The sequence below is a fragment of the Furipterus horrens genome, unplaced genomic scaffold (genome assembly GCF_987537825.1).
Source record: "Furipterus horrens unplaced genomic scaffold, mFurHor1.1.pri manual_scaffold_3, whole genome shotgun sequence".
Taxonomy (NCBI): domain Eukaryota; kingdom Metazoa; phylum Chordata; class Mammalia; order Chiroptera; family Furipteridae; genus Furipterus; species Furipterus horrens.
The window spans coordinates 181,378,316-181,450,404 of record NW_028327173.1 but is presented as its reverse complement, the minus strand read 5'-3'; positions in this window follow the sequence as shown (position 1 = coordinate 181,450,404).

The window sequence follows — 72,089 nt, the reverse complement described above, 5'->3', positions numbered from 1 at the left end:
CAAACCATTCTCATTTTAGACCTTTTTTGGACAGACCTTGTACACAGAGAAGAAATCCCAAATCTTAATGTTTGTATATTGACCTCGTATCCTGAAAATTCGCTCAATTTAAGTATTACTTCTAAATAGAATTTTTGAAGACCCTTTTGGATTTTTTATATACATCATGTTGTCTGCAAATAAAGACTGTTTTATCTATTTTTTGCTATCTTTAGGTCTTTTCTTTTTCTTTTTTTTACTTCAATTTAGCAACTTTAGTTTTAAAAATATATTTTATTGATTATGCTATTACAGTTGTTCCAATTTTTCCTCCTCTGCCCCCTTCCACTCAGTACCATTCTCTCCAGCATTCTCTCCCTTAGTTCATGTCAATGGGTTATGCATATAAGTTCTTTGACTACTCCATTTCCTATACTGTTCTTAACATCCCCCTATCTTGTACCTACCAATTTGTACTTTTAATCTCTGCACCTCTCATGTACAATGTTAAAGTGATAAGAGCACATATGCTTGTCCATTCTCAAACTAAAGGAAGAGTGTTTTTCTTTCATTCTTAAGTACAAAGTTTGCACAAATGTCCTTTATCAGATACAGTATTCCCTCTATTTCTAGTTTTCTGAGATTATGGGTTTCATTTTGACAAATACTATTTTTGCATCTGTGGAACTGATAATATATTTCATTTACTTTGTTAATATGGTGATTTATATTGATTAATTTTTTTAAAAAGTTAAGTTAGTCTGGCATTCTTGTAATAAATCTAACTTAATCAGAATGAATTGTTTTTTATATAGCACTGGACTCAATTTGTTAAGGAATTTTGCATTTATATATATAAGCAATATTTGTCTATAACTTTTTCTCTTAATTCATTTGTCTGGTTTTGATATCATAGTAATGCTTACCTCAGTAAATTTGTTGAAATTGTTCCTTATACCTCCAAATGCTAAGTTTACATAGGAATGACATTATTCTTAAATGTTGATAGAGTTCAACAGTAAAACCATGTTGGCTTAGAGTTTTCTTGTGGAAATTACTGAGTTATATATTTATTTATTTAATAGCTATAGGGTTTTTAATATTTTCTGTTTTTAATGGTGTCATTTTAAATAAATTATACCATTTGAAGTTTTATCAATTTTTTCTAAATTGAAAAATCTATTGGCAAAATTTGAGTTCAATTGTCCTTATTATCCTTTTAATGTCTGTAGTATCTATAGTGATGTTCATCCTTTTATTCCTAATATTGCTGATATTTGTCATTTTTATGTCCTCTCTTTTCCTCTTCCTCCCGTTCTTCCACCTCCCCCCCAATTTCTCCTCCTCTATCTCCTTCTTTCTTTCTCGCTCTTCTTTTTTGCTCAGTCTGTTGATATTTTCAAAGACTGTTTTTGTTTCATTTTCTTATTTGTTTACCTCCTTTGAATATATTTCTTTCCTTCTCCTTACTTTTTACTTAATTTTCTTTTTCTTTTCAAAGATTTTAGGGTATAATTTTAAACTGTGGACTTAAGCCTTTCTTCTTTTCTAATATAACTATTTTAAGTTACACATTTTAATCTAATTTCTACCTTAGCTGCATTCCACAAATTTTGATATGATGTATTTTATCATTATTCTTCCCAAAATATTTTTGGAATTATTTTATTACTTACTACTAGGTCCATAGGCTATTTAAAACTTTGTCATATATTATCCAAGTAGTAGTAGATTTTGAGAAGTATTTTACTATTTATTTATTTGTTTTGTATTGTTATTCAATTACAGTTGTCCCAATATTTTCCCTTTTGCTCTCCCCTGCCCTTCCCAATGTTCCACTCCCATAGTCGATCCCCAATCCCTACACTGTTGTCCATGTCTATGGGTCCTTTATACTTGTTACTTGACCAGACCCTCCCCCTTTTTCCCTGTTATCCTCCTCCTCCCGGCTCTGGTCATTGTCAGTTTTTTCCTTATGTCCATGTCTCTAGTTCTATTTTGCTCATTTGTTTGTTTTGTTCATTAGGTTCTACTTATAGGTGAAAATATATGGTACTTATTTTTCACCACCTGGCTTATTGCATCTTCCATCCATGCTGTTGCAAAGCGTGGTAGTTTCTTTTTTTCTGCTGCATAGTATTCCATTGTGTAAATGTGCCACAGTTTTTTGATCTACTCGTTTACTGATAGGCATTTAGACTGTTTCCAATACTTGGCTATTGTAAATAATACTGTTATGAACATTGAGGTGCATAGTTTATTTTGAATTGGTGTTTCAGGATATTTTGGGTATAATCCAGCAGTAGAATCACTGGATCAAAAAACAGTTCTATTTTTAGTTTTTTGAGGAAATTCCATATTGTATTCCACAGTGGCTGCACCAGTTGCATTCCCCCCAACAGTGCACTAGGGTTCCCTTTTCTTCACATCCTTGCAAGCACTTGTTTGCTAATTTGTTAACAATGGCCATTGTGAAGTGGTCTCTCACTGTGGTTTTAATTTGCATTTCTCTGATGGCTCCTGATGTTGAGCATTCTTCCATATGCTTATGGGCCCTTTGTATGTCCTCCTTGGAAAGTGTCTGTTCATGTCCTTTGCCCATTTCTTAATTGCATTGTTTGCCTTCTTGGTGCTGAGTCTTATGAGTTCTTTACATATTTTGGAGATTAAAACCTTGTTTGAGGTATCATTGGCAAATATTTTTTCCTATATGGTTGGTTCCCTTTTCATTTTGATGATTTCTTTAGCCATGCAGCTTTTTAATTTGATATAGTCCCATTTGTTTGTTCTTTCCTTTATATCCCTTGCCTTAGGAGATAAACTGGCAAAACTATTGCTGCATGAGACATCTGAAATTTTACTGCCTGTGTTTTCCATTTAAATCTTTTATGATCAGAGAATATACTTCATTATTATTTCAATTATTTTAAATTAACAAGTCTTCCAAACACATCAAATTGTATACATTAAATATCTACAACTTTTGCATACCAGTCATACTTCATTGAAACAGTTACAGCACAGCAAATGGTCTATATTGGTGAATTGTTTTTGTTTTCATTTTAAAAGGTTGTGTATTCTGTAGGTGTTGGGTGGATAAATTCAACTTGTTAACATGATAACATGGTTTTTCTTTTTATCACTAGTTCAGTAATTTGATAATAATGCCTTTTGTTTTGCTTTTTAAAATGTCTTTTGCTTGGAATTCACCAAGCTTCTTGAATACTAGGACTAATCAATCTTGAAAAATTTCTACCATATAATTTTTAAATACTTTTCTTTTTGTGTTTGACACTTTTCTCTTTAGAACTCCAGTTAACCTTATATATTTATATATTCCCATATTTTTACTTCCTGGGCTTCTATACTATACCAGTTATTCTAAAATGTCTGGAAGCCTAATGTTCCCCCATTACTCTATTTATATATATTTAAATTTTAAATTATTACTTCCCCAAAATGTGTTTTATTTTTAAATTCATAGTAGGAAGTAAAAATATGAAAGGAGGAGAACACTCTACAATTTGAAACAGTCATACTTATTTCTTCAAAAATATTTTTGTATTATATATGCATGTCAGTTAGCTCTTATTGATCATTATAAATAGGAAACCAAATATCACCAAATATTTGAGGGATATAAACAGAACACAGGAAATCCAATGTAAAGCAACAGCACAAATACCCCTGAAAAATTAGAGATGAGTATTAGAAAGAAAAATAATTCAAATTAGTACATTCCAAGAGATTTGAAAGGATACTGCAGTCTTAAGACAAAGTTGACTGATTTGAAAATAATGTTCTCAGAAAACAAACAAAAAAGAGGTTTTAAGTTAAAATATTTGAAAAACAAAAAAATACAACAAATGAACTGCTCTGGGGTTTATTTCGGTATCCTAGTTCATGCTAACCACCTTGCAAAAAATGCCTAAATGGTCACAACAGGACTGATATTTAGTGGTTGGCTCTGCTCAATGTAAATTTATTATCATGTTTATTACTGTAACAGTAACCACAACATTTCTTTGGTTGTTGAAAGCACAATTTTGGTAAAGAAAGGACAACACACTGCGAAGCATTTTGAGTAACTACATTTTCTCCCTAAATTCATGCTTGTTCTATATTTTCTATCTGTGCATTCTTTGAGCTATTTCCAATTTTACTGTCCCAGTGAGAAAGGAGAAGTATTTTAAAATTTAACTTACACCAGGAAAGTATTATTTAAGACAAACCTTACCTTGACCAGTCTTACTACATCATGAGACAGAGTTTAAATTAATTTTTATTTAATTGCCTGTGCCTTTAAAGTAAAATTGAGTAGCAGAACTGAAAATTTTGCTTGCATATAACACAATTACAAAATTAGAGTCAGTTCATTCATAAATAATGTTTTAAGATTGATAATAGAAGTAATAAATGAATTTGATTGCCTGGACTAGATTAATGAGCATGGAAAGTTGACTTTCATAAAATTAAATTATATAAACAAAACACTGATGAATGGTTAAGACCAGACCAATGTTTACACTAAATCAAATCAGTTGTGCTATCATAGACACAAGCTAATATACTAGACCACATTTTGTTCTTTAGGGTGGTTGGAATAAGAATGTCTATCATGTTAAGTATGACTGATAATTACTTTTTATGAATCATAGTAATGAGCTTAAGTCATCAAAATGTCTCAGATAATCATCATTAGCATCTAGCATTTTATATATGCAAGATGCTTTGCAGTCAACATGTTTTTCTTCAAATTACTGCTCCAGGCATTCTTGTGTCTTAATTCAATCTTAGTTATTGCTGGTTCCCAAATACAAAGAAGGTTTTTTTCCCCTACAAGTTTGTTTATTAGTCAAGGATTTGAAAATGACAATGTTGAAAATGGTGCCTTTGTACAAGAGTTTCTCATCATTATTATGAAAATAATATGGATGAATACTAAAAATACTTTCTGCCTCTTTGGGATATTGTAGACTCTGGTGAAGAATGGCAGTTGTGTATGTAATACCTTATTTTTTTTCATCCCAGTTATGGAATTGCTTTTAGAATGACAAATACCATATGATCTCATTCATATGTGGGATCTAATGAACAAAATAAAACCAGAGGCATGGATAATGGATACATAGAACAGACTGACAAGTCTCAGAGGGGAAGAGAATGGGGACAACTGGAAGACATAAGCCAAAGAAATATATATGCATAGCTCATGGAAACAGATAACTATGTGGTGTAGGCTGGGGATAAGGAGGAGGGGTCAGAGGCTGGGTGGAGGGTGAAAATGTGGGACTTCTATAATAATGTCAACAATAAAAAAAGACATTGTTCTTAATTTATTTTGAATTTGGAATTAAGTTCATAATAAAGGCAAAATAGTTCATAAAAAATTTAAAATGTAAAAAATAAATAAGTAAAAAAATAAAGTATGTCCTAATTTAGCTTTCTGTCTCAACAATGGAATAACTGACATCAGTGGTGAGACTGAATATATGCTGGGGAAGCAACAGTCCTTACAATTATCCTTGAAACATGCACATATATATTTGGAGTGTCAGGAATTAGAAGAACCTTGCTTTTTTACTTTAATGTTATGGAGAACGGAAGTTCAAAGACATAATCCATGTAGAGAGAAGTTGTAAACGACATAGCTGCAGGGAGTAATTTCATCAAGCCACAGCCTAGGATTCTGGTTTTCTCTGTAAGAAACCTGACTGCTGGCCAAGATCCTTTCTTTCAGTTCTTCCTGTAAAACTTCATCCTTGTACCCTGAATTTCCTCATATTTTCTTTGTCCTCAATCCCTTCTCAATTCTTTTCTTTGCCAAATATGTTAAATGAGATTAAATAAGTAGAAACTATCATAAAGTCAGCAAGTTAAGTTTATAAATTAATTTATGTTAGTCTGAAGAAAAAATCTGAAAGCATAAATTCCCTCCTCCAGTCTTTTCATTCTCTATCTTGTTTTGTTCTCCAAGTCTTTTTTTTAAAGTATATTTTATTGATTGTGTTGTTACAGTAGTCCCAATTTTTTCCCCTTTGCTTCCTTCCACCCAGTACCCCCTTCCCTCCAGCATTCCCACCACCCATAGTTCATGTCCATGGGTCGTGCATATAGGTTCTTTGGCTTCCCCCTTCCCTAAACTATTCTTAACTCCCCTCTGTCTCGTCGTCGTCGGCAGCCGTCCGTCTCGAGAGACGATGGTGTAGCTTCTTAAGAGTCTATCTGCACCGCCGAGAATGGCTGTGCAGTCCGACTCGGGAGTGACATGGTATCTGTCTCCTCCCGTGTTGAATCGACATCTTGTGATGACGCTGAAGCTACAGAGCCTGGGCAGGGTAATATGGAGGGTCTGCTGTTGCCCATGCAGCAGACCCCCCCTCTCTTCGCAGCTGAAGGGTCCAAGGGAAAGACGGAGTCAATACAGCTTGGCTTCAGGTGCGCCGCAGGAGTTGCCGGTGTTGACTACAACGTCAAACCGCCTTAGGGACTCCGGCTCCGGATTTTCTGTCGGGGTTTACTCCCTTAGCCTTTCCCCTGAAGAGGTATGCCGCAAGGCAGCGGAGGTTTTTTGGAGTCAGAGTTTTCCTTCTCTGATGTACCCTGACTGGAAGATCGAACCAGCGACACTTAGCTCGCAGGCCGACGCTCAATCCACTGAGCTAAACCAGCCAGGGCAGTCCCCTCTGTCTATTTTCTACCAATCAATTATGCTTCTTGATCCCTGCACCATGTCCCCATTTCTTCCCCTCCCTCCTCCCAACTGATAACCCTCCAAATGATCCTCGTACCTATGATTCTGTTCCTATTCTTGTTTGCTTAGTTGGATTTTGTTTTTATTTTTTAGGTTCAGTTGTTGATAGTTGTGAGCTTGTTGTAATTTTAATGTTCATGGTTTTGATCTTTTTCTTAAATAAGTCCCTTTAACATTTCATATAATAATGACTTGGTGATGATGAACTCCTTTAGCTTTACCTTGTCTGGGAAGCACTTCATCTGCCCTTCCATTCTAAATGAGAGCTTTGCTGGATAGAGTAATCTTGGTTGTAAGTCCTTTTTCTTTCAACACATTGAATACTTCTTGCCAGTCCCTTCTTGCCTGCAAAGTTTCTTTTGAGAAATGAGCTGATAGTCTTATAGGCACCCCTTTGTGGGCAACTCTCTGCTTTTCTCTTGCTGCTTTTAAGATTTTATCTTTAACATTTGCCATTTTAATCATGATGTATCTTGGTGTGGTCCTCTTCGGGTCTAGCTTGTTTGGGACTCTGTGCATCCTTGACTTGTATGTCTATTTCATTTGCCAGATGAGGGAAGTTTTCCCTCATTATTTTTTCACATAAACTTTCAATTTCTTGCTCTTCCTCTTCTCTTTCTAACACCCCTATGATTCAAATGTTGGCACGTTTAAAGTTGTCTCAGAGGTTCCAAAGCCTTTCTTCATTTTTTTCAATTCTTGTTTCCTCATTCTGTACTGGTTGACTGTTTTTTTCTTCCTTGTGTTCCAAATTATTGATTTGAACCCCGGTCTCCTTCCCTTCACCATTGGTTTTGTGTGGATTTTCCTTGGTTTCATTTAGAACAGCCTTCACTTCTACTCTTATGAGTTTGCCATACTTAAGCATATCTGTCAAGCCTGTGAGGATCTTTATCATCAGTGTTTTGAACTTTGCATCTTTAGGTTGGCTATCTCCTCGTTGCTTATTTCTTCCACTGGAACCTTGATCCATTCCCCCTTTTGGGCCATACTTCTCTGTCTCCCCATCTTGGCAGGCTCCTGTGTTTGTTTGCCTCTGTGTCCTAGGTAAAGCTGTAGCACCTGTTACATTATAAGGGGCAGAGCTTTACATGTCTGTCAGTATAGGGTGACCCATTTCATCACATTTTGGCACTGTATGTGGGGAAGGGATCTGAGAGGGAACAATGCCACTTGCTCAGCACTCACCCCTTCTCCAGGCACTTCTCCCACTTCCTATATGGGACTGGCACCTCTCTAGGTGTTGCCCTGGCCATCATTCCCAGAGTGAGTGGGTCTGCAGATGTTCTAGGATGGTGAGGTCCCTTTAAAACAAGCAGACTCTGCTGATAGACTGGCAGTTTCTTCCTCTGCCCCAACCCCACTAGTTTGCACAGTCAGAAGCAATGAGGCTTTTTGTCCCCCAGCACTGGGACCATGAGCTGCATGTTCTGGTCTGGGTGGTCTGATCTGGTTCTGGAAGCGCTTCTCAGGTGTCCTTCCCTACTTTTTAAAACACATGACTACACTTTCCTTTGGCCTGCACTGCTGCCAGTGCTACTGTCACCACACTGTATTCTTTTCGCCCTGGATCCACCCCTTCTACTTGTCTGGATGAGTATTTCTCCTTTATATTTTTGTTTTTTGGACTTCCATGCAGCTTGATTTTCTGGAACTTCTAGTTGTCTCTAGTTTTGAGGTAGTTGTATTCCTTCTTAGTTGTGGAGGGAGATGCAGCCTGTCTGTCTATGCCTCCATCTTGGCCAGAAGTCCTCTAAGTCTTCTAAATGCAATGAACACTGAGCCGACTCTCACTTTGTCTCTCTTCTTCCTTTTCCCTAGACTTCTCTTATCAGGTACACTTGTCTATTTTGAGTCTCTCTCTAATTACATAGTATAATGCTCATATCACCACTGAATTGAGTTATAATTGGACTACCAACCCATACATACTAACCACATACTTATACTACCTCAAGTGTTTCACAGTTAACACATATTATGCTGGTCAATCACAACAGAGGGGTCTGAGCAATTAAGGGCCTTTACCTGGCAATAGTTAGCAGGCAGATTAAGAAACATAAGGAGCTTAAGTTCAAATTTATACTTGGAAAAAGTATAGTGTGGAAGATCCAATCGTGGCTTCTAGCCCTTAGAGAGATAGGTCCAGATTTCCACCTTTTAAATATGTAAGCTGTCATATCTGTGTCATTTCAGATAACTAGGGTACTTCATGCCAAATATCACACTAGGAACCATGGAGAATAAGAAAAGCTGTATGAGATCTTTTCAATAAATAACCTGTCATCTAGTTGAAATATAGAGAAATTTAGCCAACTAGTAAAATACAAAATAATAAAATGTTAAGTAAAATACTACCAATTTCCTATGGTTTTAATGAGAACTAAATTTTATCTGGATATAACTATTTTATAAAATAAATCTTCACTGAACACAGAATGAGAAAAAGTAGATATAAATTTAAGTCAATGGGCTTGATTATATAATAAGCATGTTGTAAAACAGAAGAGGGTGACTTTTTTTTCTTAAACAAAACAGCAGTGGATTTGTTTTCATTATAAACATTGAAAAATACTATTTCATGGTCTTCTTGAGTCCTGTATTTTAGATAATAATAACTATTGGTTGTTTTTATTATCATTTTTATTTGTAAAAATAATCTATTAGTGTATTACAAAAGTGACAAATGTCCTGGACTATTGAAATGCATTAGTTAAATATGTTATCTTTCTTTAATGTTACAAAGCAATAAACTATGGAGGGTAAGAATTATAAATAAATATTCATATACAATTATATGAATCATAATGAGTATTGTAATAAAATAAATGATCAGACAATATAATGCACATTTAATGATGTACAATTATCATACTAAAGATGAAGAAAATAGATCCTCCATAGTCTATGTAAATGGAAAATTTATTTCTTTTATGTGAACAAATTGTTGGTTAAGTAATCATGATTCCCCATCTCTCATCTCTCTTCTCTTCTTTTCTTTCTCTCTCAATCTTTATTTTTAATTTAATTTTTTTATTGTAAGAAAAAACATCAAGAGCTAATGACTATAAGCAATTTACTGCCATTTCACCTTTTTTAGATAGACATGTCTAGTTCTCTTATAATCTGTGCATTTTTTAATATATATATATGTTTTAATATCATCATATTTATATTACTGTGCTTTCTGGCAGGTAGATTTTGAAATCTAATGAACAAATACCTCTGTCTTTACAATGTAGTGGCCAATTAGATCAAAATTTATGCTTTGTTATGCTTTTACTTGCACACTGAGTTATGAATTTGAACATAAATAGCTAAGACCCTGGCCAGTGTGGCTCAGTGGACTGAGCACTGACCTGCAAACCAAAGGGTTGCCAGTTTGATTCCCAGTTAGGGCACCTGCCTGTGTTGCTTGTCAAGACCCCATTTGGGGTGCATGAGAGGCAACCACACACTGATGTTTCTCTCCTTCTCTTTCTCCCTCCCTTCCCCTCTCTCTAAAAAATTTTAAATGAGAAAATAAATAGCTAAGAATAAAAATGATCTAGTGTTAACATAATGTTCTAATGGATTAAATTTAGCTCAAAATGAAGAAAACAGAATTTGGTCTGGTTATCTATGTTTCTTGATAAATCCAAGTAACCCCAAGCAATATTTATCTAAATTCTGACCCTCTCCTAAATTGCAAACCTCCAATTTACTCTAAGAGTCAAAATATAAAAATAGAGAGCCAAACAGAGAGCCATAATGAGGCACAGCACACTGTGCTATTGTGGTTTTAAGGATGATTGGAAAAGAGTTTGTATTTATTAAAGACCCAGTACTAATCATCAGATAAATATAAATTAAAACAACAATGAGATATCACCTCCCACCAGTCAAAATGGCTATTATCAATAAATTGACAAACAACAGGTGTTGGCAAGGATGTGGAGAAAAGGGAACTCTTTGCAGACTGGTGCAGCCACTACGTAAAACAGTATGGAATTTCCTGAAAATATTAAAAATGGAACTACCTTACGGCCTCGTGATCTCACTTCTGGGAATATATCCAAAGAAACTCGAAACACTAATTTGAAAGAATATTTGCACTCTTATGTTTCTTGCAGTGTTATTTACAATAGCCAAGATTTGGAGGCAGCCTAAGTGCCCATCAGTAGATGAGTAGATAAAAAAGCTGTGATACAGTTACACAATGGAATGCTACTCAGCCATTAGAAAAGAAGGAGATCTTACCTTTTGCGACGGCATGGATGGGTCTGGAGAGTATTATGCTAAGTGAAATAAGCCAGTTAGAGAGGACAAATAAATATCATATGATTTCACTTATATGAGCTATCCAAGGAACGAAATAAACTAGCAAACAAAATAGAAATAGACACATAGAGAACAGACTAACAAAGAGGGTAAAGGGGGGGACAAATGGTGATGGATGGAGACTTGACTTGGGATGGTGAACACAAAATACAATACACAGATGAAGTATTATAGATTGTACATATACCTGAAACCTATATAATTTTATTAACTAATGTTACCCCAATTAATTCAATTAAAAATAAAATACAAATTTAAAAAAGAGAGACCTAGTACCCTAGTACTTAGAGGAAAATTTTTAGTTCAAAACTCTGCATCAGAGTCAGAGAAAGAAGCTGAATGAATAAAAGTAAAAAGAGTGATAGGTTAAGACTGGCATTATGTCAGATGTAATGCAGAGAAGAGCTACCAGAGGAATGCACATGCCTGAGAAAAAGTGAGTCATGATGACAGCACTGAGCAATTATCTGAGAACTTTACAAATTATAAGAAAACAAACAAAGCTAGCCACAAACGTGATGCAAGTAACAATATCAAGATAAGATATCCAAACAAGGCAGTTGTTTTTGCTTGGGTTAAGTGATTTTTATCCCTTTTACTTAGAAAATGCATTGTCCAATATGGTAGCTACAAGCCTCGTGTAACTGTTTAAATTTAAATTAAATAATATTTTAAAATCAAGTCCTTCAGTTGCACTAGCCACATTTTAAGTGTTCGGTAACTGCATAGGGCTAATAACTCTTCTCTTGGGTAGCACAAGTGTAAAACATTTGTATCACTGAAGAAAGTTCTACCAGATAGCACTGACTTAGAAATATGAATTAATCAGATTACCAAAACTAAATAGCTATAAAGAAAAAACTACTAGACTAGTCCCCTAGTAATTACTAGATTACTAGTCTTTATAAGTAACCATATAACTAGGCAAAATATATGAAGCAACAGTATCCTGGCATTTCACAATAGTCAATACAAGACAGCAATCCTTAAGAGCAGCGAAATTGAAGGGGGAGATCCGTAATCAAACCAGTGACCTGCCTGGGCTTAATAGGCTGACCACAGCACTGTGAGCCAGAGTCCAAATAGAGTGTGGTGGTTATGCTGAACTGAGGAGTCAGATGTCAAGACCTCCTGGCAGCTTAAGTTATTGGAATATATGGGGAGAGATGCTGCATAGAGGGTTTTCTGGTTGGTTCTTGGCAACAGGGTACACTGCGTGGGCAAGGCAAGGCAAGGCCACATGAAGCTTGCCCTATTGCAGCTGCTGGGGGATTGAGCCCAGCCAGAATGTAGAGAACTTGTAAACATGGTGGGCATTCACCTGAGACATCAGAAAACCTCAATCTTAAAAACAAAAAACTCCCCATGAAACTTACTTTAGATCTGCCCTAACAATGCCTAAAACCATGACCTGCCCAGATTCACAAGGAAGGCAAAGTTTAAATATTGAATTCTATCAAGTTAGAAGCACTTGGGAAATGTAATGAACTTCCAAGAGATCATCACTAACAAAATGTAAGACCAAGCATACACAAACTCAGGGTGTTCAGCCAGAAACTGAACAGTGAACTACAAGCAACACTATCCGAGGGAAGATCACAGAAGTCAGAGCTTCTAAAATCATTTACACTGTCCAGTACAAAGCAAAATATTAGTAGACATTCATGAAATAGAAAACCGTGACTTATACTCAAGCAAATAGAAAGTAGTCAATAGAAACTGACCCATAGTGACCTAGATGTTGGATTTATAAGACGAAGACTTTAAAGCAGCTATTATAAATAAATATGTTCAAAAAATTAAAGGCAAATATGTTCAAAGAATTAAGGGCAAATATATTCTTAATGCACACATTTATGTTAATTTAGAAATTAGAATAAACTAAAATAACCAAAAAATTTTGAAAAATAACAAAGTTCACCTCAAGACTAAACATAAAACTATAGTAATCAATATAGTTTGCTATCGATGTTTATATGTATAGGTATATAAATCAGTGAAATATAATAAGAATTCAGAAATAGATCTATATATACAGTGGTTTAGACCAGTGATTTTCAATCTGTTATATCTCATAGCACACATAAACTATAAATAAAAGTAAAAATATAAAAGATAGAATACTGAATTAAAAAGTCATCAGGAGATTTTTAATAAGTTATATATAAATATTTATAATAAAAAACTTTCAATGAAAAAATACAGTTGATATAAATTTAATTTTATATTTTATGTGTGTTATGATATTTTTGAAATGTAATTCTATGTCTATGAATCTAATAAATTAGTATTTTATATCCTATATCTTTTATTACTAATATATTTTTATTGCATATTACAGATGTATTGGTCTATAATGAATATGAACCACAAACAAAACTTTAAATATATTCTCAGATGGTTTAAGAATTTCTTCTCTAGGCAGTCTGTATGTTATCTTAGTGTTTCTCAGACTTTATTGTGAATAAGTACCACCTTGCAATCTTGTTAAAATGCATACTCTGATTCAATAAGTTTGTAAGACCTGGTATTCTACAATTCAAAATATTTCCCAGATGATTCTAATGGTGCTGGGCTATGTATTACACTTTGAGTATCAAGGCATTATATTTCTCTTATATACCAACTGACTACGAACACTAAGAAGTTTGGGTATGCCCCCAAAAAGAGTAGAATAGGAAGCCATTAGGTATAATGGAAATGTTATTGTCTTAATTTGACTTGATATAGGAATATTATCAGGAGATACCTGGAATTTTCCTATAGTAATCATGATTGCATGCATAAACCCAAAAGGAAATGTTTTTATACTCTTTCTTTCAGCAATATAGATATGCTCTGTCCAGATATATTAATGTACTTTCATCTAGGAACCTCTGACTCAAGTGCTGATCTTCCTTAATCTGGAGAAAAAGGAGTCTTAGCATCCCTAGAGACTGCCGGTTTCTTTTGCCTATAAATACTTCTCTCAAGGGTGAAATGTTATTGGGGTATATTAACTTAATGGTTCAAATGCTGCAACTAAAAAACAATTTTCAAAATGGGGACAGATTTTATTTCTTGTTAGCAAACTAAGCACAATATAACAAGAAGCAGATCCATAGCCTGGATGACACTTTTCCTGACCTTCACTATCATAACATATGATATACACACACACACATACACACAAAAGTCAAAGGGGCTTACAGATTGCAGTAATAGCAATGTGGCATGTACAAAGGTATACCAGAAACAGTGGTACCAGATACAAAAACCTAGGACACATGTAAAACCACCAAACTATATGAAGATACTCGGTAGTCATCAAAAGCAGGCAGAAACTAGAGGGAAAACTTTCTTAGAGAGAGAAATGACGAGGCGTGGTTATAGTTATAAATTTAAAACTTTTTTGGTCTGATATACTCCTCAATCTTCCCATGATCCAGGACATCAAAAATCTATTCTGGGCAACAGAAAACTACAGACTTACTGGCTTTATATATGGGAAGACAACATTTGAAACTGGTACAACAGAGAAAAATTAGGAGCTGGAGAATCTTGGAGAGAAGAAACTACATAGACGGAAGCTCCAAAATCTGCATGTAAAATGTAAAAATCAAAATCCTCGAATAATTGCTAAACAATGCAATTACAGAGGACACACAAGGATCTGCTGAAAAGCAGTTAATTTAAGTTAAAAGAATGGAGCACAACTGGGGATATATAAGCAGGGAAGTCTGAGTTTTAAGTATCAACCTAGCTAAGCTGGTTTCCTGGTAGAATAACAATGAATCTTCAAAGTAAACTAACCAAATTCAGACTTTCTACAATGTATCTGTCATAATGTTCAGTATCCACATAAAGCTAGAGCTGAATATGTGAAAGAACAAGAATATTTGATTTCAGGATATGCAGTAGCAAAATTTTGAACAAACATTTCAGAAACTATACAGATGAAAAATGCTCAACATCATTAACTCACATCAGGAAAGTGACAATTAAAATTATGATGAGACTCTACTATCTATTCACTAGAATGGCTAACAGTAAAAATCTTGTATGGAAATAATATTGGCATTTTATCATATAAACAAAAACTGGAAAGAGTCCAAGTGTTCATCAATAGAAAATGGATGAAAACAGTTATATAATCATTAACTAGGATACTGCTCATCAATAAAAGGAACAAACTATGGCTTATGAAACAATATGGATGAATCTCAAAAACATGTTGAGTAAAGAGGCATTACACAAAACATATATACTGCATGATTTTTTTATGTGGTGTCCTAGAACAAGCAAAACAAATCACTGTTGAAATACACCAGAATAGAGCTTGTCTCTGGGACCTGAACTGACTGAGAATGGGCATAAAGAATGTTTCTAGGGTGTTCTGTATCTAAAGAGGGATAGAAGTTAGATAGGTAAGTATTGATTACAAAACTTCAAATATTCTAGAATAATACATTTAAGTTTTCATTTCATTGTATGTGAATTTTATCTCAAAAGAATAAGAAATGTGAACACAGAACTTTAGTTAAGGTAAGCACATTGAAGTACTATGAGATAAATACATCTATGTTTGTACTTTTGGGGAAACACATAAAAAATCAGATAAAATTATATGTGGATAAAGGGATAAATAGGTGGACATATATGAATTAACAAATGAGAATCCAGAATTTTCAGCCAAGATGGAGGCCTAGATAAACACACTGCATCTCCCTTTACAACTAAGAAGGAATACAACTATCTCAAAACTAGAGACAACCAGAAATTCTGGAATACTGAGCTGCATGGAAGTTCAAGAAACAAAGATATAAAGAAGAAATACTCATCCAGACAGGTAAAAGGGGAGGAGCAGGGGCAGAGATGACGTGGTGTGGTGGCAGCAACAGTGGTGGCAGCAGAAGGCCAGCAGAAAGCACAATCCCACATTATAAAAGTAGAAAGGGACACCTGGGGAGTGCTCCCAGAACCAGACCAGACTGTGCAGCTCACAGTTCCAGCACTGGGGAAAATAAAGGCTCATTGCTTCTGACTGTGGAAAGCAGTGAAAACCAGTGGGGTTTGGGACAGAGGAAGAAACTACCAGTCTCTCAGCAGAGTCTGCTTGTTTAAAGGGCCCCCACAGTCCTAGAGCATTTGCAGACCCACCCAGTCTGGGAATGATGACCAGGACAATGACTAGAGAGGTGCCAGTCCCATCTGGGAAGTGGGAGAAGTGTCTGGAAAAGGGGCAGTGCTGAAAAAGTGGCATTGTTCCCTCTATGACCCCTCCCCCACATACAGCGCCAAAGCATGGTGAAACGGGTAATCTATATTGACAAATACTTAAGGTTCTGCCCCTTACAACGTAACAGGTGCAACAGCTCTACCTAAGACACATAGGCAAACAAACACAGGAGCCTGTCAATATGAGAAGACAGAGAAGTATGGCCCAAAAGGAGGAACAGATCAAGGTTCCAGTGGGAGAACTAAGTGACAAGGAGATAGCCAACCTAATAGATGTAGAGTTCAAACACTGGTGATAAAGATGCTCACAGACTTGACAGATATGCTTAAGTATGGCAAATGCATAAGGGAAGAAGTGAAGGCTATGCTAAATGAAACCAAGGAACATCCACAGAAAACCAATGGTGAAGGGGAGGATACCAGGGTTCAAATCAATCATTTGGAACACAAGGAAGAAAAAAACAGTCAACCAGTACAGAATGAGGAAATGAGAATTGAAAAAAATGAGGAGAGGCTTAGGAACCTCTGGGACAACTTTAAATGTGCCAACATCTGAATCATAGGAGTGTTGGAAAGAGAAGAGGAAAAGCAAGAAATTGGAAGCTTATGTGAAAAAATAATGGAGGAAAACTTCCCAAATTTTGTGAAGGAAATAGACATACAAGTCCAGGAAGCATGGAGAGTCCTGGGCGAGCTGGACCCAAAGGGGACCACACCAAGACACATCATGATTAAAATGCCAAAGGTGAAAAAGAGAATATCCTAAAAGCAGCAAGAGAGAAGCAGAGAATTACCTACAGAGGGGTGCCTATAACACTATCAGCTGATTTCTCAAAAGAAACTTTGCAGGCAAGAAGGGACTGGCAAGAAGTATTCAATGTGTTGAAAAACGATGACCTACAACCAAGATTACTCTATCCAGCAAAGCTCTCATTTAGAATGGAGGGCAAATAAAGTGCATCCCAGACAAGGTCAAGCTGAGGGAGTTCATCATCACCAAACCGTTAGTATATGAAATGTTAAACAGTCTTACTTAAGAAAAAGAAGAGCAAAACTATGAACATTGAAATGACAAAAGACTGACAACTATCAACAACAGAATCTAAAAAATAAAAACAAAATACAGCTAAGCAAACAAGAATAGGAACAGAATTATAGGTATGAGGATCATTTGGAGGGTAATCAGCTGGGAGGGGGAAGAGGTAGAAATGGAGAAATAATGTAAAGATTAAGAAGCATAATTTGTTGGTACAAAATAGACGGGGGGGGGGGGAGTTAAGAATAATACAGGAAAGGGTGAAGCCAAAGAACTTATATGCACAACCTATGTACATGAACTATGAGGGGTGGGATTGCTGGAGGGAAGTGGGTACTGGGCAGAAGGGAACAAAGGGAAAAGAAATCGGGACTACTTTAACAACCTTATCAATAAAAATACTTTAAAAAAATAAACAAGAATCAAAGTATAGGGATATGGTTTTCACTGTAATATTCTTTCAACTTTTCTTCATATTTGAACATTTAATAATTAACTGTTGGAAGACATCTACTGGTGAGGTTTTATTAGACAACATAACTACATTACAAAACAAGAGGTAAATTCAGAGGGAATTGTTAGAACACCTGTCAGGGAAGACATTTCTTTAATAAGGTGAGAATATTATAGTGGTTGATGATATTGTTGCATGGCATCACGCAGCTTAGGGTGATACTTGTGTAACATGGAAGCCAAGTTAGGGGAGCTAGAGTAAGGAAGGTACTATAAAGCATTCATAGTCACCTTCCTACTTTTATACCACTAGGTAAGAATTTTTATTTCTCTAAGCATAATACCACTGATTTAGAACAATACTTTTCTATAAATTTGACCAAAAAATCAACTTCTATTTGCCCAATTTTTAAAATTCAGAGTTTGGAGAAGTTTACAAAAAAGGCACAGATTCAGTTACCAGCTAAAAGATTTTATTTATGTATAGAATTCTTCTCTATAATTTTGTAATTCAATGCATATAATTCACTTATTCAATAATAAGTGAATAAGAACATTTTTTATTTTCTACGGTATTTTGTAATCATTCTGAATACTTGAATTTGGTGTTAAATAAAAATACTTCATATCTGATGCATGACTGTATCATCAATTTTAGAAATATATATTTGGAATCATCCATAAAAATTGTATTCTAAAATTTATAATGGCACATCTCCATGTACTTTTTTTTTAAATTTAATCTTTATTGTATTTTTTTCCCATTGCCATTTAGTCCCTTTATACCCTCCTCCTTTCAGCAATTACTACACTGTTGACAAGACTTCTATTACTTCTTTATCTTTTAAATGTAAAGACATGTACCTTAAAACTCAAAAGGATACATCAAACAATGCTTTGGAGGGATCTTTTCATAAATAATATGTGAAAATCTTTCAGAAGTTTATTGTCATCTCTTCCACTTAAAAATGAAAAGAGGAGAGGGATGAACTAATTTGTAGGAGACAGAATTTCTGGGCTCTCTATTGAATCACTTTATGAATTCATTCCTCTGAGTCTTTCTTTGGTTATAGAATGTAATGGCATATACTGCCTACATTACTATTGAGCACAAAGTTTTAAAACAATGAAGTTGGTTTAGGGGATGTTTTTGTCTTCAGAAAAATGTGTCGCACAAAACGATAAAGTTTTAAAAATAATTCTATCAATATTTATGTGTATTTGTTGTAATGTAGAGTGTATGTTGTATTAGAAACTTGCTATATTTTACAAACAATTTACATAACAGAGTAACATAGCACATTTACAGAGTTATGCATGGAGCAGTTTATACATAAATATAAATCTGTATGGAAATATTTGTTGACATTGATTTTTCTTGTCTTCACCCAACCCCAGTTTGATACTAAGTAGGCCATAGAGAAGGCCAGTTGCAGGAAATAACTTCAAAAGGAAAAGCCTCACCAAGCCTGGCCTCTCTGCAATTAGTTGTACCAGAAGGGAGCTGACTCATGGGAGAGAGGGCTTGAAGCACAGTAGCAAGGAAAGCACAGAATATGAGGCAAAGTGAATGAAGATTAGGAGCAGGCAGTGGAGGTTCTTCTCAGCAGAGTTCATAAACTCAAGTTCCAGAAAACCCAGAATGAAGAGTCTAAATTTTGCAAAGAAGGCTACCAAAGACACAATGAGGAACTTGCATCGGAAAATGACCATTGTCATTGTTCTAAAACTTATCCTCCTGAAGGTCTTAGAGGCTTAGATTCCCAGTATAGTACAGAGGAGTAAGATGCCACTAATCTCAGCGCAAACTCAACCCAGCAAACTTTCACAGAGATTATTGGCTTGGTATTACTTTATCTTCTCTAGTCTCCTCCCTATTCCTTGTCCCTTTTTATCACCATGTACCCAATATTAAGGTGAGGAAAAGGAGATAACAATGATCTTATTAAGAATTTTTTTGAAGATTTTATTTATTTTTAGAGAGAGAGGAATGGAAGGAGAAAGAGAGGGAGAGAAACATCAATGTGTGGTTATGTTTTAAATAGGTAAGGTATGCAACATGATTTTGATTCTTGTTTTGAAAAGATCACACCTTCTTAATTTAGATAAATAATTATTGTGGAGATGGTTGTCAGAATAAAAAGTGAAATACCAGTTAGGAGACTCTTACAATAGTCCCAGAAAGAGATGATGATGTCCAGGACTAAAGGAAAGTGGAAGAAACTAAATGGAATGAATTGGGAGTTAGCTGGAAGATTAAACTTGACAAGTATGAGTAATAAATTGATTATAGCCAGTGAGGGAGAAAGCAATATTACAAATGTACTCCAGATTTATAATTTTCACTTGGATGAATGGTAGTTTTTTAAATATATAAAAAATATCAGAAAGAAGAAAAATAACACCACTAAAGTTCTTACTAGATTTGGGGTTGAGGAGAATAATGAGAATCCTGGATATTTTGAATGTAAAGTACTTATGTGACATCCAATGAAAATAGCAATTAACTATTAGATATGTGGACCTGGACTGAAGATATATTTTGGGAACCAATAGTATAACAGGAATATTTGGAACTATGGGTTCGAAGACATTGCCTAAGGAGACTAGATAGAGTGAGATGAGAAGGCAGCCAAATATCCATTTTTGAGGAACTCCAACATCTGATGCCTGGGTAAAGGAGGACAAGCCTGCAAGAGAAACGACAGAGGGGGTGTGAAAGAAAGGAAGAAATCTCAGACAATGTGGGGTCATCAAAGCCAAGGGAAGAGTTTCAGAAAGGAGAGAGCATTCACCAGTGTCTATTCTTGGACAAATAAGGTGCAATAAGGAATTTTTTAAACTGACCTTGCAAGGAATATGGAAGTCATCAGCAATGTTTGAAAGAACTGCTTTGGTAGATTGACAGGGATATGGATTGAGCAATGAGTATAAAATAAGAAAATGGGACAGTTAATATGTATAGCTATTTCTTTTAAAGAGTCTCTGAAGGAGTAAAGATTAGTTAAGGCAACAAGAGAAGGACCTGTGCTTGAAGGGAGGTTTATCTGTGAGACCTGAACATGTTTTATGTGACCAGCAGAAGGATCAATACAAAAAAAGAGAAAGGAGAATGGGATGCAGTTACCGAGAAGGGCAAACGGGGTCATAAACAAATCACTAGTGGAGGAAGAGGAGTTAGATAGGAGGAAAGACACTCAGATGATGAAATAGAAAAAAAGGGAAGAGATGAGTGTAGGTGCAGGAGGAGTTCAGTGTTGGTTTGGAGGCAGTGTGAGCTAATGGAGTTCCCCTCTGATAGCTCCAATCTTCCATGTGATGTATAAGCTGATATTATCTGCCAAGAATTAGGGAAACTGGGGAGATGGTACATAATTCTGAAAAGAATAAAAAGGATATCAATAAAAATGAAAGTAGGACAATGAATTGATCAGGAGGGCTTACTAGGATCGCATGGTATTACTAAGTATTTATTTGAGGTTGGCGATTGTGACTTAAAAACAAAAAAGCGAGAGTTGCCCTGTTTTGAGACTTTCTCAACATAGAACTGGTCCTTTTCTTTGACCATTGTACATCCTCTACACACAAAGCCAAAACCATTCTCTTCTAATTCTCTTCCTATGTTATAAAACCACCATCATCATCCTAAATCACATGTATTTTGTGACTAAGAGAAGAAAATGCCTCATTCTTTTCCTTCTATTACACTTACTCACTGCGATCCATCCGCACTCCAGCCTCCCTAGCCCAGAAGCCTTCAGACATCAGCAAAGGCATTCCTGCAGTGCTGACTGCATAGACACTCTATACACTTGGAGCCTTCCCTCTTATCCCTTCTCACACATCTTTATTCCTTCCTTTTTCAGTTTTAATTGTTTTCCACTGTTCTCTTGCTTCCTGGCTTCTAAAAGAAAGAGTAAATTCATTGTGTAAATTATCTGTTTCTGATCGTTATTTTGATTTAAGGAGATGATGTCATCGCTAACAATAGGGGCAGGGAGAAAGTCCTAAACGATTTCCCACCTGATTTCAATCAAATTCAGTTTAAATGTTAGCGCTTTCTATGCTTCATATCCAGCTTCTGCAGCACCACAGCTCTGCAGCATTTCAAAAGTTAAGGTCTTAAAAATCTTTCAACAAAACAAGAAAAATAAAGGGGGAGGGGACAAACACATGTAGAATTATGTAAAATGATTTTTTTGAGTTCTAAGATATTAAATATAATTAGTTGGCCACAACCCAGCTCTCCAGTCCACAATCTTTAGTCTTTTATAAAAAAGCTGAATTTTAGAAGACTGTTTAATTTTGCTGCTTTCCCCACAAGTGCCAAAATCAGAGAAAAGCAAAGGGAATGGAGTAAGGGAGGAATCTTACTTCTGAGAACATATCAGTTAAAAAAACAAAACACTCAAAAAAACTTACTTATAAAGTTTTGAAATAAACCATTTTATACATATAAAAGATTAAATATAGCAGATATGGTACAAAGATTTTTAAAACTGAATATTCATGAACCTATCACTAGCTGAAAAAACAGTATTCTAACTTTTTCACTGACATCTCTGAAGATATCTTCAGCGAAAAGGAAAAAGATTTTTTAAAAATGGAATTACCTCAGACCAACTCCTGCCCACATGAAGGTGACCTCAATTACCCCAGGAAGCCTTCTTAAATTACATGCCTGAAACAGAACCACAGGAAAAGAACCAGCCCCAGAAAACGGGTCCCTTAAAGCTGCAGAAAGCCCTGAGGCTCTCAGCCCCACCATTTTCTCAGATTCTGAACAAACTTGGTAGAAAGTAAATCTCAGGTGAGACTTAACAGAACTTGTCTCTTGATACTGGTCCTGTTGAAAAAAGCCAGGATGGAACCCTGGGTTAACGACTTTAACATCCACTCTGGAAGAATACTGTTTTTATTGCTGCCCAACCGATGACATATCCTTTTTTCTATAAAACGAGAAAGAAAACATGTCAGAATTTAATACGAGTTTTTCTTTCTCTACTTATATACAATTCTAAATCAAATTAAACAACAAGCCTACTCTGGCAGACAATACTTAGGCCCTTCAGAGACATTAAGCCCAAACTCTCACAAACCAGCTTACAAAGGAGAAGTTTCTGTTTTAGTTACTTACCCGTGGAGGATTTTATCACTGAGCCCCAAATTAAAACATGCTGCAACAGCAAGAACATTTCTGTGTTACTACTTTCCAGCGACTAATGTGGGCTATGTCAAAAGCTGCTTAAATATCCAGACTGCAAGTTTCAACTAAACTAAATAATTAATACTTTCAAAGTGTGGTTTTCTTCTCTCCGGTAATTACCTCAAGTCTGATTTTTGTTGCTGTTGTTGCTGCCAGTCTGAAGGACTCCTCACAGTGCCTAGCTTTGAGAAGGCTGGAAGGTAAGATGATGGTAATGTTCACGCAATGAAAGATTGTCTTGGAATTAAAGGGAGTAACTAGTGGACATTGCGATGTTACCAAAACTTCTCACGAACAGTAAGTTACTGTGTAAATATTAGATATTGAACTTAACTCTTTATAAAAACTTGAGCATTGAAAAGATATCATCCATATCTTACCCCCTTTGCTTCTTTTTATATATTCTATTGAATTTATTAAGGTTACATCGGTTAATAAAATGATGTAGGTTTCAAATATGCGATTATATAATGCATCATCTGTGTATTGTATTGTGTGTCTACCACCCAAAGTCTACCTTACTCCATATAAAAATAATTTTAAATCTTTATCTGAACAGAAAGAAAATGTGGTGTGAGAACCGAAGTAAAAAGTGCTCTGGGTCAGAATTTAGAAAATAAGGATCTGTGGTCAGAGTAGGATTCTTCATTGCCAGAATGGGAAAAATACTTCCTGCTTGAGTGATTCCAGGGTTATGCTGTGCAGCTCCAAGAAGGTCACATGGTATGTGGAAGTGCTCTGACCATTGCAAAACCACTACATACACATGGACTATAAGAGAGACTTGGCCTTTCTATTTTTATGCCTTAACTTTCACCCTCATCAGTTAAACTAACTTGACTTTGGTGCCTTGAAGACATTTTTTTCCAATGTAAAAAATGAAAAAATAAGCAAGAACAGGAATTCATATTAAATTTTCATAAGTATAAATGTCTATGTTTTCATGTGTATGTAAACATACACAAACCTACTACACGTAACCTGCTAGAAGTAGTATATTAGAGGGTTCTCCAAAGAAAGAGGACAATAGGAGATAGATAGACAGCCAGACAGATATATAAGGCTGAGAAGTCCGCAAGTTGGAGATCTAGGAAAGTGATGGTATAATTCCAGTCTGAGTATAAATTCTAGTCCAAAGACGAGAGAAGACTGATGTCCCACATCAAGCAAGCAAGCAAGCTGAAGGGCAAAACATTTCTTTGTTCTGCTTTTTGTTCTGTTCAGCTCCGCAGTAGGCTGGATGATGTGCACTCACATTGAGGAGTGAAATCTACTTTACTGGGTCCACCAGTTCAAATGCTGATATCATCTGGAAATATTCTCACAGACACACCCAGAAATAATGTTTAATCTGAGCACTCCATAACCATCACAGATGAAAACACCAATTAGTTATCAGGTATTTCTCTTCTCCCCATCTGCTCCTTCCCCAATATTTGTTGACTTTGACAACCAGGTCTCTTCACCTAGAGTTTATTCAGCTTTATTTCCAATTCTTCCTGCCTGTTTCCAAACAGATTCGGCTCAGATTTAGCCATCACCTGAAACTACTGCACTTCCCAGTCACTGAACTTTATAAGTTTTCTTCTCACTTACCTTAAAATATGTATTTTCAACTCTCTATCTTGCCAAGGCCAACTATATAGTCCACTTATGTACTTACACTTACTCTTCTTAGATCATCTCTCACAGCTTCCCTTGACTTTCATGGACATTCTTTTATGTCCTCACTTGTAAAAAAGAAATCTTCTTTGACTCTGCTTCCCATTTAATATAGTCTCTCATCCTAAATCTCAAGCATCACAAAATGTCATCTGTTTACTGTTTCTCCTTCCTCAGTTTTTTACTCGCCAGTCCACAGAAGTTTGGATTTGTCCAACACATTGTCTTTGAAACTGCTCTGCCAATGGTCACTGATGCCTATGAATCACCAGGACCAGTTGCTCCTGTTTGTAATCCATCTGATTAGGCTCCCTCACAGCATGGACCTGCCTTTCGGGGCTCACTGTGCATGCTCTATTGATGGCTTCCCTTCTTAAAATGGCTATTAAATACTGGTGGTATCTCACAGATTCTCTCCCTAGTGCTTGCTAACATTTTTTTCTTTGGGCACCTTCATCTGCTCCTATAAACCCATCACTTAAATTCTAGGCAAAGAATCACCAGATCCACATCTACAACCTTGGCTTCTCTTTATGTGAGATCAGAATATCTAATCGTTTACAGGACATCTTCACATCTGGCTGAAAACTCAAACTACTAACAACCAATACTAATTCTATTCCTTCAGTGTTACTGACATCTGTTTCTTTGCTCACCTCTGCTGTCACTGCACTCATTTGAGGTCCCATTATTTCTTGCCTTGACTATTGCAAGTCTCTAAACAGATCTGTCTCTGTCCCTAACACAGATACAAGTATTTTCCTAAATCTCCATTGTGACAAACACTGCTACTGTTTCCCTCCTGCTCAAACTCTGCTAATGTTTCTTGATTTTTCTACAAAAATAAATTCACATTAGTTAGCATGTTATTTGAGCCCATTCACTTCATTTTTATCTCTCAGTAAAATATCTCCTTCCTCTACCCCCATGCTCACACCAGAATACTGTTTATCATTTCTGAAATTTTCTAGTCTTAGGGCTTTTGTTGCTTCTACTGACACTTCTGCTGGAATATGCCACTTTAATTTATTATATAGATCCACATCCAGGTCCAACTATGATCCTTTTAAATGATTCCCTAATTATCTCAGTTGAGTTTTCTTTCTCTCTATTTAGTGCACATAGGACAGTTTCACTAAGCAAGGATAATTGTGATTTAAATTTTACTGTTTTATTGCATTCATTTCAGTTTCTATACCAGATTCTCAGGTCCCCAAAAGCAAGCATCTTAAAGAGATGAATATTATTCATCGTTGCATTCTTACACAGTATGTGTATTTTGTACAACACAAAGCTTTGATTAATATATTTGGGTTTAAAATGTCATTCATGGAAAGATTTTTTGATATCCCTGAGCAACACCACCAAATGACTTGCTTAACAGTTAATAATCTGTTGCATGTGTGTAGATGTGCTAAATGCCGAATTCGAACTCTTTTTAGTTATGGCAGATCAAAATTACCTTATTTTATAAAGTTCTTTCATATTTCAGGTACATATTAGCATTGCTATTAATATTACTTTAGTAATTGCTGAATAAATATTTGTTGAATAAATGTGAAATGAATATATTGGCACAAAGGTTCACTATTGTTTTATGTAATATATAGTTTTATTTCTTTTTTTTATTGTTGTTCTATTTCTGTTGTTCCCAATTCCCCCTTTTTCTCTCCCCTTCCCCGCCCACCTCCCACCCTACTCACACAGTCAATCCCCAATCTGTTGTCCATAACCATGGATCATTAATAACTGTGCTTTGACTAGGGCCTCACCCTTCTTTTCTCCTTATCCTCCTACCTCGTACCTTCTGGTCGCTGTCAGTCTGTTTCTTGTTTCCATCCCTCTGGTTCTATTTTGCTCACTTGTTTGTTTTATTCATTAGGTTCCTTTTACAGGTGAGATCATATAGTATTTCCTTTTGCCACCTGGCTTATTTCACTTAGCATAATACTCTCCATTTTCATCAATGCTGTCGTGAAAGGTACCAATTCTTTCTTCCTTTCTGCTGCATAGCACTCCATTGTGTAAATGTACCAGGTTTTTGATCCACTCATCCATTGATGGGCACTTAGGTGTTTCCAGCATTTGGCTATTGTAAATAGTGCTGCTATGAACATAGGGATGCATAGGTTCTTTTGAATTGGTGTTTCAGGATTCTTTGGATGCGATCCCAGAAGTGGAATTGCTGGATCAAAAGACAGTTCCATTTTTAGTTTTTTAGGAAATTCCATACTGTTTTCCACAGTGGCTGCACCAGCCAGCATTCCTGCCAACAGTGCACTATGATTCTCTTCTCTCTACATCCTCATCAACACTTGTTGTTTATTTATTAACAATGGCCATTCTGATCAGTGTGAGGTGGTATCTCATTGGGGTTTTAATTTGCATCTTCTGATCACTAGTGATATTAAGTATCCTTCCATATGCCTATGGGCCCTCTGCATGTTGTCCTTGGAGAAGTGTCTGCTCAGGTCCTTTGCCCACTTTTTAATTGGATTGTTTGTCTTCCTGGTGTTAAGTCATATGAGTTCTTGACATATTTTGGAGATTAAACCGTTGTTGAAGGTATCATTGGTAAATATGTTTTCCCATATGGTTGGTTCTCTTTTCATTCTGCTGATGTTTTCTTTAGCTGTGTAGCAGCTTTTTAATTTTATGTAGTCCCATTTGTTTATTCTTTTTTTATTTCCCTTGCCCTTAAGAATTGTTGCATGGGGTATCTGAAATTTTACTGCCTATGTTTTCCTCTAGGACTTTTATGGTGTCAAGGCTTATGTTTAAATCTTTTATCCATTTTCATTTACTCTGGTGTATGGTATAAGTTGGTGTTCTAGTTTCATTTTTTTTCATGTACCATTGTAGTTCTCTCAAGACCATTTGTTGAAGAGACTATTTTTACTCCACTTTATGCTCCTGCCCACTTTGTCAAATAAAATTGACCATGGAGACATGGGCTTATTTCTGGGCTCTCTATTCTATTCCATCGATCTATGTGTCTGTTCTTATGCCAGTACCAGGCTGACCTGATTACTGTGGCCTTGTAATAGTTTGATATCAGGTATTGCGATCTATCCTACTTTGTTCTTCTTTCTCAAGATTGCTGAGGCTCATCAGGGTCATTTTTATTCCATATAAATTTTTGAAATATCTGTTCTAAATGTCTGAAATATGTCATTGGTATTTTAATGGGGATTGCATTGCATCTAAGATTACTTTGGGTGCTATGGATATTTTAATGATGTTAATTCTTCCAATCCATGACCACAATATATGCTCCATTTATTTGTATCTTTCTCAATTTTTCTTTAGTGTTATGTAGTTTCTGAGTATAGGTCTTTTACTTCATTGGTTAAGTTTATTCCTAAGTACTTTATGTTTCTTGTTTCTATAGGCTATGGGATATTTTCCTACTTTCTCTTTCTGATATTTCATTGTTGGTGTACAAAAATGCCTTTGATTTCTGAATATTGACTTTGTATCCTGCCATTTTGCAAAATTCACTTTTTAGGTTGAGTAGTTTTTTGGTGGAGCCTATAGGGTTTTCTATATACATTATCATGTCACCTGCAAATAATGACAGTTTTACATCCTCCTATTTAATTTGGATGCCTTTTTTTTCCCCCTTTTTCTTTTCTGATCACTGGGGCTAGGACTTCCAATACTATGTTGAATAAAAGTGGACGCCCTTGTTTTTTCCCTAACCTTAGGGGGAATGCTCTCAGTTTTTGCCCATTGAGTATGATGTTGGCTTCAGGTTTCTTGAAATGGCATTTATTATGTTGAGGTATGCTCCCTCTATTCCCACTTTGCTGAGAGTTTTTATCATAAATGGATGCTGTAATATATCAAATGCTTTCTCAACATCTATTGACATAGTGTGATTTTTGTCTTTTGTTTTGTTTATGTGGTGTATTGATTTGCAAATATTATACCATCCTTGCATCCCTGGGATGAATCCCTCTTGATCATGGTGTATGATCTTTTAAATGTGTTGCTGGATCCAGTTTGTCAATGTTTTGTTGAGGATTTAGCATTATGTTCATCGGTGATATTGGCCTGTAGTTTTCTTTCTTTGTTATGTCTTGACCTGGTTTTAGAATTAGGGTAATACTGGCCTCATAGAAAGAGTTTGGAAGTCTTCCTTCTTTTTGAAATTTTTGGAATAGTTTGGGAAAGATAGGAGTTAGCTTTTCCCTAAATGGATGGTAAAATCCCCCCATAGACATCAGGTCCTGAGCTTTTGTGTGTCAGGAGTTTTTTTATTACTATAGTACCTCCATTTCACTAGTTGTTATTGGGCTGTTCAGGCTTTCTGCTTCTTTTTGATTCAGTTTTCGAACATTATCTGTTTTAGAAATGTGTCCATTTCACACAAGTTGTCAAATTTCTTGGCATATAGTAGTTCATTGTAATTTCTTAATCCTTGGTATTTTTGTAGTATCAGTTGTAATTTCTCCTCTTTCATTTGATTTTATTTATTGGGTCCTCTCTCTTTTTTTCTTGACAAGTCTTGTTAAAGTCTTGTCAATTTTGTTTATCTTTTCAAATAATCAGCTCCTGGATTTATGGGTACTTTGAATTTTTCTTTTAGTCTCTATGTCATTTGTTTCTTCTCTGATCTTGATTATTTCCTTCCTTTGACTTGCTCTGGGCTTGTTGTTGTTCCTCTAGCTCTTGTAGATGTTGGGTTAGGTTATTTATTTGGGATTTATCTATCTTTTTTTGGTACGCCGGTATTGCTATGAACTTCCCTCTCAGGACTGCATTTGCTGTATCCCATAGGTTTGGGGCTGTTGTATGTTCATTTTCCTTTGTTTCCAGAAATTTTTTGATTTCTTCTTTAATGTCATTATTAACCCACTTATTATTTAATAGCATGTTATTCAGTCTCCATGAATTTGAATGTTTTTGAGTTTTTTTCCTTGAGGTTGGTTTCTAGTTTCAAGCCATTGTGCTCTGAGAAGATGCTTGATATGACTTAATTTCTTGAATTTGTTGAGGCTGTTTTGTGTCTTATGATGTAATCTATCTTTGAAAATGTTCCATGTGCATTTGAAAAGAATGTATATGTTACTTCTTTGGGGTGAAAGACTCTATATATATCAATTAAGTTCATTTGATCTAGACTGTTGTTCAATGCCACAATATCTTTGTTGATTGTTTGCTTAGAAGGTAGATCTATCCATTGTTGACAATGGGTGTTAAAATCTCCTACTATAAATATGTTGCTGTTGGTATCTTTCTTGATGCTCTTTAAGATTTTTCTTATATATTTGGGTGCTTCTATGTTGGGTCGTCGTCGTCGGCAGCCGTCCGTCTCGAGAGACGATGGCGTAGCTTCCTGAGAGTCTATCTGCACCGCTGAGAATGGCTGTGCAATCCGACTCGGGAGTGACAATCCCTGCCACACTTGTTACAGGTGAAGGCAGATGGCCGTTGTTGCTGCTGTTGACGCTGCTTCCGCCTCGATCTTTTCTGGACCGCCTCCTCATTGCGCGCAGACTCTGCACGTGACGTACCTTGCCTGACCGCGAGCCTCCAGGCTAGGCGGTCGTCTGCTTGAACTTCCCATGTGTTGAGATTGGGTGCATACATGTTTACAAGGGTTATATCTTCTTGGTGAATTGTTCCCTTAAGTATTATGTAGTGTCCTTTTTTGTCTTTTTTTTAATGGCCTTTGTTTTGATATCTACTTTGTCTGATAAAAGTATTGTTATCCCTGCTATTTTTTCATGTCCTTTTGCTTGGAATATTTTTTCCAACACTTTACTTTCAGTCTGTGTAGATCTTTTGTTTTGAGGTGGGTCATGTTTTCTTATCTGCTCAGCTACCCTGTATCTTTTGATTAGAGCATTTAATCCATTTATATTTAAGGTTATTATTGGTAGGTACTTATTCATTGCCATTTGTTCCCTTTGTACCTGTGTTCAGTTCTCTCTCTCTCTCTCTCTCTCTCTCTCTCTCTCTCTCTCTCTCCTTATCTTCTTAAAGTATTTCCTTTAGTATCTTTTGAAAATGCTGTTTTGGTGGATATGTACTCTTTTAGTCTTTGTTTTTGTCTGGGAAAATCCTTATTTTGCCTTCCATTTTAAATGAGAGCCTTGCTGGATAGTGTAGTCTTGGTTGCAGCTCTTTGCTTTTCATTACTTGGAATATTTCTTGCCATCCCCTTCTGGCTTGTAGTGTTTCTGTTGAGTAATCAGCTGATAGCCTTATTGGAGCTCCCTTGTATGCTACTGGTTGTTTCTCCCTTTAAGATTCTCTTTGTCTTTAAATTTTGCCATTTTAATTATGCTGTGTCTTAGGGTATGCCTTTTCGGGTTCATTTAATTGTGACCCTCTGTGCTCCCTTGACTTGCATGACATTTTCTCTCATCAAGTTCCGGAAGTTTTCTGTCATTACTTTTTTAAACAAATTTTCTATTCCTTGCTCCCTTTCTTCTCCTTCTGGTGTCCCTATTATATGGATATTATTTCATTTCATGTTGTTCTCCATCTCCCTAAACCCTCTTTGGTTTTATTTTTTTATTTATTTTTATTTTTTAGTCTTTCTTCATTTTGTTGCTCCGTCTGAGAATTTTTTCATAAATTGCCCTCCAGTTCGTTGATTTGATCCTCTGCTTCATCTAGCCTGCTTTTAATTCCTTCTACTGTGTTCTTCACTTCAGATTTGTAGTCTTCATTTCTTTCTGACTCTTGTTGATAGTTTCTATGTCCTTTTTTGTGCTGGTGTAATTCTCAGTAAGTTCCCTGTAGCTTCCCTGGTGTTCTTTGTAGTTCTCACTGGCTCATTGAGCATCCTTAAAACCATTATTTTGAACTTAATGTCTGAGAGTTTGCTTGCCTTTTTTTCATTTAGCACTATTTCTGAGGATATTTCCTTTAGTTGTGGGTTGTTTCTTTGTCTTCCCATTTTAGGTGACTCTTTTTGTTTGTTTCTGCTTCTTAGATAGATATGCATTGACTCCCTCTCTTCATGATGTGACCTCATGTGGTAGGAGAATGTGTGATTGTAGTCTCCATGATCTCCTGAACTTGATGCTCTTGGAATGCTCTTTATGCTGTTTATATGGGCTCTCTGGTTGTAATTCAGTTTTGATTGTTGTTGGGTCATTCTTCGGTGAGTCCTTCCCTCTGGCTGGCTGACCAAGAGTCACTCCACCTACCACATCTTGTATGCTGTTGTACAGGTGCACTCTCTTCTCTTTATGGATCCTCCCCTGATGATGTGAGATGGTGTCCCAGTCTGGCCCTAGGCATCCTGTTTGAGACTACCAGAGATTCACAGTCTGTGGCTGTCTTCTTCAGTTGTTAATCTAGTCAGTTTGTAATCAGCAGTCAGTTTAGCACCACAGGGTTGGGCAGAGTTATTCCAGGGCAGGCTATGCTTCCCTTCAGACTGGGGCCACTTGGAGGGGAGTGGTCTGCCTGAGCAAGATGGATCCTGCACTTTGAGGACTGACTCAGCACTGGGATCATGGTAGCTGTTCCCTTAGTTTTCTCCCCAAAGCCACCATCCCCAGACTTCCCTCAAGCATCTCTAGTACACTCTGCCCCTTCTTTCCTGGAGCCCAGGGTAAGTAGCTGCAAATAAAATTTTATGCATTCACCCTTTAAGAGGCTCTCTGTGACTCTAGCCATCTCTCCCTGACAAACAGAAACCCCACTGCTTTTGACAGCTGGATTCCTTTCCAGCTCTGGTGCTATAGTCTGGGGCGCCCAGCTTGGGATTTTGACCCCACACTTCTCAGGGGAAACCCTTAGCCACTGAAATTTCCCTCCCACACTTCAGCTGCCATCCATGGGACCCCAGCCAACACTCTCATATCTTCTCTACACTCCATACCAGTTATGTTGTGGTGAAGTGGTTTCTTCTGTCTGTCTATGGTTATAAGGTTTGTCTCCTGCTGTTGTTTAATTAGATATTCCAAATGATTTCTCTACAATTTAGTTGTAATTTCAGATTGGTCCTGTGAGGAGGTTAGTGTAGCTTCCACTTTTTCCTCCACCATCTTGGATCTCTGACATCACTTAATTTTTTTAGAAAGTAAAATATATAGCCTAAGAGAGTATTAGATGGAAACTTTTTAGCCCAAGTTCTAGAGGAGGTAGTTCTCCTTTTATACCTGACTAATAAAGTATTCTCTGGATGACTTCCAAGAATTGTTTTTCTTTTCCCACAATGCAGCTACTCTCTAGAGAATAGCTTCTTTTTCTCACAGGTATCATCTCTTAACCTGACTTAAAAAATAATATCTATGGAAAAAAACACCTGCTTTTCTGTAGGTGCACAGGGCAGGCTTTAGTTAGAACCACCAGGAGTGGCTTCCCTTGTGCCATCATTTCACATAGGTTAGGCAAGACTGCAGAATGGTGCCCTCACCACTCAGCTACCATTTAATCCAGAGTGTGCATTTCAAAGCCAGTCCATTGTAATGGTCACTGTTTGTGACATCTCATATCAGCCTAATTACCAGGTTGGAAATGTACACTCTAAATTTTGAGTTTATGAATAGATCCATGTTTTTCTTCCAGCCACCTATGGCTCAACAGCAAGGAAACAGATCATTAACAATAAGAATGACTCCTCCACCCCCTTTATTTTCAGCTTCTTGAGAATTCTTCTTCAAGTAAAAATGCTAGCAAAACTTGATTTTCATTTCAACTCATTGTCACTTTAATTTATCTCTCTAAGCAGCTGGTGAGTGAGAACATACAACAAGTAATAAAAATGACATTCCAATTTTCTTTTCTTTTCTTTTTTAACACTCACACTTTGGTTTCAAGAAAGCTTCTTTTCCAATAAGCTAAACTATTGGCCTACTTGGGTAGATCTAAAATCACCAAAGTCACCAATTACCAATTTTATTACTAAGAGACTTTTTTCTATCAAGAGCCAAGATGTACATAGACAAGAGTCTACCAAGAGTCATATAATATGTGGGTATATCATTATGTATATGTGTATATTCACACACACACATAGTGTGTGTATATTCACACACTAAAATGTAGTCACAATTTCATACTAAAACAAATTTTAAATAAACTAAAATAAGGCAAAAATATTTATCTGATCCACTCAATTGTTAACTACTCTCATAGCTCTAAGGTCTTGGACATTTTACTGCCCTCTCAGAATCAGGATAATTTTACTTATTGTATGGTATTTTTATGAGCATAAGGTGGTAACATATAAAGCATTAACATCAAGTTTAGATCATGGGGATAGCCAGAAAATGATGATAATTGTAATTAATCAATGTGTTGTCATGTGAAGTTGGAAAATTCATGTGTAATATGTATCTAGTATGGATGGAGTCTCCATCCTAGTTCCAAGCTGGATGACTAAAAATGCTCAGCACGACTTAGACCATCTAATCAGCCTTTTTGTCTGTGTGAGATCCGCAGTTTCTGGTATTGCATGACCAACAGCAAAGCAGCATGACCAACAGCAGAGCGGCAACTCTGCTCTGTGCATTAGGATGATCAGTACACAAGGTTGTAAAAGAGTTTAAGATCATCTAGTCTAAAGACCCACCAATCCTCTTCTATATAAGCATCAGGTAAACTCTTCTCAATTGAATAACTGTCATCCAGTCAATATTGTTTGGTTTTACTTTGTAAGAAATTATTAGGAAACCTAAGAATCAGTTCTGCTTTTAAAATTTTCCAACGCCTCTTTCCAACAGCTATTCCTATTTAGCTAGACCTCTAAAATACTTCTATAACTGGTACCTTTATCATCTCTTCTACTGCTACCACCCTAGATAAAGCCACAACCATCTCTCATATGGGCTCCTGCAATATTTCCTGAATTTTTCTTTCTGTTTCTTTCTAGTTTTGTCTCTTTACAGTCCACTTGCCAGATAGCAGCCAAAGTGATATTTAAAAAAATAATAATTTAGAACATGGCAGAATCTTAATCACAACCTCCTAATGATTTTTCAGAGTCCCCATAGCTTACCAGGTCCTACAGAATCAAATACACATCCCCTCATTCTCATTTGTCCCATCCATTGCTTCATTCATCTGATCTAAACACATGTCTTCTCCTGCTCTTCTGATAGACCTAGTTTCTCTTTGATCATTCTTGACCAATCAGCTTAATTACCCTCACAATTCCAGTCTCCATCATATTACTCTTTTATATTCTTCATACTGTTTATACCTTTTTATTTATCTTTCTCCCTTTTAGTGTGTAAGCACTTGTTCCCCACTGTGACCTCAGAATTTGTAGCAGTACCTGGAAGATGCAGTATTTAAATATGTGTTCATTAATGAATATATAAATGCTTGACATTTTTTTTTTATTCTTTTACATTTTGGTTTTTCAATTACAGTTGCCCAATTTTTCCCCCATTGCTCCCCCCACCCAGCCCATTCCTTCTACCACAATCATAGCCCTCCCCATTGTCCATGTCCATGAGTCATTCATACACGTTCCTTGACTAGACCCTTCCCTTACTTATCCCCCTTCTCTCCCACCCCCTCCCCCCTACTGATTACTATTCTAGTCTTTGCCTATTTAGTTCGTTTGTTTGTGTTGCTCTTTAGTTTCCTGTATTAGGTGATATCATATGGTATTTTGCTTTCTTTGCCTGGCTTATTTCACTAAGCATAATTCTCTCTAGTTCCATCCATGTTGTCGCAAATGGCAGGAGTTCCTTCTTTCTTTCTGCTACGTAGTATTCCATTGTGTAAATGTACCACAGTTTTTTGATCCACTCATCTACAGATGGGCGCTTAGGCTGTTTCCAGCACTTAGCTATTGTAAACAGGGCTGTTATAAACATAGGGGTACATAGGTTTTTTTGAATCAGGGTTTTAGGATTTTATGGGTATAATCCTAGCAGTGAAATCGCTGGTTCAAAAGGCAGTTCCATTTTTAGTTTTTTGAGGTAATTCCATACTGTTTTCCATAGTGGCTGCACTAGTCTGCATTCCCACCAACAGTGCAGTAGGGTTCCCGTTTCTCCACATCCTCGCCAGCATTTGTTGTTTGTTGATTTGTTGATGATGGCCATTCTGACAGGTGTAAAGTGGTATCTCATTGTGGTTTTTACTTGCATCTCTCTGATGGCCAATGATGTTGAGCATTTTTTCATGTGCCTATGGACCTTCTGTATGTCCTCTTCAGAGAAGTGTTTGTTCAGGTCCTTTGCCCAGTTTTTAATTGGGTTGTTTGTTTTCTTGATGTTGAGTTGTGTAAGCTCTTTATATATTTTGGAGATCAGTCCCCTGTCTGTGATATCATTGGCAAATATGTTTTCCCATATGATTGGTTTCCTTTTCATCTTGCTGATGTTTTCTTTTGCTGAGCAGAAACTCTTTAGTTTGATGTAGTCCCATTTGTTTATTTTTTCCTTTATTTCTCTTGCCTTAGGAGATGTATCCATGAAGATATTGTTACGTGGGATATCTGAAATTTTCCTGCCTATGTTTTCCTCTAGGACTTTTATGGTGTCACGGCTTACATTTAAGTCTTTAATCCATCTTGAGTTTATTCTCGTGTGTGGTGTAAGTTGGTGGTCTAGTTTCATTTTTTTGCATGTCCCTGTCCAGTTCTCCCAGCACCATTTGTTAAAGAGGCTCTTCTCACTCCATTTTATGTTCCTTCCTCCTTTATCAAAGATTAGTTGACCATAGAGGCCTTGGTTTATTTCTGGGCTCTCTATTCTGTTTCACTGATCTATATGTCTGTTCTTATGCCAGTACCAGACTGTTTTGATTACAGTGGCTTTGTAGTATTGTTTGATATCTGGTGTTGTGATTCCTCCTGCTGTGTTCTTCCATCTCAAGATTGCTTTTGCTATTCAGGGTCTTTTTTGGTTCCATATGAATTTATGGAGTATTTGTTCCAGGTCAGTGAAATATGCCATTGGTATTTTAATAGGGATTTCATTGAATCTGTAAATTGCTTTGGGTAGTATGGTCATTTTGATGATGTTGATTCTTCCCATCCAACAACATGGTATTTGCTTCCATTTATTTGTACCTTCCTTAATTTCTTTCTTCAATGTCGCATAATTTTCAGTGTACAGGTCTTTTATCTCTTTGGTTAAGTTTATTCCTAGGTACTTTATTTTTCTTGTTGCTATAGTAAATGTATTTTCTTTTTTGCCTCTGTCTCTGATATTTTATTGTTGGTGTACAGAAATGCCTTAGATTGCTGTATATTTATTTTGTACCCTGCTATTTTGCCAAATTCACTTATTATATCGAGTAGTCTTTTAGTGGAGTTTATAGGGTTTTCTAGGTAAACTATCATGTTATCTGCAAATAGTGATAGTTTTACTTCTTCTTTCCCAATTTGGATGCCTTTTATTTCTTTGTCTTGTCTGATTGCTGTGGCTAGGACTTCCAACACTATGTTGAATAGAAGTGGGGAGAGTGGACAGCCTTGTCTAGTACCTGATTTCAGGGGGAATGCTTTCAGTTTTTGTCCATTGAGTATGATGTTGGCTTCAGGATTCTCATATATAGCCTTAATTATGTTAAGGTATGCTCCCTTTATTCCCATTTTGCTGAGTGTTTTCATCATAAATGGGTGTTGTACTTTATCAAATGCTTTTTCTGCATCTATAGATATGATCATGTGATTTTTGTTTTTCATTTTGTTTAGGTGATGTATTATATTTATTGATTTGTGAATACTAAACCATCCTTGCATCCCTGGGATGAATCCCACTTGATCGTGGTGTATGATCTATTTGATGTATTGCTGGATCCTGTTTGCCAATATTTTATTGAGGATTTTAGCATCTATGTTCATCAGTGATATTGGCCTGTAGTTTTCTTTCTTTGCTGTGTCTTGACCTGGTTTTGGGATTAGGGTAATACTGGCTCCATAGAAAGAGTTTGGGATTTTTCCCTCTTCTTCAATTTTTTGGAATAGTTTGAGGAGGGTAGGAGTTAGTTCTTCCCTAAATGTTTTGTAGAATTCTCCTGTGAAGCCATCCGGTCCAGGGCTTTTGTGTGCAGGGAGATTTTTGATTACTGTTTCAATTTCCTTCTTTGTTATTGGTCTGTTGAGACTTTCTAGAAATCTTTACATTTCTTTTAGGTTGTCAAATTTCTTGCCATATAGTTGTTTGTAGTAATTTCTTATAATTGTTTGTATTTCTGAGGTATCAGTCATGATTTCTCCTCTTTCATTACTGATTTTGTTTATTTGGGTCTTCTCTCTTTTTTTCTTGATGAGCCTGGCTAGAGGCTTGTCGATTTTGTTTATTTTTTCAAAGAACCAGCTCCTAGTTTTGTTGATTTTTTGGATTGTTTGTTTAGTTTCTATGTCGTTTAATTCTGCTTTGATCTTGATGATTTCCTTTCTTCTTCTTGCCCTAGGCTTTGTTTGTTGTTGTTGTTCTAGTTCTTGTAGCTTTAGGATTAGATTTTTTATTTGAGATTCTTCTAGTCTTTTCAGATATGCCTGTATTGCTATGAACTTCCCTCTTAGGACTGCTTTTGCTGTGTCCCATAGGTTTTGGGCTTGACATTTTAATTATGAACATCTCCTTATTAAGTCCTCCAAAGATGAATAGTATATCTCATCCATGTAAGAATCTCCAGCACCTAGAACTGTATTGTTCCTCTCATCAATTATATTTTGTGGATGACATAGAATGTAAATGAGTAAACAAATAAGTCAACTTTCGGAAGTATTATGGAGAACTTAGTTGTATTAGTTTCCTGGAGCTGTGTAACAAAATACTAAAATCTGGGTGTCTAAGAACAACAAAACTTTATTATGTGACATTTGAAACAAAGTTTTAAAATTTGGTTATAAAATATATTTATTACCATGGAGAGTAATTTTTATATTAAATTGTACTTATTATATGGAGATCTGGTCAAGATGGCAGTGTAAGCAGATATGGCTCATATCTTTGCACAACAACATGAAAATGACAACAAAAATATAGAACAACCATCAGCCAAAACCATCAGAAATCGAGTTGACTAGAAGTCTGACAACTACAGAATTAAAGATGTCACATCCATCAAGACAGATAGGAGGGGCACAGATGCAGAATGAGCTGGTCTCTCACCCATGTGTGGTGGATAAAAATTTAGGAAGGATATCTCAGGAATAAGAAGTCCCAGTCCCACACTAGTCCCCCCAGCCCAGGGTTCCAGTGCTAGGAAGATAAGTCCCTACCATTCTGCCAGAAAAAAAACAGGGGAGATTGGGTCAGTGGAAGAAACTTCTGGAACCACATGCAGTTCCTATTAAAGAATCTACACACAGACTGACCTACTCAGACTCACTCCCTCTTAGCTCCCATACTGAGGTAGCAGCTGGAAAGGCATCAGTGGTATACAGGAAGAAACTGAAGTGTCTGGCATTGAGAGCAGCAGAGGCCATTGTCCTTTTTCTAAACCCCCACCCCCCACCCCCGCGCCACAGATCCAGCAAGTTGGTGCCATTTCTAAGACTCCATCAACCTGGCTAACACTGTTTGACCCACCTTGGAAATCCTCAGAAACTCCGCCCACCCATTTATGGGCCCATCCAAGCTTGTTTTCCATATGAATGGCTGTTCTTGGCTCAAGCTTCACAGCTTCCTAAATCCTATCAAACAAGCAACAGCTGAGCTCAGTGAGGTCTAGGCCCAGCAATAGAAGCAGCCAGCTTAGATTCACAGCTTGGCTTCACCTGGGAATCTCCAAGCCCAGAGAAGTAGCAGCCTTATAAGATTGCTTTATAGCTCAGGCAGGGTGCCCCAAGCAAAACACAGGTGGGGGCTGACCTTGGCCTGCACCACCTGGGAAACACCAGGGCCAGCACACCCAGTGAACAGCTTCAGATCACGTCATAGTATCACAACCTTGCCCCTGCACAGTTGAGCCTCTTGGAGAGTGGAGGTTGGTGGTCAGTGGTCACAACCAGTCCTTACAGCTGGCTGGCCAGAGTAAGTCCCTCCCACTGATCTTCCAACAGCAGCCAAGGCTCAATTACAGGAGGAGGATGTACTCAGCCCACATGAAGGGAGCACCTCGAGTACTCAGCTTGGGTTTTAGGAGAGGCTGTATCATTGGGCCCTACATGACACCTAATACCAAAACATGGAGTCAAAGCAGCTCTACCCAATACACAGACAAACACAGGGAGGCTGCCAAATTGAGGAGGCAAAGAAATATGGCCCAAATGAAAGAACAGAACAAAACCACAGAAAAAGAACAAAACAAAATGAAGATAGGCAACATATCAGATGCAGAGTTCAAAACAATGGTGATAAGGATACTTAGAAAAATTGGGGAAAAAATAAAGACATGTAGGTTATACGGAGTGAATATATATATCAGTGATGGGAAGGAAGCTGGGATTCAATGATTTGAGTCAAAAGGAAGAAATAAACATTCGCCTACAACAAAAAGAAGAAACAATAATTGAAAAGAAAGAGGAGGGGATTAGAAATCTCTGGGACAACTTTAAACATGCCAAAATCTGAATCATAGGGGTGCCAGAAGGAGAAGAAGAAGAGCAAGAAATTGAAAACTTATTTGAACAAATAATAAAAGAAAACTTCCCTAATTTGGTGAAGGAAATAGACATACAAGTCCAGGAAGCACAGAGAGTCTCACACAAGATGGACACAAAGAGGACCATACCAACGCACATCATAACTGAAATGTTAAAGGTTAAAGATAAAGAGATAATATTAAAAGTAGCAAGAGAAAGAAGAGAGTTACTTACAAGGGAGTTACCATATGACTATCAGCTGATTTCTCAAAAGAAACTTAGCAGGCAAGAAGGGAGTGGCAAGAAGTATTCAAGTGATGAAAAGCAAGGACCTACAACCAAGATTACTCTATCCGGCAAAGCTTTCATTTAGAATGGAAGGGCAGATAAAGTGCTTTCCAGACAAGGTAAAGCTAAAGGAGTTCATCATCACCAAGCCATTATTACATGAAATGTTAAAGAGACTTATTTAAGAAAAAGATGATCAAAACTATGAACATTAAAATGACAACAAACTCACAACTATCAACAATGGAACCTAAACATCAAAAACAAATACAAACTAAGCAAATAACCAGAACAGGAACAGAATCATAGATATAAGGATCATTTGGAGGGTTATCACCTGGAAGTGGATATGGGGAGAAAGGAGGAAATGGTGCAGGGATCAAGAAGCATAATTGGCAGGAACAAAATAGGGGCATGTTAAGAAAAGTACAGGAAAGGGTGAAGCCAAAGAACTTACATGCATGACCCATGGACGTGAACTAAGGGGAAGGATTGCTGGAGGGAAGATGGGTACCAGAGAGAGAGGGGCAAAGGGAAAAAAATTGGACAACTGTAACAGCATAATCAATAAAATATGATTAAAAAATTATACTTATAACTCCATAGTTTGAAAGATTATATTAAAAATATTTTCCTGGATTCATATCATGGATAAAAGAAAGGCCTTGCCCTAATATATTCCAGTGATTATCTCTGGATAGAGGGAATTGTTAAGAATCAGAATGAGATTACAGTGCTGGTAATTAAGTAATACCAGCCTTTTGTACCATATTTCAGCCATTCATCTACATAAGTCCCCCAAGGAACACATTTGTTATCTGGAGCAATATCTGAAATCCCGATGGCTGGTGCCCTAGGATAAAAACCTAAAGGATGTCTTCTAAATTCAATGTCCACTGAACCCCACTTCACTCCATCCCCAAGCCCAACCTGCATCTTGTGACCTTCTAGGTTTTTGTGGCTGAACAGAAGACAGAGGAGGCAGGTTGGGTCTCAGAGAAGGCCTGGTTTCAAATACAACTACGACCTTTGATTTTCAGGTATGAAGGAAAAAAGGACCACGTCTATTGTTTAGCTTTTTAAAATACAGCAATTCTGAGCAGAAAAACATGCCCTAAGCAGCACTTACGATTATAGCTTATAATATAACCCTCTGTTCCAGAAAGTGAAAGGGGAAGAATGGAAGAGAGGAAAAAATGTTTCCCTTCCTTGATCCACAGGGTGATTTACATTTCATCTAAATCTTCTACATTTCCTACAATGACTATATTTCAATTCTGTAATAAGAAAAGATTGTGTAATAACACGACATTTTTATACCAGTTGCATTCTTAATGAGGTGTTATCTCTTGAATGTTTTTCACTCTTTGCATTTCTTTGTTAACAATTTTTTTTTTTTCACTGTGTGGTTGCCTCTCACTTGCACCCCCAGCTGGGGACCTGACGTGCAACCTGGTCATGTGCCCTGACTGGGAATCGAACCAGCGACACTTGGCTCGCAGGTCGACTCTCAATCCACTGAGCCACAGCAGCCAGGGCTTGTTAATAATTTTTATTCCAGTAAATAACATGCAGTTTTAGATGCAGAGCTAGTGATAGATTTTATAATTGATATTTATAACAACAAAAGGAAATAAATCAAATTTTTATAACTAAAAGAAATAGAATCAGGAAAAGCATTAAAACAATGAAATGAAGTATGATGAAAAATAATATCTTAGATTTGAAATAAAGCTTACAAATAATCTATTTATTCCAACATTTCAGTTTCAAAAAGTAATCACTTTGAATGCTTTCAGTAACATAGTACTCACTATTAGTTATATTAGTATAACTATATGACCAGTATTTCTTTATTACTAGTAATTTTTTATGTGGTGACAAAATATTTTTCATTAAGAGCCTACCTTCCCTACCCACTCAGTCCAAATTTACAAAACCCTCCCATACTGTGTCTGGTGAGAATGATGCAGATGGATGATGTTCTTTCTAAAAGTTTTCTATTTCTATACAGAGGTGGGCAAAAGTAGATTTATAGGTGTGAGTGACATTCTTTTGAGTTAAACCTATTATAATAATCATAACCTACATGACTTTTTCCATATGAACAACTGTGAATCTCCTTTTGTCCACCCCTGTATATGACCCTAATGTAGTATTCAAACCACTGTATTTTCAATATTAGGTGCAATTCTAATATTCCCTACTTCTTACCAGATAATTTTCTTTTTTTTTCCTTATATGAATACTTTAATTTCTTTTTATGTGTCTTGCAAATTCTGTCCCCTCCTTTTTTCTTAATGTTGAAATTCCTATTTTTCTAAGCTAATTATTTATCTTTTTATTCTCTTTCTTAATGACTTTAGTTTCCACCTTTTTATCCTATTATTTGCTATATTGTTGTGTAGTTATATCACAATACAGAAGTGCTTTATTTAATTTTTTTCTTTCTATAGAGTTCTGACTTAGTCAGAAAGCCCTTACATTATGGAGCTAGTCCTATCTTCCTTAAAAATGTAGATGGAAGTCTCCATGTCTTATACAGGTTTGTATCAAACAGTGCTTAATAGAAAGTGTTCTAAAAGAAAGATCTATCTCTACACAGGGTATGCAGAGAAGTAGACTGTATCCTTAATCTATAATATATATTATATAAAACATTTACATATATTTATATATAAAATAACCAGAAATATATGTATTTATATATGACAGTCAGAATTTATAATAAATATGGCAGAACAGAACTACTTATTTTATTGAATCTTTAAGAAACCCCACTATACCTCAATATAAGCCAGACTAAGACTGTTGCTTTTTTTCTGGAAGAGCTATTAATTCTTGAACTCATTAACAGTTCTTCTGGAGGTGGGCTTCTTGTTCCTGCTGATAATTTCTTAGACGTGTTAATTTAAAAAGCTTTGAATAAAAAAGTAAGTATTTTAGATAAAATTGTTAAATGAAAGAATGATTCCAAAACTACGGAAATAATAAGGAAGTCTGAATCACACCAGAGTACAGGCTTGATCTTGCCAAATGAATGCTCTGTATACCTTGTGCAATTACAGTTCTTTCACATCAATAGGATCATTTTTAATATATGCCAAGAGGAGATACTAATCTATACTTATTTATAATAGTATATTTGCTCTTAGAAGGCAAACACAAACTTATTTAACATCATTTTTCATACATCATCACACAAGCATAGGTACTGTCTTATTTTAATTGGTAATTAAGGTAAGAAACAAATTGACCTTAAAGAAGCTTTTGCATTTCCTGTGTTGCTGATTTGCCACTTATGATGCAGACTCTAAATCACCCATGACTTCTCTGGATGGATTTTATCACAGCTTTGGAAGAATGTAGCATTCATCTGCTATAATAAAGATTTTACACGCAACCTCTTTCCACCCAGAAGATATTTAAAATTCCAAATAGCCACAAAAAGTGAATTTTGAGTAGGTTTCCTTCCTTTGAAAGAAATCAGTGAAGAAATAAGATACCTACATATATATTTCATAGCAAGTAAGAAATACATGAATCTGGAAAGTGCACTAATGGCATTGCTTGTGTAATTGTCATAAAGACAAAATGTATTAGAACAGTATATATTTTCTGATGTCACTCATATTTGATTCACACTCCAAATCTGTCACTTTCTCGATGTGTGATCTCATACTATTTATTTAGCTTTTACTTCAGTCTCCTTCTTTCTGAAATGGGTGTGTTAACATGTATCTTTTAGTATTATAATGAGAATTACATAGAAACATATATCAGTACTTAGCTTGATGCCTGACATATATATTTTTATCATCATTAGTGTCAAATATCTTTCTCTCCTACTCAACATTCTGCTGGACATTGTAGCCAGAGCAGTTAGGAAAATAAGAAAAAAAGGCATCCAAATTGGAAAGGAAAAAGTAAAATGATTTCTGCTCCCAGGTAACATGATTGTATGTGTAGAAACCTAAAATATTCAACAACAACAAAAAACTATTAAACAAATTCAGAAAAGTTGTAAGATATAAAATAAATAAGCAAAAGTCACTAACATATGTCGTCGTCGTCGACAGCCATCCGTCTCGAGAGACGATGGTGTAGCTTCTTAAGTCTATCTGCACCGCGGAGAATGGCTGTGCAGTCCGACTCGGGAGTGACATGGTATCTGTCTCCTCCCGTGTTGAATCGACATCATGCGATGACGCTGAAGCTACAGAGCCTGGGCAGGGTGATATGGAGGGTCTGCTGTTGCCCATGCAGCAGACCCCCCCTCTCTTCGCAGCTGAAGGGTCCAAGGGAAAGACGGAGTCGATACAGCTTGGCTTCAGGTGCGCCGCAGGAGTTGCCAGTGTTGACTACAACGTCAAACCGCCTTAGGGACTCCGGCTCCAGATTTTCTGTCGGGGTTTACTCCCTTAGCCTTTCCCCTGAAGAGGTATGCCGCAAGGCAGCGGAGGTTTTTTGGAGTCAGAGTTTTCCTTCTCTGATGTACCCTGACTGGAAGATCGAACCAGCGACACTTAGCTCACAGGCCGACGCTCAATCCACTGAGCTAAACCAGCCAGGTCAAACTAACATATGTATTCCTGACTATATTAATGAAGACATATATAAGTGGAAGGACACCCCATATTTATGGATTGGAAAGCTTAATATTAAGATGATAATACTACCCAAAGTGACCTATAGATTCAATGCAATTTCTATCAAAAATTCAACAATGTTTTTGCATAAATAGGAAAATGTATTCTTAAATTCATATGGAATTTCAAGGGACTCCAAATAGCCAAAACAATCTTGAAAAAGAAAAACAAAGTTGGAAGACTCACACTTTTTGATTTCAGCATTTGCTACAAATCTGTAAAAATCTAGAGTGGTACTAGCATGAGAACAGATATATAAAAAAGTGGAATGAAATAGAGAGTCCAGAAGTAAACTATTGCATATATGGGCAGTTGATTTTTGACAAGGGTACCAAGACCATTAATAGGGAAAGACAGTTTTTTCAACAAATGGTGCTGGAGAATCTGCATATCCACATGCATAAAATAAAATTAGACCTTTATACTATATACAGAAATTAACAATTAACTCAAAATAGATAAAACACAATGTTAGAACTAAAACTATAATACTTTTTGAAGAAAATGGAGAGGAAAATATTTCTGACATTGAATTTGTCAATGATTTGAATATGACACCAAAGTACAGGCAACAAAAATGGAACATTATGAAAATGTTTGAAATAACTATCAAAATGTGGTACATGAAATACAGTTTTATCCTTTAAATTTTTTACTAGTAACTTTTAACCTCTGAATGTGCTTCTAGCAAGTTGCAGAAAAGTATGGAGTATTTTTGTTTATGTTTTGCATTTTTTTCTTACATAAAACTAGAATTCATTAATGGTAATAATACTGCATTAAATAACATTAAAAGTTAGCTTTCCATCATATTACTGTTAAAGATGAGAGTTCTAGCCAATTCTTTGTTCTTAGGAAACATGCAGCCTTTTATAAGGATGAGCTTAACGTGAATCATTATAATACTGCTAACAAAGCACTGCTTGCTAATAATTGTAATGGAAACAGCTATAATCTCTTATAATTATTACTTTATAAATTGTATGCTGAACCACAACCACCGGATAGATCATGAGTAATAAAAATTAGATTGTAGATGTAGCTATTATTATAACTTTGCTTTTGAGAGAATCAATTTTTTAATACTCAAAGTTTATGTTAATGTGAACTTTAAGTGGCTTAAAATGCTAAAATCTCAAGGACCTTCAGGAATACAGGGGTGGGCAAGTTAGTTGTAAAAATTAGTTGTAATACAACTAAATAATACAATAATTAATAAATAATAATACAAGAATAAATTATGTTTTGCATACTCACAATTATAAACCTACTTTTGCCTACCTCTGTATTGTAAATTCTAGACCATTTTTAAATATCAGATTTTATTTTTTAACATATGAACGTAAACTTATGACAGAGCATTGTTCTTTAGAAGGATCTAATTTAGGGCAGTAGATTTCGTGTCAAGATTTTAGTCTGGCCCACAGTGTAAGATTTTGCTTCAGAAAGTGCCATGAACGGAAGATGGGAAAAATGGGTTCACTAAGTCTTAGAAATAACCTGCCCTTCACCTGCCAGGAGCTTCCATTACTCAGGTTGGTGACTGGTTTTCAGCAAGAATCAAGTCAGAGTTTATCTTCTCAGTAATAAGAGGACATTGTTTACAGAATTTCTTCTAATTCTTATTTATTTTGTTCTGAATGCCAGACAATGACTTAAGTGGTGTATTTTAAATTTTAGGCATAAAAGTAGATACTGGAGGAAATTACCAGCATAATATTTATTTTCTATGCAACAAATCCAGGTTTCTTTCAATCTGTATTTAAACTAGTGATATAACAGTCAACTGATGATAATTCTTTAAGTGATTGCAAGCAGCTAGATTTTTTAAAGTTGTAATTCACTTAAATGTATAATAACTATGGCAATGATACAAGCTAAATGCAGTAATAAAATAACAAACTGTATTTACAATCACTTCAAATCTCTAACTAGAATTAGAATAATGGAATATAAAACCTAAATTTACTCTTGAGCTTTCTTTAACTTCATAGAACAGAACCCTGAGTGCTCACCTGAAGGGTAAAGTATGTCACAAGAGTGACATGTTTTTAATTACATCTGACCACAAAGGACCTGTTCATCAGAGCTTATCTTCCACTATTGTTTTCCTGATCAGATATAGAAAATAGTCCAAACTTTCCCTTTTGAGACAGAAATAAGACATATCCTGTTTGTGAAAATAGTGGGTTGTCTTAACATGATTTCAAATCAATTCAACACTCATTGAGTACTATTCTATGATAGGCACCATGCTGAAACCCTAGGCCCCAAATATGAATAAGGCACAATTCTTGAGTTCAGTTATTAAAGCTGAAACCTTCAGCACTAACTTCAAAACAAAGGGATAACCATGTTTAAAAAGCAAAGATGCATATTTATGTTATCCCAAATGACCTCCACTTAAAGGTATTTTTTTCCTTTGTCATACTCTTTTTCTTTTTAATTTTTGATTTATTCCTTATTTTTCTATTACAATTGTCTCATTTTCCCATTATTGCTCCGCCCACCCTGCCTACCCCCTCTCCCACAGTCAATCCCCTCCCCATTGTCCATGTCCATGGGTAACTTATATCAGGACCTTAACTAGACCCTTCCCCTTCTTACCCTTCTTCTCCCCCTCCCTTCTCCCTCAGCCCCTCCCCCCTTGTCAATGTCAGTCTACACCTTGTTTACATGCCTCTGGTTCAACTTTGCTCATTTGTTTGAGTTGTTCATTAGTTTCCTGTATTAGGTCATAACATATGGTATTGTCTTTCATTGCCTGGTTTATCTTACTAAGCATAATTCTCTCTGGTCCCATCCATGTTGTCAAAAATGGTATGAGTTCCTTTTTTATTTCTGCTGCATAGTATTCCATTGTGTAGATGTACCAGTTTTTTGATCCACTCATCTACAGATAGGCACTTAGGCTGTTTCCAGCATGTGGCTGTTGTAAATAGCACTGCTATGAACATAGGGGTGCACATGTTCTTTTGAATTGGTGTTTCAGGATTCTTTGGGAATAATTGTTGCAGTGGAATTGCTGGATCAAAAGGCAGTTCCATTTTTAATTTTTTTGAGGGAATTCCATACTGTTTTCCATAGTGGCTGCATTCCCACCAACAGTGCACTAGGATTCCCTTTTCTCCACATCCTCACCAGCACTTGTTTGTTGATTTGTTGATGATTGCTATTCTGATCAGTGTAAAGTAGTATCTCATTGTGGTTTTTATTTACATCTCTCTGATGGCTACTGATTTTGAGCATTCTTTCATATGTCTATGGACCCCTCTGTATGTCCTCTTTGGAGAAGTGTTTTCTCAGGTCCTTTGCCCATTTTTAAATTGGAATGTCTGTCTTCTTGGCATTGAGATGTATAAGTTCTTTATATATTTTGGAGATCAATCCCTTGTCTAAACTATCATTGGCAAATATGTTCTCCCATATGGTTGGTTCCCTTCTCATCTTGCTGATGTCTTCTTTTGCTGAGCAGAATACGAAAGAGGAGAAATCACAACCAATACCACAGAAATACAAAGAATTGTAAGAAATTGCTATAAACAACTGTATGACGAGAAATTTGAGAACATGGATGAAATGGACAAATATCTGGAAACATATAAACTTTCAAAACTGAATAAAGAAGAAGCAGAAAGCCTGAATAGACCAATAACAGCTAGTGAAATTGAAGCAGTAATCAAAAAACTTCCGACACACAAAAGCCCTGGACTGGATGGTTTGACAGGTAAATTTTACAAAACGTTTAGGGAAGAACTGACTCCTATCCTTCTCAAACTGTTCCAAAAAATTCAAGAACCGGGAAGACTCCCGAATTTTCTATGAGACCAGTATTACCCTAGTTTCAAAACCAGGTCAAGACACAACAAAGAAAGAAAACTACAGGCCAATATCGCTGATGAACATAGATGCTAAAATCCTCAACAAAATGTTGGCAAACCAGATCCAGCAACACTTTAAAAAGATCATACACCATGATCAAATGAGATTCATTCCAAGGATGCAAGGATGGTTTAATATTAGCAAATCAGTAAACGTAATACACCACCTAAACAAAATGAAAGACAAAAACCACATGATCATATCTGTAGATGCTGAAAAAGCATATGGTAAAGTACAGCACCCACTTATGATGAAGACACTCAGCAAAATGAGAATAGAGAGAGCATACCTCAACATAATAAAGGCCATATGTGAGAAACCTGAAGCCAGACAAGAAAAAGAAATAAAAGGCATCCAAATTGGAAAAGAGGAAGTAAAACTGTCATTATTTGAAGATGAAATGGTAGTGTACACAGAAAGCTCTATAGACTCCACTAAAAAACTACTCAACCTAATCAGTGAATATGGCAAAATAGCAGGGTACAAAGTCAATATTCAGAAATTGAAGGCATTTCTCTACACCAACAATAAAATATCAGAATAGAAACTAGAAAAAAAAATCCCATTTACTATAGCAACAAGAAAAATAAAGTACCTAAGGAATAAACTTAATCAAGGAGGTAAAAGACCTGTACTTGGAAAACTACATAACCCTGAAGAAAGAAATTAAGGAAGATACAAATAAATGGAAATATATACCATGTTCATGGATGAGAAGAATCAACATCATTAAAATGTCCATACTACCCAAAGCTATATATAGATTCAATGCAATCCCTATTAAAATACCAATGACATATTTCATAGACCTAGAACAAATACTTCAAAAATTTATATGGAACCAAAAAAGACCCTGAATAGCCACAGCAACCTTGAGACATAAGAACACAGTAGGAGGAATCACGACACCAGACATCAAACTATACTACAAAGCCACTGTAATCAAAACAGTGTGGTACTGGCATAAGAACAGACATACAGATGAATGGAACAGAATAGAGGGCCCCAAAATAAACCAAAGTCCATATGGTTGGCTAATACTTCACAAAGAGGAACAGAACATCAAATGGAATAAAAAGAGCCTCTTCAACAAATGGTGCTGGGAGAACTGGACAGAGACATGCAAAAAGAAAAAATGAAACTAGACCACCAACTTACACCATATGCCAGAATAAACTTAAGATGGATAAAATACTTAAATGTAAGCTGTGACACCATAAAAGTCCTAGAGGAAAGCATAGGCAGGAAAATTTCAGTTATTCCACATAGCAATCTATTTTGCTTATATATCTCCTAAGGCAAGAGAAATAAAGGAAGGAACAAACAAATGTCATATTGTTTTTATGTTAATGGAAAGGGTGGAAAGAAGGGGAAGGGACTACTAGTCAAGGAACATGTATGAATGACCCATAGACATAGACCAATAGGGTGAGTATTGACTGTGAGATTCAGGGGGGAGGGGCAATGGAGAGCAATGGGGGAAAAGTTGGGACAACTGTAATAGACAACAATAAAATATTTTTTAAAGTTATGAGGCTGTGCTAGAAACAAAATGTTAAAGGCATGCTTATAACAAAGCTCACAATATGTTCTTTGCCAATAACAAATCTAGGTAATTTTAGTTGCTGATCAATTATGCAAAAGGAAATTGATAAAAAACAGTATGAGGAATAGATGTGAATAATACAAAGTAATTCAAGGAAATAGAAATGGAGCAGATTATTCAGACTTCAGATGGGACTGCTAGCAAAGATGGCTTTGGACTCTTGCCATTTCCTTTTGAGCTAGAGAGAACAAGATGATTTTAGTATTGGAAGTATAAATTGCTTATATATACATTTTTCCTTTTCATCTTCATATTGGATGAAAGAAAAACCATGACAACCAAAAACCAGTTTTAGAACCTCAGACTCCCTATTATCTTTTATCTTGTCATATTTGACTTTCACTCACCATTGATCTCCTAAACTCAATTCAGGCAATATTTCTGGACTCATCTGATGTTTGATCTGACCTTTACTTTTCAGTTTTTAAATGAATTGACTTTTCAGGAATATCCTAAATTAAGCATACTAATGAAAATCTATTACATAAGAGACATGCTGGTTTTCTGAATGGGCACCAAGCAGAATGTCATTTGTAATATATGAAGATACCTTTTGCTGGTTTCTGTCTCAACTGTATCTTGATGCAGACATTTATTCCCTCTGAGGACTCAGGGTTACTGACAAAAGATATAAGTCATTGTCCATATTGCACAGATGACTGACTCTAAATTCAGCTTATTTGGGTAAAAGGTTTTTTTATAGATATAATTGAATAAGATGAGTTATAGTGGATTACGGTGGGCCCTAAATCCAATGATAGGAGTCCTTATAATTACAGGCGATAAAAAACAGATATCACAGGGGAAAACACCATATGGAGACTCAGACAGAGATTGGACCAATGCCTCCACAAGCCAAAAAATGCCAAGGATTGCAGGCAACCACCAAAGCTGGAAGAGAAGCCTGGAACATCCTTGCTCAGAGCCTTCAGAAGGAACCCAGTCTTATTGACATCTTAACTTTAGACTTCTAGCCTTCAGAACTGTGGGAAAATACAGTATTCCCTCATTTATCATGGGTATTATGTTCCAGATGCCCCCATGAAGTAGGAACTTTACATTTATTCTACACTCTTAAACCTATGTAAGTTTAACAACATATGTATACAGTACCACAAAATCCTGCAATATAGCAAAAAATCCACAATAAATAATTAAATATAATATTTTTAAAAATCCCGTGATACACGGAGGCCGCGATAAGTGAACCATGATATAGCAAGGGACTACTGTGGATTTCTATTGTTTTCAGCCACCTAGTTTGTAATGATTTGTTATGGCAGCCCTATAAAGCTAATAAATTTCCCAATTATTTTTAAAGTATATTTTATGGATTACGTTGTTACAGTAGTCCCAATTTTTTCCCCCTTTGTTCCCCTCTGCCCAGTAACCCCCTTTCTTCCAGCAATCCCCCCCCCTTAGTTCATGTCCACGAGTTGTGCATATAAGTTATTTGGCTTCTCCCTTTCCTATATTATTCTTAACTTCCTCCTGTCTATTTTGCACCAACCAATTATGTTTCTTAATCCCTGCATCATTTCCCCATTTCTTCCCCTCACCCCTACCAGCTGATAACCCTCCAAATGATTCCCATACCTATGATTTTGTTCCTATTCTGGTTTTCTTAGTTGGATTTTGTTTTATTTTTTAGATTCTGTTGTTGATAGCTGTGAGTTTGTTGTCATTTCAGTGTTCATAGTTTTGATTTTCTTTTTCTTAAATAAGTTCTTTTAACATTTCATATAAAAATGGCTTGGTGATAATGAACTCTTTTAGCTTTACCTTGTCTGGGAAGCACTTCATCTGCCCTTCCATTCTAAATGATAGCTTTGCTAAATAGAGTAATCTTGGTTATAGGTTGCTTTTCAACACATTGAATACTTCTTGCCAGTCCTTTCTTGCCTGCAAAGTTTCTTTTGAGAAATCAGCTGATAGTGTTATAGGCACCCCTCTGTAGGTAATTCTCTGCTTCTCTCTTGCTGCTTTTTAGGACACTCTCTTTTTCACCTTTGGCATTTTAATCATGATGTGTCTTGGTGTGGTCCCCTTTGTGTCCAGCTCGCCCAGGACTCTCCATGCTTCCTGGACTTTATGTCTATTTCCTTCACAAAATTTGGGAAGTTTTCTTCCATTATTTTTTCACATAAGTTTCCAATTTCTTGCTCTTCCTCTTCTCCTTCTGGCAACCCCATGATTTAGATATTGGCACATTTAAAGTTATCCCAGAGGTTCCCAAGCCTCTCCTCACTTTTTTCAATTCTTGTTCCTTCATTCTATACTGGTTGACTGTCTTTTTCTTCCTTATGTTCCAAATCATTGATCTGAATCCTGGTTTTCTTCCCTTCGCCATTGGTTTTGTATGGATTTTCTTGTTTCACTTAGCATAGACTTCACTTCTTCTTTTATGCATTTGCTGTACTCAAGCATATCTGTCAAGCCTGTGAGCATCTTTATCACCAGTGTTTTGAATTCCACATCTGTTAGGTTTGCTATATCCTCATTGCTTAGTTCTCTCTCTGGAACCTTGATCTGTCCCCCTTTTGGGCGATACTTCTCTATCTCCTCATCTTGACAGGCTCCTCTGTTTGTTTGCCTCTGTCTTAAGCAGAGCTGTCGCTTCTGTTACATTGTAAGGGGTAGAGCCTTAGGGATTCGTCAGTCCAGGGCTACCCATTTCATCACGTTGTGGTGTTGTATGTGGAGAGGGGTCTGAGAAGGAACAATGCCACTTGTCCAGCACTCGCCCTTTTTTGAGGCACTTCTCCCACTTCTGTATGGGACTGGTGCCCCACTAGTTGTTTCCCTGGCTGTCGTTCCCAGAATGAGTGGGCCTGTGGATATTCTAGGACCATGGGGGCCCTTTAAACAAGTGAACTTTGCTGAGGGACTGGCAGTTTCTTCCTCTGCCCCAATCTCTCTGGTTTGCACAGTCAGAAGCAATGAGGCTTGATTTTCCCTGGTGCTGGGACCATGAGCTGTGCAGTCCAATGAGGTCCTGGGAACAGTCTCCAGGTCTCCCTCCTGACTTTTTAAAACATGTGACTGCACTTTCTTGGCCTGCTGCTGCTGGTGTTGCTGCCAACACCATACTATGTCCTCTGCACCTGGCTCCGCCCCTCCTGCCTGTCTGTATGAGTATTTCTTCTTTATATCTTTGTTTGCTGGACTTCATGCAGTTTGATTTTCTGGAACTTCTGGTTGTTTCTAGTTTTCAGGTAGTTGTATTCCTTCTTAGTTGTGGAGGGGACCACAGCATGTCTGTCTACACCTCCCCCAATTATTTTTATAACCAAAAGCCCACAAGCCTCATTAAACATCTGGGTGAGTAAAGAGTCCCATATGTAGTAATAGCTAAAATTTAATTGGGATTTGCCCACAATTTCCGATGACAGGTTCCTAGTCAATTTGAAGAAAGTTCACCCTCCTCCAAATCAAAACCCAGTATTTCTGAGTATTGCCAGTGAGTTTCTCAGGTATGCACCACTAAGTCTGCTCCTAGTAGATCTTCTCATGGCTCCTGTGGAGTTCACTTTCTACCCAGTACCGTCACTAAAAAATTGATGAACACAAGATGCCAGGGGGCTCTGCAACATAGGAAGGAGGTGAGCCTCTCAAACTCCTCTGTGTTTCATTGAGACAAAGGGGTAGTAAAACACTAGAGTTTACTGAAGCAGCTTTAATATTTTTTTATTCTGTCATTTTTAAAATTTAACCTTTATCATATTTTTTATCCATTATCATTTAGTCCCCTTATACCCCATCCCCTGGCAGCAATCACCACCCTGTTTTCCATGTCCATAGTCCTTTTTCCTTTTTGCTCAATCCCTCCATCCTCTCACCATCTTCCCATTAGTGGTTATTCTTATGCCTTTCTCTCTCCCTAGAAACTAGGCAAGAGACTATGAAGAACATGAGGAAATTCAAGGAATACCCACCACACTATCACTGCCCTCTCTCTCAGTCATTAAGGAACTGAATCTGGGTCAGCTAGTCATTCTTCTCTTGGAATGAGTTTCCTTAGGTTATCACCTCCTAGCAAATGGACCTTACTCAGTCTGCCTGCCAGTTTGGGCATGTTTGAATTCTAACAGTGGATGAATGAGACAAAATTCCCTACTGCAGGTTTGGGTGATTCTAGAATAAGTTTAACCTTTCCTTTCCTTAAAAGATGTTTTTTATAACTCTATTAGTTTCCTTGTTTTCTCTCCTCTTGAGATTTGATAGAGTTTCTGATATAATACTGTGACAGTTTTTTATACCTGCCTTTTTTTTTCTGGGGGTTGGGGAAAGACTGAGTGTGGAGAAAAAAAGGTAGATCTGCTCTAAAAAAAAAAAAAAAAAAGAGCAGCAGCCATTATTATTATAAAAGGAAAGCAAATATGACTCCAGGTACAAGCTTAAGTGCTGACAGTCACCCACATCAGTTGTCCTTGGCTCCTCTGCAGCAAACAAGAGAGCTATTGTTACTGACCAGGAAATACTTTCTGTGTAATAGTCAATCTTCTTGATTCGTTCTTTTATTAGGTACTAGTAGGCATGGTAGCAAATATGCCGAAGAGATCACAGTTCTACAATGATCAGTATTTTATAAGTTCATCAAATCCATCTCAGCATCAAAGCTATTGGTAAGAATGGACTGTATGTGGTCATGGCAACTCTGGGATGGGCCCGAAAGCTTAAGTGTGCACTGAAGGAAGCTCCGACACTTTGACTCCTTTCAGTCCCTGCAATATATGATTCTGATTCTCTCTTCTTAACTTCAAATTTTAGTCTCTGTGTAGTAATGACCTCTGTTTGTAATTTGTGTAGTCCTCACAAGGGTTTGAGCCTCATTCCTCCATGATGGACCAACATAGTTCTTCCAGAAGTTTACGGCACAGGAGTCTTCCTTGTCTACGCTTAAGAATGAAAGATGTTTGAAGGGTTTTGGTCCATACCTTTCATTTCTCCCTTTATTCTCAGTTCTCATCTTGTTTTTTTCTTATATTTACATGCCTGAATTATCACTTTCTCCTAGCCGCTTGGACTCAGGTAGAAGAGCTGACTGGCTTGTTTTCTTTTCCTCTCAGTACATGTTGTCCTATATAGCTTCTCTGGATTCCACATACTGCAGCCAGAAACAATTAAATACACAACCTATAGGCATACCCATGGCTTCTAAGGCTCAGGTTGTTTTTAATTGGGAGGTAGAGAAAAAATAGGAGAAATGGTACCTTGGAAATGAGCAGAAGAGGGAAATTTTATAATGCATTGTTTCCTGAAGATTTGAATTTGTCATCTACTAAGTCTTGCTAATTCATCAGATAGATCCTAAATGTAGGGGACAAAAGCCCTTGCATATTTAATAGCACTTTATTCTCTGGCCAAGCACGGGCTTTTCATATGCTCAGGGGTCCAATGGCTTAACACATAGATGTCATTACTTTCACTGAAACAAAGCAAATGATGACAATCAGATGATTAATCTAATCATCAAAATTACTTTTTTAACTATATTTATTTACTAAAATGTTACCTAAAGACAGTAGTTTATTGAAACAATAGCATAAATGATAAAACATAGTGAGGATTAAAACAAAAGTTAATTTTCTATCGAAATGTGCCTAGTGCATAAACCAAAATACAAGATTCTTCTTCCTCCTTGTTGAGCAAGGTGGGCGATTTTATCACACCACTATAGAAGTCATCACATCTCAAGTGGATTCGATTTTTCCCCTTGTGGTCTGTCTTCCAAACTCTGCTTCCTCTGTGGGCAATGCTGGATATCAGCCTATTGCTGGACAGTAGGCTTAGCAAATGTAGTAGGAAAATACTTAAGTCAGGAGACCTATATTCTACCATATATCTCTCTACTGCGGCTCAGTACTGGGTCGACTTAATTAAGCTAATCCATGTTTTTAGAAATCCTCTGCATGATTCTGGGTTTGCACAGCTCACATGAGATATTTTGCATCATATTTGGATGATACAAATGGGGCAGCTCTGAAAGTTGGTGCAGGGTACCAGGCAACTTGTCCCTTGTACAAGTTTAAGTACAACTATGTGGTGAAGACACCAGCTTCTGTACATCTATGACATTGAGCCTTGGTATAGTAAGAGAGAAACATGAGCTTCAGTTTGTCTTCCTAAGTTCCAGTTGCCATTCCGCTTCAGTTTATCTTCCTAAGTTCCAGTTGTCATTCCGTATCTCCTTCCATCCTTGCAAGTTCTAGAGTGTCCTTGCTCTCATCCACACGCAGTGTTCCTATTGCCCATCTGGCGGCCATATAGTGACTTGAAGCTCAACATTAGACACAGAAACAATAGTTTATATAAGCTGCTCCAACTGCCCCTAAAAGTGCATAATGTCCAATGTCTAAAATAAATTATTTATTCTATATCACTCTAGCAGTTTTGCTTCTATGATATAACTCTGATTGGTATACCTCTATAATTAGGCAAATTTATGTATGCCTTAATTTCTAAAATAAGGGTGCATATTTGCCCTAATATGTATCTGAATCTCTCTGTGAGAATAGAGAAATCTCATGTGGAAAAATTTTGAAGAGTATAGAGCACACAGATGAAAAATATCATATGTGCATGGTTTGAAAAGACACACATGTACATATTTTTACATACAAGTTGGTGTATTGTCAGTGAGCTTTGCTTTATCTAAGAATAAAATAATTACTACTATAATTGAAGTTTTTTTAAATCCTCACTCAAGGATACATTTTTTTTTATTTTTAGAGAGAGGTAGGAGGGAAGAGAGAGAGAGAGAGAGAGAGAGAGAGAGAGAGAGAGAGAGAGAGAGAGAGAGAGAGAGAGAGAGAGAGAGAGATGTCTATTGTTTGCCTCCTGCACCCGCCCCAGCTGGGGATTGAATCTGCAACCTAGGTGTGAGCCCTAACTTTGGGTGTATAGGATGGCACTTAAGGTTGAGCCACCTGGCCAGGGCTGTAATAGAAGCTTTTTAAAGGCTTAAATTAATTTTAAGACTTCCAAACAAGTGCTTTGAGCAATTTCCTTGACACATGCAAATAATTTTGGAGATAAGAAGATAATATAAAGCTATGGCAGTAACTAGAAATGTAATAGATTGTTCAATTGACTGATGACTTTTTGATTTTTATATGAAATTTGATTCTGCAAACTAATTGCACTTAATATTTGATTTCTGATATTAAAAGACAGCTATTATTCCTGAGTTTTTCCCCAGGACTTTCTGGAAGACAAGATCCACAGCTTATCTGATCTTTTATCTGTCCTGAATGAAGGAAATAAGATATTTGTATTGGGTGGGCCAAAAAGTTCATTTGTTTTTTTTCTGTAAGATGGCTCTAGTTGCACTTAGTTGTTTTTAACTTCATTTGAAACAATTTTGTTAGATTGTATTGTGACAGCTGTCATATCAGTGCACATTTAAAAAACTTATCAAAATTGGTGAATTTTTGTAGCCATTTTAATATTGAAGAAAGAAAATATACAACATTTTCAGCATATTACGAGTTATTATTTTAAGAAAGGTAAAAACAATTGAAATGCAAAAAAAAGATTTGTGCAGTATATGGAGAAAATACTGTGACTGACTGAATGTGTCAAAAGTGGTTTGCAAAGTTTCGTGCTGGAGATTTCTCTCTGGATGATGCTCCATAGTCGAGTAGGACAGTTAAAGTTGATAGTGATCAAATCAAAACATTAATTGAGAACAATCAACATTATACCATGTGGGAGATAGCTGACATACTCAAAATATCGAAATCAATAAAGTTATTGCTGAAAATGTAAAATGTGTTCTTTATTTTACAGAAAAAAACATATGGACTTTTTGGCCAACCCAATACTTGTTGAAAGTCAGGTTAAGCACATATAGAAATCATGTCTGGCACATGATTTATACTAAGTTATGTTTGTTAAATAAATTAATAAATGAGTCAACCAATCAGTGAATCAGGTTCCTTTTTCTATTGTGTAAGGGAAAGCTGATAAATTCCTGCCTCATGTTCTAGGTTGAAATGACTCTTTTCATGGACTTGTTTTAGCTAATTTGGCCTTAGGGTAGAAAATAAAGACAACTATGCCAAATGGTACTCTGATTAACAAAATTGGCCATAAGGCTGATAACCTGGAAAGAGCAATGTATTGTCTCTATATTTTATCCTTTGTGTAATTAATTACACTTACTTAGATTCATCAATGGCTATTTGATCATATAAAATACTCATAGGAGAAGTCAGACTATATAACCTTGTGTATTCTATCTGATGAGCTGAATAAATTGATGAGTATGAACTAAGAGTATTTTAGAGACAGGTGATTTTTAAATGAGAAAGATAAAGAACTTCTAAAATGCCAATTCCCCTGATTCTAATTACCTGGATTTTTCTTTTTCTTTTTCTTTTTTTTTTGGCGGTGGGCACAGTTTATTCCACTTCATGCAGATAATTACCTGGATTTTTCTAATTTTATATAGTGTGAGAAAGTCAGAGTGACAAAAGACTTTAGTTGCCCCTTAATTAAACGTGTAAGAAGATTTTCTTCTGGCCAGTTGCATCAGGCTATCAACTGGAAGTGAAAGCATATGCTTATGAAAAGAGTAAAAGACACAACAAAAATTTTCATCTTTAATTCATACTTGATGTTCCTGTTGTGATACCAACATAGTTGTGATGGGTAGTGACGTTGAAATAAGTTGAAATATACATGTAATCCAAGAATTTTATGTAACAACATGTCATTTAAAGACTGTTCTTAAGGACTCAGCAGTAATTCAAATACGTAAGGGTTTTATTTTCATATAAAAGCCTCAAACTGGTCAGCTTGTTAAGTAAAAATGACTGGAGGAAAAAAATAAAATTTTGTCTTGATGAACTAGTGTTGTTATGAACATTTTATCTGCATGTCGATGTTTTATATTCCTAATTAGGCAGAAATAAGATGAAGAGTACAGGAATTTCAGAGTCATCAGGATGACATTTATAGTGGCCACAATGTCTCTTTTCACCTGTTATAATTAACATAGTACCTCAATGATATATTTGTGCTGAGTGATATATATAATGAAATGTCTTCCATTTCAGGTCCTTTATGGGAGCAAAGAAGTCAATTGTGTAATGGAAAAATTCTTACAGCAGAAGGTCAAGTTGCTCATTCAAAGGCCATACCGTTTAGTGTAATTGATTTAAAATATCCCTTGCTTTAATAGGCACTGGTCAGAAATGGGGACTAGCTGAGCAACGCAGAGAGGCTTCATGTACAGGGAAGTTGGATATTTATAGTATGGTCCAAACCACTATTTTAGGAGAGCAGGAAGGCCAAATAGGAAATGGTTAAGATCACCTCAGTACCATGTTATCTGGTGCTTAAAAGTTTATAATAGCTATTCAAATTTATACTTTAGCATTTTCATCTCAAGCTGAGATGTGGATTCCTGAAAAATTTCTATAGGAGACTTAGACTTCATGGTTAAGAAATTTTTAAAATTTTTTATTTTAAAAGTATGATTTTAAAAAAGTCAAAGTGTCCCTGTCCAGGTAGCTCAGTTGGTTAGAGTGTTATCTAGATATGCCAAGGTTGTGGGTTCAATCTCCAGTCAGGGCAAAAACAAGGAACAGCCAATGAGTACATAAATAAGTGGGACAACAAGTCAATGTTTCTGTTTCTTTTTCTCTCTTCTCTCTCTCTCTCTTTCCCTCCCCGCCTCCTTGCTCTCAAAATCAGTAAATTTAAAAAAAGTCAGAGTCATTATGGTAGTTTTAAAATATGCCCCCAAATTTATTGAAAAGGGGCCTCTGCCTATGCCTCTCCCCTTGAACTTGGAAGAGCTTATGGCCACATGGAAAATGATGGTTAGTGACTTCAGAGGCTAGGTCACAAACGAATCTAGTGCCTTGCTCACTGGAGCACTTATACAGAACCCTGAGTTTTCCGTGCTGTGACAAAGTACAAATAGTCCATGCAGAAATCACACGGACAAACTCAAGACTGCTTGGGAGAGATCCAGCAGGCTGCTAGCTGTTCTGGCCCCCTACTTCTCCAGCAGTAGCTGCCCTCCAAGTGCAACGTCATGAAAGACACCCAGGCAGAATGGGACTCTATGTCCTTTGGGAACTCCTAACCCACAAAAACTGAGAGACATAACAAAATAATTGTTGTATTTATCTGTTAAATTTTGAGTTGCTTTTCCATGTAGCAACAGATAACCAGAAGAAAATTCGGTATCTGGAAGTGCAGTGTGTCTGCAACACAAATCTGTAACAGCGGACATTGGCTTTGGGCACTAGTGGTGAGCAGAAGCTGAGTAAACCTGAGGAGATTGTTAATGGAAGCTGGACAGGTCTCAAGGAGGTTTTTAGTGAGTTTTAAAGTAAATAGAGAAAAACATTATTTAAAGATGGAGGAAAGGAGATTCATTTCGTGTAGTGGCAGAATGTTTAGCAAAACTCTTAATTATAGTAACATTGAAGATAGAATATGTGCCTCATGAAGTGATGGATCTGTTTAAGATTTTGGGACAGAATACTGGAAGTGTAAGCTTTTTTAGCCATACATGATATTATATATACAGATGAGCCACAAGAAGGAATTAGTTGGTTTTCAAACAAAATTTCAAAGAAACATAAAGAATCCAGGGCTTGCTGTGTTTTAAAATAAAACAAGTTCTCATTCCCAGTCTCTCCAGATGGCAAACACAAAATAAATTAATACAATATTCAAATTAAGAAATGGTTTCAGGACAAAAACCAAATCCAGGTGGGGCTCTAAGATCCCTTGTTAAGACCACAGGAAAATTTAATTTTGTGCTCCATAGCACCTTTCAACCAGATCAAGAAAGCCTTTAAAAAAATTTAAGAGTATGACTGGCAGACAACCTCCACCCCACCACTGTTAAATGCAGATTCCCAGGAATCTTATGAGTGTTTTTTTCTAAAGAAGCCTTAGAGGGAACTCAAGATAGAATAGAGTTTATTTCTAAAATATTTGTGGTTTGATCTCTCTCTAATGAAATCAATTATAAATTGCTACACAGAAAGCCCATACTATTTCGAACGTCATTGTATCAGTGTGAACAGAATGAAACAAAGACAATACAAAATGCAAAGTAGCACTTTGGATCTTTGAATCTCTACAGACAGGAGACAGTGTGAGGAAATGATCACTGGCACATACAACCTCCCTTTGATGAGAAAGGAAGACTGACTCAAGTGACAGAACAAAAGATCTCACAGAATGAAAGCAAGACAGGGAGCCGGCTTGAAGCCTAATCAAGCAACCCTGGCTGGGTTTCAAAATTACCTGTGCCAGTGACCTCCATGCCTCCATTTCCACCTCATTTGGAATTATTGTACCTATAGCACATAATCTATGTCCACCTTACTACTGTATATTGGATGTGGAGGAGGCAGGTAACTTTTAATTTTAATTCACACATCTTAAAATGCAGAGGAACCATAATGAGGAGATGTGTCCAAGGAAACTAATTCAAGACCCTTCCGATCTGTAATGAGATGCTGGTAAAATATAGCGTGACTGGATTTTGAATGTGGGAATAATGCAAATAATTTTGGCCAAAGTGCAGAATGTGGAGACTTTAAAATATGGCCCCATATTATTTGATACCCCTCCCACTGAGAAGTGGATTCTATATCCTATCCCTTTAAATCTTGGAAGCAATGTCATTAGGGCAGAGGTAATGTTGTATGACTATAGAAGTTAGTTCATACTAGGATTATTCACTACTACTTTCATGCTGGAGTCTATAGTTTATCAGAGCTGTGAGGAAGCCCAGATTTACTCATGCAACAGACAAAATGGAGAAGCTCTGGGACAACATAAGGAGGGGGCAGGGGGAGAGAAAGATTACCAGCCCCTAGACGTCCCATCTCTCTTCTGTTACAGCTCCAATTATTGTCTGACAGCTACTTCATGAGAGACCCTGAACAATGGTATGACTGTTCAGTTCAGTACTCCCCAAAGTTCTAACCCTACAGACCATGAAAGATGGTAATAACATGATTCTTGATGTTTTAAACCACATCTTGGGATGAATTGTTACATACATATATAACCAGAATGATCATGGATAGATCAAATGATGCCTTTTTATTTGTTGCCCACTAAAATGCAGGGATAATATAGCCCATTTATGATTAATATAATATCTTAAGTTATAAATTATCCAATTATTTTTCATTATCATACATTGCTCTCTGAAACATTACAGAATTTCCCCTCTACTGTGTTTCAATGTCATGTTGTAAATATTTTTTGCACCTTTATAGAAATATGCAAACCATAGATATATTATAATGCATGTAATTCTCCATGCAAATGCTTGGAGCATTTCTTCCTGATTTTCCATTTGGAGATATTAATGTCTGACTCAGTGACCATGTCTCAGTGATAGTAATGTAAAGGATTTTAATGGAGAAGACATTTAAATATTTATAAGCAGTATCCCAATACATGTGATTTGAATACAAACTATACTGAAACTGAAATCCTAGAAAGTGAGAAATAATACAGAAGTGTTTTTTTTTGTTTTGTTTTGTTTTTTTGCATAGGTTAGACTTTTGCAAAAGAGAAATCCAAAGCTACAAAGAAACTGATGAATTGTGACTAATAATAAAGTTCCCAAAGTCTATTTCTTTGGAAAAGTAGAACCCCAAAACTTCAATAGTTTCAAACAGCTCATATCTACCCACTCACTTCCCAGATCAAAACAGGGAACAGATATCAGATGTATGTCTCAAAACCACACAGAGAAAGAAGATGCAGATCTGGAGGGGTTGTGGGTGGCAATACTCTCCCTGGAGATGTAAGCAGTATAAGCTTCCAGGCTAATATGGTACAGCAACCATGTTTCAAAAAATGTGTCTGCCTCATTTTGAAATGGTGTGATAGCAGAAGATGTTAGTCCATCTCCCTAAGGGACAGATGGAAAGAAGCAAGATAAGAACATTCCTGATGGCACTACTTTAGCACGAACAATGAAGACTCCATGTGCTGAATGTAACAGAAAAGTAGCAGCAGCAGCAACAGTGAAGAGTAATTTGGGTTGAGGGTGTAGTTCACAGAAGTAGGGTGAATGTGACATCTGTGAGGTTAGTAAGAAGCGATGGGAAGAAGGAGGATTTCTGACACATTTACACCTTAGTTATCTGCCACGGAACAGAATGAGTATTTGGTGTGAGATGAGAGTCGTGGGGGGAGGTGGCTAGAGTTCTACCAGTGAATCTACTGTTACTTGAAAAAGAAGTGGGGGAGCAGGAGAAGAAAGAGGAGTCAGGGAGAGGGGAGGAAAATGAGAGGAAGAAAATAGGCCTGCTAAAAAAGAGAGATTACTCGTAATAACCACTAGACTTCCTTGCTGGCTTACAAAATTCTGATATTAACATATAGAGAAAATGAATGTTTTTCCTTCTTCCTTTCTTAATTGAACTTGAGAAATGAACAGGCTGTCCATGGAAACAACAAAGAGAAAGACTTAAGAAATCATCCATGCAAATCATATGTCCTTTAACACCAAAATTCAATGTTGTCCCTTAGCAACCTGACTGAACTCTAACAAGGAGACTTGCTTTCATAATGTACCTGATGGGTATATATTTTTAAGTTCCCCTTATTCTTTTTTTCTACTGTTTTTCTACGGTGCCTTAGATGTATATAGCAGTTTACATTCACATAGCTCAAAACATTATACAAGTCATCTCATTTATCTTTAATTCCCAGTATATTACATCCATGTGACAATTTACTAATCAGATCCTATAAATTCAAAGATGCACACCTGTGTGCATTTACCCAAGGGGCTTTTAGAAGATAAAAGCTATCCAGGACTATTTTTAGAATAGAGGAAAGGCAGTATTTCTAAAAATAAAAATTCCATTGACTAGAGCCCCCTGCATTGCTGAAAGCAGCCTTTGGAGCAGAAGTTATCAGCAGGAACTCGATAATCCCTGAATGGAAAAGCCACACAGTAACTGACCTTCTCTCTTGAGAGTTGGTATGTGAGGCAGATGGCTCCCAAGTTAAAGGAGTATTCTGCCCTATTTTCCTGTACTGATGGTACAAGGGAGTGGGTCTGTCACATTTCGGATGGCCTCTAAATCTAACCATATACTATAATCAGGTTGCAATTAGCAAGAAGGAAGCTAGAGGTGTTATAAAGAGTTTGGACCTTAGTGAAAATCCAGGCTTTAACTCTTACCAGCCCCTTTAATAAAGGGGAGCAAGGGGAGAACAGTAAAGCATGCATCTTGGAGTGATGACAAAGAAACTGAATTGTTAGAGCACAGGGTGAGTATGGAGAGGATGAGTGGCAGATGAAGGTGAAAAGGGTTATGTTGAAAATTCTTGATTTTATTCTGAAAATGAAGGCAGTTAGTGAAGTTTTCAGCCAGAAAATTCTGGTCTACTAATTGGAAACAGAGACTATAATAATCCTGAAAGACAACTGACAGATGCCCCTGTCCAGCCCCAGGTACTTCTTTACAATTATCCCTTCAAAAAGCATGCAAATATCCAGCCTCTATCCATCCTATTTCTTCTCTTGGCTAAGTGGGTTCAGTTCATAAAGTTTTCATAATGTCATTTTTAATTCCTTCATTTCCCAGATTTCCCTTCTTTGAATAAAAGTCAATCTTTGGGCCTCACCTTGCACATTGCTTTGCTCACCTGTGGGCCAGAAGGCACCATGCTCTCTTCAGACCACTGCATGGCAGACCCTTGTGTCCCACCACCACTTGTGTCCCTGCAACTTGGGTCCAGCTGTATGATTGGACCACAGTCTTCAATGAGCAAACCAATTTCTTTCTTGGTCACATTTATGGAGCTTCTGAAGGCAATGGAGATTACTGCCAGGCCCAGCAGAACCTCCATGTGTATAAGTGAACTGTAGAAATTCATCACTGCTCCATCAAGAAGCCCCCATAAGAGCAGTTAACCTGGAGACAAAGTGCTGAATTGACATCTGCAAAACATTTTCCAAGTATTCGGACCTAGATGGGGTAAAGTCTCAGTATTACTGGGTTGAGGGATTTCTGCTTCTTGTTAGGAAGTTTACTTCATTTCCTATTACTTCTAGCTTCACACTCAAAGCAACAATTTCAAGTGGAGTATATTGAAGTAGACCAGTTTATTTACATCATTTCTGTATTCAATTTTTTAAATTCTTTTATAACTCTATTGTGTGTTTTTAACTGAATTAACATGGTTCAAATAAACTACCCAGACTCTGTGGAAGTAACATACAAGCACATGAGATTTCTGAATACATGCAATCTAAGCAAAGCAACCTTAAACAATTTATGGAGAAACTTATGAAATAAGGAGTTACCACAATGCTATTGCACTGCTCGTGTGGAGAAAAAAGGCATGCATATTTGCAATTAGCCTTTTGATGCTGTTGCACCACCATCCAGTCAGATTGTTAATGACTGGTTAAATCTTGTAAATAATTAAACTTGTGAAGAACATGGTTGTTGTGTTGCTATTAAATGGTGGGTCTTGGAGACCTCCAGTACTTGTGGTCCTAGCGTTAATTAAAGGTAGAATGAAATATAAAGATATAGGGCAGTTCATAAGACATAAATGGTATGGAACTTTAAACAACAAACAACTTTTGTGTTAGGATAAATAATGCCTGAAAATTTGAATATGCTTTAAAATTCCAATGGTCATAGAAACAACTGTTATTTTCTTTTTAAATTTTATTTATTTTTCATTGTTATTCTATTGCAGTTGCCTGAATTTTTGACCCTTTCCTTTCCTCTGCCCAGCCCACCTCCAGCCCCTACAGTCAATCCTTGCACCATCGTCTATGTCCATGGGTCATTCATATATGTTTTTTTACTAGTCCCTTCCCCTTCTTTCCACCATTAACCCGCTCCCCACTGGCCATTGTCATTCTGTTCCATGTGTCCATGTCTCTGGTTCTGTTTTGCTCATTGGTTTATTTTGTTCATTAAATTCCTCTTATAAATGATATCATGTGGTATTTGTTATTCACTAACTGGCTTATTTCACTTAGCATGATATTCTCCAGTTCCATTCATGCCATCACAAAAGGTAGGAGCTCCTTCTTACTTTTTGCTGTATAGTATTACATTGTGTAAATGTACTTACCCTAATTCTAAAACCAGGTAAAGATACAACAACAACAAAAAAAAAATCACAAGCCAATATCTCTGATGAACATAGATACTAAAATTCTCAACAAAATATTGGCAATCCAAATCCAGCAATAGATTAAAAATATTATATACCATGATCAGTTGGGATTCATCCTAGGGATGCAAGGATGGTACAATAATCACAAATAAATAAATACAATACACCACATAAACAAAATGAAAGACAAAAACCATATGATCATATCAACAAATGTTGAAAAAGCATTTGATGAAATCTAGCACCCACTTATGATAAAAACACTTGGCACAGGGGGAAGTGAGGGAGCATACCTCAATATAATAAAGGCCATATATGAGGACAGAGAAGGAAAACTCTGACTCCAAAAAACCTCCGCTGCCTTGCGGCATACCTCTTCAGGGGAAAGGCTAAGGGAGTAAACCCTGACAGAAAATCCGGAGCCGGAGTCCCTAAGGCGGTTTGACGTTGTAGTCAACACCGGCAACTCCTGCGGCGCACCTGAAGCCAAGCTGTATTGACTCCGTCTTTCCCTTGGATCCTTCAGCTGCGAAGAGAGGGGGGGTCTGCTGCATGGGCAACAGCAGACCCTCCATATCACCCTGCCCAGGCTCTGTAGCTTCATCGAGGCTCTGTGGCTTCAGCTTCACTGGAGAGTGCAGATAGACTCTTAAGAAGCTACACCATCGTCTCTCGAGACGGATGGCTGCCGACGACGACGACGACATATATGAGGAACCTACAGCTAACATCATAGTAAAGAGGCAAAAACTAAAAGCTTCTCCCTTAAGGTCAGGAACAAGACAAGTGTATCCGTTTTCACCACTCTCATTCAACACAGTACTGGAAGTTCTAGCCACAGCAATCATACAAGAAAAGATAACAAAAGGCATCCAAGTTAAATAGTAGGAAGCAAAACTGTCATTATTTGCAGAAGACATCATAGTGTACATAGAAAGACTGATAATCTTCATTAAAAAACTACTGGACCTAATAAGTGAATCTGGCAAAGTAGTGGGATACAAAGTCAATATTCAGAAATAGAAGGCACTTTTGTACACCAACGATGAACTATCAGAAACAGAAACCAGGAAAACAATCCCATTTACTATAGCAACAAGAAAAATAAAAGTACCTAGGAATAAACTTAACCGAGGAGGTAAAAGACCTGTACTCAGAAAACTATAGAACACTGAAGAAGGAAATTGAGGAAGACACAAATATATGGAAGCATATACCATGTTCATGGATGGGAAAAAGTAACATCATTAAAATGTCCATACTACCCAAAGCAATATATAGATTCAGTGCAATCCCTATTAAAATACTAATGACATATTTTACTGATCTAGAACAAAAAAAACCCAAAATTTATATGGAACCAAAAAAGACTCTGAATAGTCTTAGTAATCTTGAGAAAGAAGAATAAAGTTGGAGGGATCATAATACCTAATATAAAACTATACTACAAGGTCACTAATCAAAAAAGTCTGGTACTGGCATAAGAACAGACACATAGATCAATGGAATAGAATAGAAGGCCCAGAAATAAACCCAGGTCTCTATTGTCAATAAATATTTCACAAAGGTCGCATGAGCATATAATGGAGTAAAATTAGCTTCTTCAACAAATGGTATTGGGAGAACTGGACCGGTACATACAAAAATATGAAACTAGACCACCAAGTTACACCATACACAAGAATAAACTTAAGGTGGATAAAAGACTTAAACATGAGCTGTGAAACCACAAAAGCCCTAGCAGAAAACACAGGTAGTAAAACTTCAGATATTCCACGTAGCAATATTTTTGCTGATATATATCTCCTAGGGCAAGGGAAATAAAGGAAAAAATTAACAAATGGGACTACACTAAATTAAAAAGCTTCTGCATGGCTAAAGAAACCATCATAAATGAAAATGGTGACTGAATGTATGGGAGGACATATTTGCCAATGATACATTGAATGAGGGTTCAATCTCTGAAATATATAAAGAACTTATATGACTCAGCACCAGGAAGACAAACAATCCATTTGAAAAATGGGCAGAGGACTGAATAGACACTTCTTCAAGGAGGACATACAGATGACCCATAGACATATGAAAAGATGCTTAACATCACTAGCCATCAGAGAGATGCAAATTAAAACCACAATGAGATATCATCTCAGGCCTGTCAGAATGGCTATCATTAATAAATCAACAAACAACAAGTACTGTGGAAGATGTAGAGAAAAAAGAACCCTAGTGCACTTTTGGTGGGAATGCAGACTGGTACAGCCACTGTGGAAAACAGTATGGAATTCCTCAAAAAACTAAAAATGGAACTGCCTTTTTACCCAGCAATTCCACTGCTGATAATATACCCTAATAATCCTGAAACACCAATTCAAAAGAACCTATGCACCCTGATGTTCATGGCAGCGCTATTTACAATTACCAAGTGCTGGAAACAGCCCAAGCACCCATCAGTAGATGAGTGGATCAAAAAACTGTTGGTCATTTAAACAACTGTCATTTTCAATAGAACTGCTATTGTCTTGAAAGTGGAACTTGAGACAGGAACTAATTTATCACTCATATTAGCTAGCCACAATGGTACTTGGTGAATAAGTCCAATAAAGATTCCATAGGATTATTGAAAAACAGTTTTATCAGGTCACAAGCTTGATATAATTGTTTCAGTTACAATCCATATATGGATACTTATCAAAAGATTCTTATTGTTCTCCATTTAAAATTTACTTATTTTTACTGGTTGAATCTATCTTTTCTGAAATCATGTGGAATTGAGTGATGTCTTCTTTAAATCTATTCTCATGTCAATCTTATCAAAAATGTATAAGAAATTTACAGATACTAGGTGCCTAAACATCCAATACAATACTTGCACATTTTTACTATGACATAGAACTGTAAACTTTCTAGACCCTATGCGGTTTATTCCTTCAGCTATTTAAAACACTGAAAGTAGGGCCTATATGGTTATTTGCCTGCTCACTTTATGTTTGTATCTCCCAGATACGTACCAGTACACATCAAGTTTGTACAGCCATTGAATTTTGTTGGATTTTTACCAAATCTTATGGTGACTATTTAATGCTTTGGTATAAATTTCCTTTTGTGTTATTATGGAAAACCTCCATCTTGAAAGATGGAAGCACATAATTTTAATGTATCCAGACAAAACACAAACAAACAAACAAAGAACAACTTACAGCTAACATAATGTTTTCAGTTTGTGCTACAACTTAACAGAGAGGGTTTGAAAAAAAAGAATGTTAAATATTTTAAATTAAATGTTGTCTTTGTCTTGTGCAGAACATGTAGAACATGCCTTTTAATTTAGTGGTAGAACATGCCTTTTAATTTAGTGAATACTTTTAGAAGGTAGAGATGATTTACTATTATACTTACTTTTCAATCATCATTTTTTTAATTTTTAACTTTTTCCTATATATATTAGGAGTTGTTCACCCGTTATTATTTTTATTGAAAGTGTAATGTTTCCCTTCTCTTACCAACTTATTGTAAAAGACAAAAAGCTGGTTTCTGCTAATAAATCAAGCAGACATCTATTATTTTATATGTCTGTTGTGCTGGGCAACTTAATATGTGGATACTTGGTGATTTGTTTTATTATGTAATTGATAAAATGGTAATGCATATTAATGTTAGTTTAAACATATATTTATACTGTCTGAGAAAGTTAGTTATATTTCTGTGGAAGACATAATTTGTCATTTTTCTCCAGCTTATAAAGCCCAGTGCAAGAGTGTAAAGATCTAAATAAATAATGAAATGCAAAAAATTAAAAATAAAAAGCTATTCTTTGCACTTCTCACAACAAAGCACTGTAGTTTATTCAGGAATTTTATTTTACCTTTCTATACAGGCCTTGACCTCATGAATCTGTCCACTCTAAAGCAAATATTTTCATCTTCTTTTCTGATTACAACTTAGCGTCTTTTCTCATATGCTGAATACTCAGCTTACTGACACTGATAAAATAATCCTTTATAGGATTTTAAAATCTGTTTTTCTTTATGTGCTTCCTTTTGGATGGTTTCTCTTGCTTTGTCTTCAAGCTCACTAATCTTTTCTTCTGTGATATCTAAGATGCTTTTAATCTGCCCATTGAATTTTTTATCACATACATTGTAGTTTTCATCTGTAGAAATTTTAACAATATGCATTGCTGCTCATTGCCATGGTTAGAGTTACTTTCATAATGAAGAGATCTTACAAGGGGACTAAATAGTAGTTCTCATATATTTTGAACCTTGCTGAAAATATATCTAGTTCATTTTAAAAAATAAAGAGATCTTACTCTATAAATGTATAATTTTTAATAGTGTAAATGTTTACATTTATATACTCTCCTAATACTCATGAACTTACTCAAGTAATATAGAAATATAAAAAAGAGGCTGGCACATAAAGGGTAATGCTCAGTAAACATAACCCCACATTTTATATTATACAGAACATGTTCATGCCTTGTAAATTATGCTGTTCTTCAAGGAAATGTGGCTTCTGTTATATTTCAAATTTTTCACAGGCTCCTCTGTTTGTATATTATAATGTTTTGTGCCTGAGTTTTAGCTCACCAATCATCACACTTTCCCTTTGACTGTGTTAGTCTTATGATTTTGCAAGTGGACATGCTTATTTTGTCTATCAATTCTGAGCAATAGAATTTTCAATGATAATTTTAGTCAGGTCCATACAATTAATACTTTGCTTAAGGACTACATTTTTACTTGGAAATTTATAAATATAAGAAATGTTATTAGTTAAAAAAATAAACAACTACATTCATGATAGAATCAATCATGAACACCTATAGAGATTATTTCAAGTGGGATGACAAATGTTCCATTTTGTCCAAAAGCAAAGCTCACTCTCTTTTGACTCCATTCTACCTGGTTTTCTTCCCCACCTCTTCCCTGAAAGTGTTATCAAGTCAATGTGGGCTACACATTGTAAAACCCAATGGTCAGTTTTACTTAGTGAATCAGCTGTGGTTACTATTTGATTACTCATTATCTGTGAAAACCCTTGTTTGCCTAGCTACCAGGATACCATTCTCTCAATTTTCCTTTAGCAAGTAACTTATTCTCCTTTGCTAAATCATCCTCATGTTCTCAACCTCTAAATGTTATAGTACTTTCGGGCTTAGTCCTAGGACATGTCCTTGTCTCTACAATCATTCCCCAGGTGATCACCAGTATCACAGTTTTATATATCTTTGGACACTAACTCTTAATTTATATCTCTAGCCTTCCAAAGTTTTCTACTTGAGTGCCTACTTAGAATTTACATATGGAATAGCATCTGAAACCTAATATCTGCAAAACTGAAATTTTAATTACCCCCAGTTTCAGAATCTGCTAGTTTCGGATTCATCTTTCTCTTAGCAAATGGCAACTCTGTT